The sequence below is a fragment of the Nanorana parkeri genome, unplaced genomic scaffold (assembly GCF_000935625.1).
Source record: "Nanorana parkeri isolate BGI_ZX_2015 unplaced genomic scaffold, ASM93562v1 scaffold242, whole genome shotgun sequence".
Classification (NCBI taxonomy): Eukaryota; Metazoa; Chordata; class Amphibia; order Anura; family Dicroglossidae; genus Nanorana; species Nanorana parkeri.
The window spans coordinates 808,195-880,283 of NW_017306510.1; the positions used below are offsets into that span (position 1 = coordinate 808,195).

General features: G+C 39.8%; 2 protein-coding genes across 2 annotated transcripts in view; both read left to right on the forward strand.

Moving 5' to 3' along the window:
* Positions 1-6,346: 6,346 nt before the first annotated feature.
* LOC108787092 lies at positions 6,347-53,002 on the forward strand. The gene is made up of 23 exons (XM_018556547.1): positions 6,347-6,547; positions 7,606-7,688; positions 9,222-9,378; positions 10,655-10,816; positions 11,918-12,043; positions 12,115-12,335; positions 13,263-13,297; positions 14,730-14,808; positions 15,988-16,058; positions 23,551-24,191; positions 28,316-28,398; positions 29,514-29,670; positions 29,795-29,956; positions 32,420-32,545; positions 33,134-33,354; positions 35,350-35,384; positions 36,975-37,012; positions 45,276-46,526; positions 46,886-46,968; positions 49,232-49,388; positions 49,511-49,672; positions 51,126-51,251; positions 52,778-53,002. The coding sequence occupies exons 1-23, from the start codon at positions 6,377-6,379 to the stop codon at positions 53,000-53,002; spliced, it is 4,572 nt and encodes a 1,523-aa protein (XP_018412049.1). The 5' UTR covers positions 6,347-6,376.
* Positions 53,003-66,271: 13,269 nt separating this feature from the next.
* The window catches only part of LOC108787093 (keratin, type I cytoskeletal 19-like), a 7,392-nt gene continuing 1,574 nt past the window's right edge, over positions 66,272-72,089 (forward strand). Inside the window, exons 1-6 of the mRNA XM_018556548.1 lie at positions 66,272-66,847; positions 67,051-67,133; positions 68,451-68,607; positions 69,048-69,209; positions 69,344-69,469; positions 71,436-71,656. Of these exons, the coding sequence (XP_018412050.1) occupies positions 66,272-66,847; positions 67,051-67,133; positions 68,451-68,607; positions 69,048-69,209; positions 69,344-69,469; positions 71,436-71,656 (1,325 nt within the window). The remainder of the gene's footprint in view (positions 66,848-67,050; positions 67,134-68,450; positions 68,608-69,047; positions 69,210-69,343; positions 69,470-71,435; positions 71,657-72,089) is intronic.

Genomic DNA, 72,089 nt, shown 5'->3' on the forward strand with positions numbered 1-72,089 from the left:
TTGGATATCTACCTAACCATTCAGCCATTGAACAAAGCAGGACCATAGGTCAGTGAGATATGCCGGATATTATATAGCAACCTGCTTCCAGCAGCAACTTGCTTTGCAACTCATTTACCAATCTCACAATAGGCTGTATAATCAGATTGTAACTGTATGGACAGCTTTAGCAACTAGTTTTTAGTCTTCTATACACTGTGACATGAGGAATGGGGAAGTCATCGAGGGGCGATATATTTCCCCTCGCTTTCTGTCCTTTGTATAGGACTAGCGGAACCCAGACCGGGTTTTCGGGTTGACTTTGGGTCTGAATAATCCAGCTCGGGTTTTGTGTCTCTCACCTGGATAGTTAATTGCCTAATGGTTGATTATCCAAGTGAGATAAAAGGGGAAGGCTGAAGCATGATGCTCAGGCCTGGGACTCAGACATCCTTCTGAGAGAGCTACACGGCGGATGTGTGTGAGTAAAAGGTTGCGAAAAAGTATGTTTGTTTTGCAAGGTGGCTGAGATAAGCTCACCACCTGGTAGAGAGGAACCTGCCTGTTTAGTCAGAGCCTGGATGGCAAGGATTTCTTTTCTGGTTTATTTTTGTTTTATGGCAACCTTTTAAATAAAACTGACTGCTAGTCAGATTGAAAAAGAACTTTGCTGCCTGGACTACCTTTTTTCCCAGGGAAGGTGATCCCCATTTGAGCTATACCCCCCCACAACACAGACAGTCTGGGGGAAAATGGGTATTACTGATATCTGCGTTTCAAAGATTTTTATTTCAACACAATCTCTAATATTCATGTTTATATTGGCATCATAAAGGATGCAAATACAGTGGACAGAGTGTGTTCAAAAGCATAGATGTTAAAGATGAGAATAGTTAAAGCAATTCAAGGTACAAAGAACATAAGTCGTGTTGCATATTACCTATATGCCCTGATACAGAAACAGTCTACTATCCCTGTGGAAGAAGATATATACAGTGTTGTGCAAACATTTTAGGCACATGTGAAAAAATACTGTAGTATTAACGATGATTTAAAAAAAAAAAAAATTTAATATTTCATTTATCAACCTACAAGGTACATACATAGAAAAAAAGCCACTGAATCAGTCTGGGGTTACAAGAAGAGACAGTAACAACTAAGACCACAAAAGAACTGTGGTTAGTTCCCCCTCATGTTTGGTTCCCCTAGATTTTTGGTTCTCCTACATGTTTGCAAGTGTTAAGTGTTCTTAGGAAAACATCTGCTGTTTACAAGGCCAAGGGGGCACACCAACTACTGATTTAATTTAATAATTTTTCTGTTTAACTTTATAGGTTTTTAATTGAAAAATAAAAACTTGCCATATTTTTTTTAAAGCATTCTCATATTACAGTACCCCTTATTTTTGAAAGCATAATCACTTTACAGCATTTTTTTTAATTTAAGTGGCTAAAACATTTTCACAGTACTATATATCTGGGGTACTTGGATTAGGTTGGCCATATACAGTACCAATAGATTTTTTTTCATTCAGCCTGTGGGATATAATATTCTATGCACACTGTTTAGCATGGATGGAGCTATTGTATTTTGATAGTCAGCCTTACTGGCTGTCAAAATACACAACCGGTGCCTACATCAAATTGGATGCAGATACTGTTTGTCCTACAATTTTCTGCCTGTCTGCTTCCCTTTTTTTAATTTAAGGATATTGAGCAAGAGGGGGTAGACAGGGCAGTCTACTGAGGGAAGTTCATCAAGTGTATGGCCAGCTTTATAGTACCTCCTAACAGTCCTCCCTGCTTAGTCTACTACTAATGTGGTATCATGGTCCTGTTTTTGGAATTTCTTAAAATTATTTAAAGCGTGTACCTTTTTCCTTACACAAGTAAATAGTTAACAAATAATCCTGATGTAAGTATCCTTATATTCAGTACGCCTTGTGTGAGTATTCTATCTCAAGTACAACTTGACACTTTTATTACCATTGCTTCTAACATGTGAATAAAGGTTTTCTGAAAAACCACTTATATTTATAAATAATTTTTTAAATACTTGGTTTTATATCAGTATTCAAATGTTCTACTAATTTTTAAACTCTACTACTAATTTTAGATTGTAAGCACCCACTGGTGGGGTCCTCCTAATTTATCTTTTCTTGAATTGCAATGTAAAAGTAATATCTTTCCTATATTGTAAAGTACTGCACAAACTTTTGTTCAGGTATAAATTCTGAATAATAGTACTAATAATAATAATATGGTGATGCTATTTAACTAAGCGGAAGTACCCCCTTAAGATGCCAGTGCAGCATATGGGTATATATACCACTACCTGAACTCGCTGAATAAGTAAAATACATGGAATATGAGAACTTTTCTTTGCTGTAGTCATAGTTCTTTTATTACAGTCACATTTGGACTTGTAAAATTTCTATTGCCCGCAAAAAAGAGCCCAGTGTGTATAAATCCCTTGTCCCTTGCTATGGTTTGTAGTCAAAAGGTCTACAGATGTCCACTCATGTGCCCAAGAACCTTAAAGATGTGAGATCCTTCCATCTCCAGATTCATGCTGTCTATTGAAGTTCTAATGGTGGACATCTGTCTCCTCTGTTGTACTGATCATCAGTGAAGTTATAACATTTCTTGTGGTACTGACTCCTCTCTATACTTTGATACTACAAATATAGATGGGGATGTAATTTCTGGCAACATTAATGTTACCTAATGCCAGGTAGTGTTATACAGAAAACGTGGTGGACTCTAAAGCTGGCCATACACTGGTAGGTTAGCATGCGAATGCTCGTACAAAAAAATATCATCCGAATATTCAGTACTGCCATTAGGGACTTGATGAATGTTGTTAAAAATGTAGTTTGATTTTAACATTGATTTTGGAATGAATAGGAGTCTCTACAATGAAAACTACATTCACTGTTAGAATTTCATTGGTTTGAGAATTTGTTTTTTATTCTGCTCCTTCAATTTTTTTTTTCATCACTATTGTCTAAATCAGTCCTGGGAATGTTACGGCCTGCGGGCCACATCTGGCCCTTTGGCTGTCCCTGTCCAATTGGCTGGCTAAAAATGGATGTGCCAGCCTCCGAGGCCAGTATATCCACGTGCAGGCTCCCTACTCTGTAGTTGATGACATCAGGTCTCCAACTCCTCTGCAGTCATTGGTTAATAATAAAGTAGTAAACTAAGGCATGTGGGGACAGCAATATGAAGGGGCACCTCTAAAGGGGACATCATCAACACCATAGTTTACTGCATTTTAAAAAAGCGATAAAATAAATATTGACCAGAATTAACTTCAGCCTATTGGTTCGGCCCTCCAACAGTCCCAGTTTTTCATGTGGCCCCTTGAGAAAATGAATTGCCCCCCCTGGTCTAAATCAAACCTTCATTTGACCCCATTAGAAAATCAAACAAACGGTCCAAAAACTATTTTTTTTGAACAAAATTGTATTGTTGTATGACCAGCTTTAGAACTAATATATATTTGGTCCAAGCCAACATACCTATGCACCACATAGCTTTTTAAACCTGAACTATAATAGATTTTGTATTTGTGACTTTTCAGACGCAACACTGATCAAGTCATATTACAGACACATTTACTGCCTTTCCTGAAGAAGCAGTTATTCAAGACTACAAAACGCATCGAGAATTGTATGGGTGACCCTTTCCTATCAATTTGATGTCTGAACAAACGAATATACCAGTCAGATGGCTATTTATATTTACATATAATTGAAGACATATTGATGAAGTGGAAAGGTACCCTATGTGGCACTTTCATGTATATTTCGTTATGTAATTTGCGGTACCATCTGGGTCACATTCCTAGATAATAGAAAAATGTCACCAGCACACCATGAGTTGAAAAAGCAAAATATTTTATTGCCAATAGCTGAATCTCATTGGCAAGCGCTTTCGGGGCCTCGCAGGGTCCCCTTCATTAGGCTTAGAGGCCCCGAAAGCGCTTGCCAATGAGATACAGCTATTGGCAATAAAATATTTTGCTTTTTCAACTTCTGGTGTGCTGGTAACATTTTTCTATTCATGTGTGGCGGTGCCATCCATAGTCATTTCGAGCACCCATCTTCAGCAAGTGGGAATCCCGATAAGGACTGCGGTATGGTTCCTGTTTCTGTACACTCCTAGATAAGTCACCAGGTATAGTGAATTGATGTATCCATGCCTCTTAGTATAACTGCAGTATTTACTTGTGATTTGCTGATTATATTATGTTTTTGGAGTAATAAAATATATATTTTGAGAAAAAGATATGTTGAATAGAACTTTATCTTTTTAGCACCTGAAAAGCCCCATACACAATATTTATGAAAGGTCACATTTAGAACTAATTAACTGTAGATGTCGTGGAGTAATTACCACCATAGCAGCTCATTAGTTGGCTATGGAGATCGGGGCCAGGAGGGCCCATTTAGAGTGAAGCTTCCAGTGCCTTAAACAAATCTGATCTGCTAGCTAGAGAAGGGTAAAACATTTTTGGTTTCATTCACCTGCCCTGGTCAGAAAGGCAAGAATATGTAATTGTACACCAGTATTGCCTGTGATCTTCCTGTAACTGATCTTTTCCCTGTTACTGACTTACATAATGTGTGGAGGTGGCTATTTTAGTAGAGCCAGGATTTTGCTTCTTATGTCAGAGCCTTCAGCAAGGGTAACAGTGAGAATATAATGGAGATATCACCAAATCTCACTGCAAATCTGGTAGAGATTTATTGGGGTTTTTTGCCTCTGGATCAAGTGCGGGTTTAGGTTTCTGAGGATTCAGATTTTTAATAAATTCAAGTTTTTCTATTGGATAAAAGTGATAGACATACGTCTTTTTTTTCTAATATATATACATACACACAACCTACAAACAAGCAAGAGTTCTGGCTCTCACAGACCTGTACCTTCTTCTTTCAGAGGCTCCTCTGTCCTGCACTCATTACCCGTATCAATGGCACCTGTTTGAACTTGTTATCAGTATAAAAGAAACCTGTCCACAACCTCAAACAGTCACACTCCAAACTCCATTATGGTGAAGACCAAAGAGCTGTCGAAGGACACCAGATATATATTGCATTTATATTATAAATATATAGTTCATCCTGTACTAAATTCACTTAGTCAGTAAGGTATTGGTTTACTCACTGTTCATAAAAAGCAGTGTAAAACATTACCTGTATCCTTATTTCTTAGATGTTACCGCAAGTCAAGGCGTAATAGCACTTTCATCTACGAGTTTATACAATTTGCGAGGGTGTGGAAATGTCTCATGTAAAGCATCATAAGAAATATACAATCCCCCCACCTTTCTATAGCACACGTTTACAAACAAACTGTAACAAACAATCTCCAGCTGTTCAGCCCAGGAATTAATTATCAATAAAGCTAAAGAAACACGAGACAGCAGAAGCGCATAAACGTTGCACATATTTCTATAACGCCTCCTATTCTAACTATAAATAGACAAAGCAGAAAGCCTGATACTTTATTCATAGACGGAGATCTAGTAAGTCGTATTTCCATCTATATCACTCTCAATCATCACCATGAGACCTAACATTAAGCACGGTTGCTCTTCTTTTGGAAACCTTAAAGGTGGTCACACAGGTGGTCATTCTACCAAAAAGTTCAGCCATTTGTCAGCAGGTCATCATGGATCTAATCTAGGAACACTCAACCTTTCTCATCGCAGTGGAGCACATATGTCCCATCATCATGGAGGGGCCCATGCCTCTCATGGAGGCTCCCATCTCTCTCACCATGGAGGCTCCCATCTCTCTCACCATGGAGGCTCCCATCTCTCTCATCATGGAGGCTCCCATCTCTCTCATCATGGAAGCTCTCATCATGGAAGTTCCCATCTCTCTCATCTTGGAGGATCCCATTCATCCCATCTTGCAGGAGGATCCCACTTCTCCCACCATGGTGGATCAAATCTGACTAGTCATGGAAATTCTCATTTGTCCCATCATGGAAGCTCCCACCTGACACATTATGGAGGAGGTCCTCATTTAAGTTTCCATGGGGGATCACAACCTTCCCATCATAAATCTCATCTTAGTTCCTCTCACATGTCTCATCATGGAAGCCCTACCAAGATGCATCACGGAAGCTCTCACATGTCCCATCATGGAGGTGGCTTCAAGAATCATGGAGAAAGTCACAATTCCCACCATGGAGGTTCTCATGACGTCCATTGTGGAGGTCATCACAAATCTGGGGGAGCCCACGGTGGATCAAGTTCCAAGTCAGTTTCATTCTCCAAGCATTCTTCTATGAGTCATCAAGGAGGCCATGGTCATGGTTCACACTTTAGTAGCCACAGCAGTTGGAAGAATGATGGTCTGCTGGGCATCAATGAAAAACAAACCATGCAGATGTTGAATGACCGTTTGTCTTCCTATCTCGACAAAGTTAGTGCTCTAGAACAGGAGAATGCCCAGCTGGAAAGAAACATCAGTGAATGGTATGCAAACAATGCTCCCAGTTCCCTGCCTGACTCCAGCCAATACTTCAGGATAATATCAGACCTCCAGAGTCAGGTAAACTCCAAGACTGATTGATTGAGTTTTGTAACCTTTTTTCTTTTATTCACAGACATTTTAAACCGTAATACATTATAGGGAAATAGAACCCCAGATTATTCTAAAAGGATAAATAAAGTAGACTTTAGTTTGCTTATTTATATATGGAAGTGATGTTGTCTTAGGGGAATTTAGGTAAGTTAAGGAAAAATTTCCCTCAGTATCTGCTAAAAATGATTTTAAATGTCTTCTACTTAAAAAAACCAAACCTTTTGAATCCCATTGCCTATACACACACACAAACGTGTTCAGACAGCTCCCCTTTTTGAATTTTTCTTTATGACACTTTATTTACAAGACAGTGGTTTGAATAGGCTTTGATGAATTTAAATTACCAACACACTTGTTACTCTTTGAAGACTCCAAAGTAGTTTTTATTTTCTATCAAGAAACATGATTACGTTGTCTGTCTCTTAGAACGGGACTGCCTAGTTATTTGTTTATTCTGCATTAGAAATGTTGAGAACGGTGAGGAGAACTATACCATATTATGGCCCTAATATGGTTGACACTGTTAGGCAGACTGAAAAAAAATGTAGTAGCAAAAAGTAGGGCAGCGAGTAGAGCTAAGGCTATATAATATTAGGCTGTATCCGTGCTGTAAAGTGCTGCTTGTGGATGCATAGCTGGCCACAGGCATTAAGTAATGGTTACCATGGCTCCACCTAATTTTTCAAAATGAAAACTAAAAACCATTGTATTTTTTAGGATCTGTGATGCAAGGTAGACATGCAGATAGCTTGTGTCTTATGAAAGCCTTACTATGTATTTCAAATACATTGAAAATATACATGAATTTTGATAAATATTTTAGAATTTTGCCCAATTACCACCATTGTAGCCCTTATCTCATATTGGTTGTACCACAGTTGGCTTTATATCATTATTTACAAATTGCAGTGTGTGAGCAATAATATTCAGGAAACTCCTACCACAGATAGGTTTACAATTCCTTCCTCAGAGGAAGGAAATCCATACTTTCTCTAACGTAAGACTCTCCTTAATGTATCTTCCAGATTGCCGCTGCTACTATGGAGAATGCCAGAATAGTCCTGCAGATTGACAATGCCAGACTTACCGCTGATGACTTCCGTGAAAAGTAATACTTTAATTGTAGTATATATCCAACTGTTCATTTAAAACATCTTAATTAGTAGGCCAGTAGCTTATGATGAGAGATGTTCATTGTGTAAAGGAAATGTTGATTATGATTAAGGCTGGGGAAATATAATTTCACAAATTATACAAATGTTTTTATAAACAATGAAAATACTTACAATGTAAAGCGTTCCATGTATAGTGGTTATACACATGTAGAAGAACTGAGATAAAGCATAACCTGTGTTGACCACTTCTCTTCTTTCCGTAGGTCATAGCTGGTTAAATGTACTGTATATCAGAAACATTTATAGGCTACCACAAAAACTAGAAAAAAGTTGACTGGACAAACACTGCAATAGAACTGCTAAAATGCATATCAACTGTATTCATAGTCCACATCTATGAGGACAGTTGATATGCATTTTAGCAGTTCTATTGCAGTGTTTGTCCAGTCAACTTTTTTCTAGTTTTTGTGGTAGCCTATAAATGTTTCTGAACTGAGTAAAATTGCGAATACATTAGAGTTAGAGATCATAATGGCTAAGTCATTAGAAGCTTTGAAAACCTTTCTATTATTATATTATTTGATTGCATGTACAAAATACAAACTAAGAATTACAGGCATGATGGATATTTCAGTAAACAGGGGGCACAGCTGAAAGCAGATCTCCAGAGGGCAATGGGTACATTTTGCTTTACCTAGAGGACCCTGGGCATTGTACAATGGAAACAACTGCCAAAGGGAAATTCACACCCACTGCTGAGATGATAAGGCTGATTTACTAAAGGATTTGAGAATGTTCTCACAATAAATAAACAGGGATTTTCTTTTTACTTAATTGAATCATTGCAGTGAATCTTCACACATTTGTTTGTGTGGACATTCTCAAATCCTTTATTAAATCAACCTCATTGTTGCTTTGTAAAGGAACATTTGCTCTTGCTTGAAGGCTCTCTAACAGGACTATTCACCAAAGGGTGAAGAGTTTGGAGAAGGCAGGAGAAGTGAACAATCTAGTACAACATAGCTGAACTGGAAAGGGAGCTGAATTGGAGAATTTTTCCAAATCCTCTATTTTGGCATAGATTATTCACTTCTCCTGCCTTCTCCAAACTCTTCACCCTTTTGTGAATAACCCTGTAAATCTTTAGGGCTTGTTCACACGAGCGTCTGGATTCATGCCATGGCCATAAACAATGCTGATGCATTGAAAATGCTTATTTTTTTCCAACTATATTGCAATGTCATAAAATTACATGCATTTCATATGTATTCACTGTAGCACATTGCCACAAGGGTATAGTGATTCACAACATCCTAGGATGAAAGAATACTGCATTTGCTACTCTTTTTCAGCTTAAACTGAACAGGATTCAGGGCAATTTACCTTGTCTATGCGTTGGGCAAGGCTTCCCAATACAGCCCAAAGCATATGTGACATATGACATAAATCAGTGCATACACCTCTGTTTTAGACTGTGGAAACTATTCTATCAGTCTTAGTAAATTTTTCTTCTTCCCTTTGTCAAGGTATGAGATGGAACTGAGTATCAGCAATAACACCGAAGCTGACATCAATGCTCTGCGCAGAGTCTTAGAAGGACTCAACCGTGACAACTGTGACCTGGAAATGCAAGTTCAGAACCTCCAGGAAGAACTGCAGGAAATGAAGAGGAATCATGAGGAGGTAGTGTTTATTACTAGCAAAGTAGAAATCTAAATAATTGGGGCTGCTGCATGTAGTAACACAATCCCTGCCTGCTGTTGTCACCATTACTTAGATGGCAAGCATTCTATTAGTTGAAATGGAACTACATTTAAAGTAGAATAAAAAGTGATCAGGTAGAGTTTTATGGCAGAAGATAATCTGTATGTCTCTTTTGCCATAAAAACCCTTTCTTCTATACATATTTATTAATTTATGTCAAGCCAGAGGGTTTTCACTGATATTGGGTGCTCTGTTAGAAGGATTTAGCCTGACTTACATTTGCCATATACATAAAGATTTGTTCAGCCTAGTGGGATGGACAAATCTCTCCAGCCAGCTATTGTACTGTGACAGCCGGCACCCACAGCTGTCAGAACACCTGACCAGTGGGTGCAGCTGATTGGTTGAAGTCACCAACTTCTTTTCAACTGGATTCTTCAATTTTATAATCAAAGTTTATCAAGGCAGGTGGTGTTGGCAGGGCAACCCTCAGCTCAAAGTTGGAACTGTGTATGCTAAGCTATTGTCATGTTGACAATGGCTTCACAAGGCAGAAAGTAAGGAAAACACTGGAACAGGGACACAGACAGAAATACAAATCTGACAGGGATTCTAGCCTTTCAATATTCTACTAAAGATGGGAAATGAGGGAAAATCTCTCTAACGGAGCCCTGGATAGCAGTAAACAGCTGATTTTGGTTCCTAATCCTTCTCCTCTCTATTTAAAACTAAGATTTTTTTTTTTTCCTGATCAGTTTAATTATACACTGACCGTCATGCAGGTACGGTCCATTGTACAGATGCCTAGGAGTAAGAGCCAACTGCTGGGATGATGTAACCTCTGTGTACATGTGGAGGAATTATGTCATCTGTAGCAAATCAATGGCTGAGGAATGGTAGAAAAGATGGCAGAACCAAAAGGGAAGCAATGATCTTGCATCACTAAAGCAAAGAACACTGAAAGTCTTCCATAAAGTACAAGTATGCTGTATAAACCTGGACACTATGGCAAGGGCTGTGGGCACACCTAGTGGATCCAGTTCCACTTTAAATAAAGTGGCTTCCATACATAGCCACTACAATTTATGGTTTTATTGGAATACAAGATTTCCATCGCAAAGGGATGCTACAGATAATCACGAAGAATTGTAGCTTTGCCTCTGTGTTACCACACTGAGAGACCATGGAGAAATACATCTTCAGATTACATCTACCATATTTATCCATTGTAACACATCCATTCTTTTTCCTTTAGGAAGCAAATTGTCTCCGTGCTCAGCTGGGAGCCAGAGTTAATGTAGAACTCAATGCTGCCCCATCCATTGACCTTAATAGAGCTTTGACTGAAATTCGTGACGAATATGAAAACCTGATGGAAAGAAACCTAAGCGATGTAGAGGATATGTTCAGGCAAAGGGTAATGTATTGTGTATATATATATATATATATATATATATATATATATATAGTTTAAATTTGTGGCTATACAATGGCTGTTGATTATTCCAGTAGCTTAGCTCCCCGATCTTCAAAATCATATTGCTAAAAATGTTATAAGCCATGCAAACACAAAATATTATAATTCCAGGTATATGGCAAAATAATCACCATCCTCTTCAAAATCAATTTTTAAGATGTTTCTATACATTGAACTATGTGATTTAATCCGTATAGGTATAACTCTCGGTATGTACAGTATTGTATATCACAACAATATATAAGACAGTTCATATGTCTTCCAAGCTCTCCTGACAATAGCAGAAAAAAATTAAAGAAATCCAATATATTTTTGATAATATTATATAATGCAAATTGAATTCACACTTTTTATTATTATATAAGATTTATATAGCGCCAACAGTTTGCGCAGCACTTTACAATAAAAGGAAGACATTACAATCAAAATACAATTCAAGACAGGATGGTAAGGAGGGCCCTGCCCATGAGGGCTTACACTTTAAATGGGAGGGGCAAGTGATACATGAGGGGGTAGCTGTGTGGGAATAAATTGTATGAGATGGATTATGGAACTTATGGAACATTTCAAATAAATTGATTCCATGGTTAAAGTAGAAGATCTACTCTTCTTATTTGTGTTCTGATTTTTGAGCCTCCAGTCCAGTGTTTCTTAAACTATGGGTGGGGATCCAAAGTTGGTCGTGGATATGTTTATGATGGGTCCCCGCATAACTGTGTAATAAGCATAGTTATCAAGTGCAAAATCTGTGGTGAGTGATCTAAGATCTAAGCAACCTATAAATAATGTAGTTAATCACAGTGACAAGTTTGCTTCTGATGGATGAAAACATAGTAAACATTCTCAATCGTGACACCACCACCCTTCTCAAAACCTGTTAAACTAAAAGATTAAATATGCTTGACAGCCCACACACATATGGGGGACATGTACAAGGCAGGGGGTGGAGGGAATTACACAGGTAAGGTTGTAAGGTAAAGATAGCCCGTTGCACTAGTTGTCTAGACAATCTGTTAATTCTGCTTATTTTTTTGCTTTTAGAGTGAAGAATTAAACCGTCAAGTAACGTCTGGTTCTGAGCAACTTCAGTCTGTGCAAACAGAGGTGATTGAGCTTAATCGCACCATACAGACCCTTGAAATCGAACTACAGAGCCAGATGAGCATGGTAAGATCATAAAGTCAATATTTATCAAATGTTCCTTAAGTCTGATTTTAATGTTATGAATTATGTAATAGACTACAGCCCTGGAAAGCACCTTGGCAGAGACACAAGCTACCTACAATTCTCAAATCGCTCAGTTACAAGCTATGATCAATAATGTTGAGTGCCAGCTGACCCAAATCAGATCTGATCTGGAACGTCAGAACTATGAATATAAGATCCTCATGGACCAAAAGACTCACCTGGAGATGGAAATTGCTACTTATAAACGCCTTCTGGACGGACATAACATCCAGTAAGTTCATGCCAATTTTGTTTAGTTGGATCTCACATTATTGCTTATACAGATTGGAGTACCCACCACCATGTTGATCCTCTGCATGTGGAAGCTTCGAATGATAACACAATCACGGGGAACAACCAGTGAATAGGGAAATAGAATCTTTGGAAAACATTGGGAAAATATAACGAAGACCCTAGGTCTTCTCAAAAGTTCAAAAAGGGATGCAATAGCTTGGACCGTTCCAGTTTTAGGTAACACTACAGACCTGTACCTACCTGCCACAAATACTGCAGATTTGTTTCTTCTTGTGTGTCATATACAATATATGTTATTTGAACACATACATAATGGACTTATACTTACTAAAAAAAAGCCAACCTATGCTAAATTTGCTTCATAAATATATTCCTGTTTACACAATTGAAACTCAAATGAGCTTTTCGGACATTCATAGTTACATAGTTAGTCAGGTTGAAAAAAGACCATCATGTTCAACCAATAATCAATCCAGTTATGCATTTCCATTTATACTCTTTATAAATGGAAATACATAATGTAAAATTTAAAGGTTGCCTAATCAAAAGTAATAGAATGTGGGAAATGAGATATGATCATATATTTTATTTTGTACTGTGGCAGTATACAATAAAGCATGACGCTCATCTTTATGTGTGAAGAGTAGAGCAGATGGCTTGGAAAAAATAAGCTCATCCAAAGTTTATAAAATGCCTAGGTATATAATCATTGGTTATTTCAAACCCAAATTTTCATACATACAGTATCTTCAAAATATGACAATTTTACCAATACTATTACATCCATTTATCCATCAATGCTTCACACTGAATTAGCAACACTTTGGTTAAATATTGAAATAATACCATTGTAACTTACATGTTTTTTTAAAACAGTTAACTGATTTTCTTTTTTGTTTTGTAGCGTCTCAGACTATGGCATGTCAAGCGGAAAACATGGTAAGCTGATATATCTATGGTACAAAATTGGTGGTGATTTTTGCTTAAAAAAACCCTGCTACCACCTAGTACTAAAGGCATGCAGAGAATCTCTCATAGGATCAGATTGTTAACTTTTAGCTTTAAGTGCAGATCTTATGAGAGTAGTCTTAAAAAGGAAAACATTTTACATCTTCTCTATACATACAGTTATAACAGCAGGTAGTACCACCAGCGCAACCAGTGACAGAACAGACATTGTAGCGCATATGCTCATGTGCCTGGGATTAACACATGCTCCTAAAACTGCCCAAAGTTGGTTTAAAGCAAAAATAATTTCACTGCATCAAAGCTATCTACCACCACAAATTAAATTTTTAGAAGCCAATTTTTTTTTTTTTTTAGAATGACTAAGATGATACCATTGATTTAGGTGTGTTGGTTGAATGGATTAAAATAAAACATTACCTGAGCCGTACATGATCATGCCTTGGATTGTGGTGATCAGGCGATCGATCCCCCCCATCTATATGTATCTATATATTTTTTCTTTACTTTCTCTCTATGTCCTTTTCCCAGTCCCAAATACCTAATCCTGACTCTGATATCCTATACTCCCTTACCTGACCCATACTCACCCTTACCTTTTCTCTATTTTCCTCACTTACATTTCCATGATCCCACCTTGTCTTCTTGCATCCCCTGCAAAATAAATCCTTACGACACCGCTGATCATAATGTCAGAGAATGCATGGTTTCGGAAAACTATTAGAGAGGACAACCCATACTATACCCAAAACACAGACTAATCCTTATTAGATTTATTGAGATTATTATTTCTCATTGTCTTTGACAAATGAAACTCACTTGATAGCTGACCTCTAATTGCGGTTTTATCACCTTTCTGTGTTTTAAAGTTGAAAACAGATTCTTATCTTTAAACAGAGAAAACGGAGAAATACTTTTCTGTAACATTTTGGGGCTCTTATACAATTATTAAATACAAACTCCCATTATTTTATATTGTCATGTACCCTTTCCTTGTACGCCTGACACATTGTACCTGTTTGCCATTTATTTAAAAAGACCCAATAGAGTCTCTAACCACTTTTAGGAGGAACCAAACACAGATAAAGCACTCAGGTTGCAGCTGTCACTTCTTATAAAGATATGGCCAATTACAAACTGCCATGTCAAATTTTATCAAGTGCAGATATGGTGAGAAAGGAGTGACCCTATGAATTGGAGACCCAGCCAAAGCTAAGTTATAATATATTTTGAGATTTCCTCTCATGTTCTGTCCCATTGACATTGGTTATCAGGACAAATGGAAAGAAAACATCTCCCCATTGGTGACACATACAGCACTAAAAACCTGACAGCAGTTCCAGCCCTTCGCTATTCTAGCCCAAACTAAAAAAAGTATTGCCTTGCATTCTACATTAAATTACAGGGTGGAGGGTGACAGAGGAAGATGATCATACTTCAGCTTCCACTTATCAAATGCTACTCATAGACAAAACTAGTGCAAAGTAATAGAAGCAGTTCTATGCTCAAGCAAACAAAATAGCTAAAGAAAATTTTATAATTCATGATGATATTAACATTTTTTAATGTGTGGCTCTAAATCATCTCTATATTTTCATCATTTTCAGGTTCTCACCACACAGTGGCTAATCACACCACTGAGCATCACCATGAATCCAAATGTTAACATGTACATGAAGACCTTAGAAGATGCAAAAACTGAAAAAAGGAAAATGCTCATTTCCTATATGTAATATCTGTCTTGTTTCCTTTACATTATTATTCAATGGAGGCATGTAGAAAGTGATTCATACAATGGTTATAGGGGACCTAAACATTTAGCAATAACTCATCTCTTCCTAGGAATATATTCTGCTGATTCTAGACATAGTTTTAATATCACAATGTGAGTCTTTCCATGGACAAACAGTATTCACTTGTAAACACTTCTAGTTAAATAACAGGTGTACTGCTATTTAAACTTGTATGAGCTTCCACCTTCCTTAAAAGGCCCACACAAACAGTGTAGACCTGCTCTCCATTGTCCCTCCAGGCAATGTTTACATCCTTCATCTAAGCACCTCTATTGGAGATGAATGGGAAAGCTGTCTAGCTATGCAAGAGTCGAGCTGCACTGCATCTGAGGTCTGTGTGGGGCTTATACTACAATTGGGGGAAGCCATTCACAGTTTTATGCAAAAAGATATGTGCTCACTCTAAATATAAAAACAATTATTGGGATTCCGCCAAAAAGCTTTCAATTGATATGTAGATTTGAAGACCCTGTCCTGGATCCCATGGGGAGACCTGTCACATTGGTGGAGCTCTGACCCTTTTTGGCATGATTCCAGTTAATAACTGAATTTGTAGACCCTGTTCTGGATCAAGCGTGGGATCCTGTCACATTGGTGAAGTTCTGAACATTTTTGGCATGATTCCAGTTGATAACTGATTTTGTAGACCCTGTTGTGAATCACATGTGGGTTCCTGTCACATTGGCGGAGCTCTGCCCACAATCCATGTGATATTTGCCATAACAATTATTATTTTTTAGCCATGTGACCATTGTAATACAGTTTCAGCTGTATGTTAGCATGCACAAATTGTCAAGATGGTAATTATTAAAGCAGCAGAAAATTGCAGCAGTAGTAACTAGGACTCATTATCTTTGCTGCTACTTGTAGCAGCAAGGAAATGCCACCCCAAGCTCCTATCATTGCTGACTCCTCCAGTCCTTACATGGACAGTGCTGGAGGTAATTCAGGATTGATAGGAGCGGACATGGAGTGGAATGGAGACAGGAGGTCATTGTGCACCAGGAAGTGTGGTGTGAACCTCATGTCTGCCTTCCCTGGAAAGGTGCCCCCTATGATGAATTTTTCATCCGGCCTTAAGGTTGAAATACCCCTGACATTAAGAAGCTATAATGTAACCTAATATCCCGAAAACCATTACAATGTATGTGATTACTGATGCCTGTTGACTGTTGAGTCAAGTATGTGCGTCACAAATGATGTTGGCTCTTGGACTGTGTTGTCGAACTTTATTGTATTTATTCTCTTTTTTTTCACAATATATATCTCTAAATAAACTCTGACTTTTGGAAATGCAGATACATCTGATGTGAATATTCTTACTATAAGCTTATTAGCTTAGAAACTTATTTAAAGCTGAACTAAAGTCAAATGATTAAATACATAAATACAATATATACTGTATGTAAAGAAGCTGTTTGACCAGCCTGGATATTTTTTTTTCTGTCCCTCCATCTCTGGAATTTAGGAAGCTCTGCCACACAACATGGCCCTGTCTGACAGAGCAGAAGACCTACTTTTATTTTCTGCTGTTCAGTAACACGTACAGGTCTTGGGCCTCTCCCAGCCTGTGATTGGACCTCCTCTTCTTACCTACTGCCTGCCAATAGCTACAGGTCTCCACCCACCTTTTCTTATATCCCCATGCAGCAACACCAGTGAGTGGCAGGGAGAGGTTGCCAGGCTACCTTAAGGCTGGACCCCAACTCAAAAGGCTTCTATGCGCCTACAGTAGAACTATGACCTCCCATTGAAAAAATATGTGCTACAGCCGGTATATCTAGTGCATCTGCACTTACAGTTTTATCTTGGTCCTCCTGCAAAATCCTACAAATACCTGATGAAACTGCCAGTGAAGTCTCCATAATGCATCTTCCTGTGATGGGGTGGCAACAATGCTGCACTGTTCCTAAATTTAGAAAAGAGTTGTCACTCATGTAGGATGTGCCTGTTGTACTTCAGGGGGAAGGGAAGATGTTACAGAGGGCATGGCTGTCAGCATTGTCACTATTCATTAACAAGCCGGTAGCTTGTTAGAGGCTTGTGAGCCACATAGTTATTGGATTTGGGATGTTTCTAGGCTGACATATAGGAGCTTTTAGCTGAATACAGAGCAGCATTTATTAATGGCGTTTAAATCTGTGTGAAGTTCTTATTTAAAGCCTGAAGGCTAATTTGGAATTTGGCAAAGTGTAACAAACAAAGTCAATACCCAAACATTGAAAGTCTGACAGAAGTTTTAGTCATTCTCTACACTAGCCAAAAGGAAAGACAGTTTTAGCTTTGGACAACTAGACAACTATCATTTTCTTCAGAAGGCCTGCAATGGCAGCCCCCATAATTACTTTTTGAAAGTGCAACTCAAAAGAATAATCACATTTTTACCTATCTTTTCTAGGCCCAACTTTTTTTCCCCAGGATTAGAGATGTTCAGATACCAAGATACTTTTCCAGCTCCAAGACTAGACTAGTCAAAATTCATACGGAACTCGTGGGATTTGTACATCTCTGTTTTAATGTGTGATTTTTAAAATTTTTATTAATATATATATTAGGGATGCACCAATACCATTTTTGCAAGTACAACTACTGATACATTTTTGTTTATTGACATTTTCAAAAACAATACAGACTAATTATTTCGGGACAGTGGTGGAGCGCCAGAGCCATGTCCCAGCTGCAACCACTGCAACCCTGGTTGTTCTCATGAAAATGCCAAGTATCGGCACTGGTATCTGAACATCCCTACAAAGGATTATTGTGGTGATTTAAGTCGGATTTTAGTATAAGTTTCTGTAACTGCATATAAATCAAATATGCAATAAATCAAATCTATCTGTAATGGAATCCCTAGCATTATCCTTGGGTTTACAACTGTAGGATTTTTTTCTATGAGATACTTACTCGGGTACTATGAAGGGAATTTATCAAAACCGAAGCAGACAGAATCTGGAGCAGCTGTGTATGGCAACCAATCAGCTTCTCTCTTTCATTTTCAAAGCTTAACTGAACAAACTGAAGAGAGAAGCTTATTGGTTGCCCTGGGCAATTGCTCTAGGTTCTGTCTGCTCCAGTTTTGATAAATTCTCCTCTATATGTCTAATAGGATGCCAGAGGTTCTGTTTTTCGTATGTCAAAACTAGGACCAAGCATGTAAAAGAACCTTATGCTTAGCACTCATTTAAAAACATTTCAGCAAATACATTCAATCTCAGTATCTAGAGAATAAAGTATACACATAATTGATTTCATGCAAATTGTCATTATTTGAATTACACAATGTTTATGGTAGTTATATGGGCTGCAGCCCAATGGGGTTCCATTATAAAAGTTTTGCCCAGCATACAGCTAGGTGGATGAAATTCACACAGAACTAGTGCCCCTAGATGGCACCGACGAGCCATCTGCTCCCATTATAGCCCTCTAGCACAAGTGTTTTGTTTTGCTTAATATTCTTTTTAAATAAGGTTCTCATTCTTTTTACACCAGTTATAACAGTAAATATTCTCTGTTATGGAAGTAAAATTGGATAAATCAATAATGGAAGAGCATCTTAGTGTCCTTGTCAACTATGGATGCACCGATACTAGTAACATTATCGGTGCCGATGCTAAGTATTTGAGCGAGTACTCGTACTCATACTTGCCCAAATGCCTCGATGCCTAGCCCATTACCTGAGCTTCCGGTATCAGAAAGCCGGGCAGCTGGGAAGCCGGCTCCATGCTCCCTCGTCACTTGGTGATGAGGGAGCATGGAAACGGCTTCCTGGCCAATCAGGAAGCCAGCGTCGTGTAATGACTCGTAACCTAGCTTCCTGATTGGTCAGGAAGCTGGCCAATCGGAAGACGGACGGCAAGTCATGACATGCCCCCCAGCTTTCTGATTGGCCAGAAAGCCGGCTTCATGAGGGAGCATCAAGCCGGCTTCCCGGCCAATCAGGAACCTGGGCGGCGTGTATTGGTTGGTTGTAATTTGGTTGCATTCGAATTTTCAAATGAAAAAATAACGGATCCAAATGTATCCAAATTTTTCAATAACGAAAATGTTAAATGCATCCGAGTTTTTTTCTAAATGTCCTTTTGAATTGATTTGTTTTTAAACATTAAAATAAATAGAGCATGCACTCCCCTTCCCAATTCATATCAGACCCTTTAGAACTAGTAGGAATTGTAGGGGGGCCCCAACGCCCCCCACCCCAAAATGCGTGGGGTGCCCCTAAAATCCTTTAGCAGAACCTTGACCTGAGCAGCAGCCTGGCAGCTCAGGAAACAGATGAGCGTGCACCCCCTTGCACCATACCAGGCCACATGCCCTCAAGCATTGGGAGGGTGCTTTTCCCCTAGAAAAGCACCTTGTCCCTGTAGAATGTGCTTTGCTTTAGGTGCCTTGATTTAGTTACAGACAACTGAATCCTAAATAGTGTTGGGTTTATTTACAAATAGACACACACAGTTGTGGGCAGTAAATACGAGCAGGGGGTTTGGACTGTCTCGGGGGATGATGACTCTCGGGCATATCTTTAAATATCAGTGTCCCTGATGGGTTTGATGACCCTCCCTGGGTTTGATGACCCTCATTTGCAAGAAACACCTTTATATGAAATCTTTTACCCCTACTCATTCACCAAGTAGACACTCAAATTTTAAACAAACACACAACACCTTACACAAAGTCTTTTATTAAAAAAAAAAAAACTTCCATCGATGTAATCCACAGGTCAAGCATGTCGTCCAGCGATGTAGAGTGTATAGTGGCGAGTTGCTTCACCTTTACCAGCTGCCTTTCCCATAGGGCAATATATGCCTACCGTTACTTGGATTCCCCCAGGACTTAGACTATACACTCTGGTCATAAATGTTGCAGATGGCCCCCAGAAGCAAAGGAGTAGTACTGACTACAAAAACACTTGGTGGCTTCCACTGATGTCACAGGTACCAGCAGCTCTTTTACTCCATGGAGACCCATGAAGCATCTTCTGGCTGTAGGTTGGGAACCGAGATGATAGGCATCCCTTGACATTCCTTGCCTACAGCAGTTTGGGTGGGGGGCTTGGCAGAAGTAATTTGGCTACAGGCACGTTGCGTCATACATTTAGCTCTGAAGTAGGAAGAAAGGATGATAACTGACAACGCTAGGACAGATCCACTTCCATGCCTAGCATGGTCAGTTAGAAACAGGAATGTTTTATCTGTGATGGACAGAATCACCAGGTGTTTGCTGAGTATTAAAGCTCTTAGTGACATTGCAGTTTGCACCAGGCTTAATAATGGACAATGCAAGGTAGTCCCCAACTTTGGTTTTAAAATGTTGCATACACTTACAAATGTAATTGCCCGTGTAGATGGAACGAATGGCTCCCTAGCAATAGCTGCACATGAGTAGAGGGGCACATGTGGATGTAAATAATGATAGATATAACATTTATTTTTGAGATAAGATTGCTTTCTATTGGTTGGCCACCTTCGGAAGTTTCTTACTACATTGACGTACACATTTCAAATTACAATATTTTTTTTCAAATTCAGCTCAGCTGTAAGATGATTGATTGTAAATTTTGAAATGTATTGTGGAATTAGATTTAGTTTTGTCCTGAAAAACTAGACAATAATTTAATATACGGTGCACCACCGCTTCCGATTATAAAAATTGTCTAGACAACAGTGTATTTTATAAGAATATTTTACCACCAAGCTTATGTAATTTACTGTCTGACAGAGCTACACTTCTGGTTGAAATGTTTAGGTTATTTGTTTCCTAGGCTACTGAAGGTATAAATACGCGTAGTGAAGAAAAATGATTGATGTGCGTTTATTTTATTTTTATTTCCTGTCATATGAAATTATGATTTTTTAATGAGCATCAGACCTTATGTTTACATATAGAAATATCACTTTTAAATCTCCATTACTGTGTTCCTCCCTGTTATATGAAAATATAAACTATAGTTCAACTCACCTAGGAGGAATAAGACATTGAAATACCATAAACTATTTAAAAATTGAAGACTTTGAAGTACCTTATACATACCTAAAATATTTCTTACCTTTTAGATTTTTCTATGGTGAAGGCTTTTGTGCAGATTCCAGGCTATTCTGAGCAGTTTGAAAATGAAAGTAGAGGGAAAGATAGAAGCATTGTATATTAATGAGAAGAAGCTCAATCTTTCCCTCTACTTTCATTTTCAAACTGCTCAGAATAGCCTGGAATCTGCACAAAAGCCTTCACCATAGAAAAATCTAAAAGGTAAGAAATATTTTAGGTATGTTTTAGGTACTTCAAAGTCTGCCTGTGCTTAAATGACTTAGAAGCATTGTATATTAATGAGAAGAAGCTCAAAGTCATTTAAGCACAGGCAGACTTTGAAGTACCTTATACATACCTAAAATATTTCTTACCTTTTAGATTTTTCTATGGTGAAGGCTTTTGTGCAGATTCCAGGCTATTCTGAGCAGTTTGAAAATGAAAGTAGAGGGACAGATTGAGCTTCTTCTCATTAATATACAATGCTTCTAAGTCGTTTAAGCACTGTCTGTCCTAAACAAAAGTGTTAATCTATTTTATAACTGATATTGAATATTGATAACTGATATTGATATTGTCAGCACAATACAGACCGGGTTAACTAGCAAAAACATGACTTCTTACAGCCCCATCCCTAACATTACATGGGGTAAGGGGGGAACTGGGTAACATTTTTAAGTAAGTAAAATACACTTAAAAACAATCACAAAACATCACTAGCCACACCCTGGTTGGATCACAATCTGTTCATGAACTGTTCCCCATAAATTATTAAGTGAGCAGACTAGATCAGAGAACATGATAACACATTTTGCAATACAAGTGCTCACTTGCCTGCTCTAGTGTGCCATAGCAGTTGAACCTTCTGCAGAAAAACAAGACAATGTTTTTATTTTTTTGCCATCTACTCTGAACATGGTAATTGTCACCAGTTCAACTTCTAAAAAGCTGAACTGACAAAAATGTGGTTTACCATTGCCCTTTATTCTGACTCCGATTGTTATATTAGTGATTTATCCCTTGCTGAGACCTCTATGTCTGACCTGAATAAGCAGATTTAAGCACCGGGGACAATCCATACCGTGGATCCTTATCAGATAGCTGAACTCACCAAATACCTTTTTAACCACAAAGCTCTTTATTAAATGCAGCAGGTTACAGCAGACAACAGGATGTAGCAGATGATAGAATTATGTTATTTGCAGGTCAAAGATGGTATTGTTTCCCCCATGTGAGCATATTACATGTGGCCATGATATAGGCAGCCATGTCACCAGAACGACTACTTCTTGGACCAGAAGGAGGAAATACATCATAAATGGGAGGGAATAAAGAAAAACATGGTGCAATAACCAAAATGACCAGCTACTGGCAATATGCTAGTAATGCTTAAGGAAATCAACTATATACATTCTCACTTCACATTAACCTCTTGCCGTCCGCCCGTAGTAAAAAAACGGACGGAATATTAACCATGACTATGCATTGTGTCATGCTTTTATTCCATTGTGTAGCAGTACACCCTAATTAACTTTTTATAACACTTTCATCTGCATCCCTTTACAGAGGAAAGTGGGATGTGTTGGACCTCATCAAGTAACAGGTTTCTATATGATCTTCTATTGCAAAATGAAATAACAAGCTAAAAGTCCCTTGAGCTGCCACAAAAGAAGAGACAACCTTCTTAAAGTTCAATCATTCATGTTTAGTGTAAAAATGTGCATACCTTTTATACTTGCTTTCTTACAGGACCAAAGAAAACATGTACAGAAGACACTGGGACTAATAATTCTATAATGTTATTGTCCTACACACTAAACAGAGCCAGTTTTATTGTGTATATCAAGGCAAATTGTCTTTTTGTTGTTTTGGCTATAGTGGGAAGAGTCTTGCATCCCTGCCAAATTGTAACTGCTATCCAGAGTTCTGCTAGAAAGGTTTTCCTTCTTTCTGTACTTCTGAAAACAGTTTTACCACACAGGAATTGTGGAGAGTCGTCAGCAGAGATAAAGAAAGAAAATAATTGTCTGGGGTACTAGACTTCTCTCAGTCTGCTAAACCAACAGTTTTTTTTTTTATCCTGAGTTGCTATTGCAAAGTCCCTCTCACTTCCTGGCTGTTTATCTCTCCAATGGAGATTCAGATAGAAATAAAACCACATCAGGGGTTCTAATTCTTCCCTATTCTACCCAAAACAAATATTTTATTACAGTAAAATATTTACTATTTGTTTAGATTTTCTCTACTTTTTTTGTCTACACTAGTTGATCTTGATTCCTAGGAAGATTTAAAAAAAATGGAATTGGATGCTAATAAAATTCCTATAAAGATTACTCAACTTTCTCCGACGCTTGCTGAGCAAGTTATAAAAAAGATCCCACGAGCACAAAAGCTTTTGTGTTTTATTCATAGGCTATGACTTGTCTGGATTCACTCATTCAATCGCCATGAACCACAGAGAGAAATACAGATATTCTTTAGCGAGATCCTACAAGAATATATCTCGTATGGGTTCTCCTGTTCTTCAGATGTCAAGCCGCCCACACCATGGATGTCTTACCAGATTCAGTCATGGAGGATGCTCTAAAAGTACTGGACAATCACAATTTTTTTATTATGGAGAGCTCCATGAGTCCCATCACAGAAGATCTTATATGTACGATAAAGTAGATTCCAAAGCATTTGGTCATGGAAGCTCCAAGGCTTTTCTGCATAGTGGTCACCATGCAACTTCATATGGATGTAAAGCTCTCCAAGATACTAAGAATTTACCTGTGAGCCATGGCTATAATGTACATTGCCATAATACTTATTTGAGAAACTCCAGGGAGTACGATAAGTGTAAAAATCATAGCATTTTTGACTTCAATCAAAAAAAGACCATGATACACTTAAATGAAAGGCTGTCTTCCTATTTGGAGAAAGTTCATTCTCTGGAGCAGGATAAAGAAAGATTTGAGAAGAAGATTGCAAAATGGTATGAAAACAATGCTCCTGGCATGCCTGCAGACCTTAGCAAGTACTTCAAGACAATTCAGGAGCTCCAGAATCAGGTACAGTGTAAGCATATAGTACTTTTATATATTATTCAGAACAAATATTATACAATATTTTGTACATTAAATAGTTATTGTGCAGATCAACAGTTTGGCAAATGGTTTATGTAAAACAATTATTGTTACAGTTTTACCTCTAGGGGCCTCATTGCCATTAATTGTCGTCAAAGCAATGTGATGGCGATTCTGACTGGAATGTACCATCTTAAAAAAAAGGGTGTTAACATCATCAAACTGTAATTTCTGTTTGTTTAACAAGTCTAACTCATGGAAGATCCCTCCTATGCTCCTCAAAAGTGTCTCATATGTACAGTTTATATTTGGGTCCTCCTTTGGCTTCTACTCCCCAGGAAGGACCTCTCTGTGAATTTGTGCTAACCAAAAGGTCACAAAGGATCTTTACTGGAAGCCAAAAACTAACAAAAGGGCCCGAATGTTAAATGCTCAGGCAGAGAACTTAGGAAGAATGCGAGGACAATCCCTCATTAGACAGACTTCTTGAAAATGTAATCTTTAAATATAACATTTCATGTGAAGACCATCCAAAGATGGTACAACCCTGCAAATGCCACTATCACTTATATTAAACTGATGATCTTGCTTAAGAATAAGCCTCGTACAGGCAAAAATACATGAAAAAACTGCATCTGTTCTTTATATAGTGGCATCATCTCCCATGGCACTAAACAACATAAGTGATACAAACAAACAAACAAAAGTAATAAGGATTATACACAATACATAAATGTGTTTAAACCTTGTCAAGTGATAGGAATGGGTTCCCTGTCTGCACAACATTGCAATTTAAAGGGGTAGTTGGTACTAAAAAGGGTATACAAACCAGAAACAGAAAACCGAAAGGGCGCAACACTAGGTAGGCTGACTGTCCGGGTCGGAAGATCCAGGGAAGGTGACAGGGAACCACGATCCACAACCTTCTCGAGCTTGAAAAAGAGGTATCACTCCTCGAAACGCGTTGCTCACTGCCCTTCCATCCCGCTACTACCCTCTTCCCATCCCAGACCCGACTGACAGCCGACAACGGCTCCCGCACACTGCCCCAGTCTGCGCTGACAGTGACCGAGCATCACGATCCACAGCCGCGGCCACAGCTGTTCAGCCTGCTTCTGTCAACGCCGATTCTCTCCCACACTACTTAGCCCCTGGACTCACACAGCGGGCCACGGACTGAGTCCCCATTCTTTTGGTTTCTCTCCCCCCACTTTCCCCCTCGTCCACAGCCTCCTCTCCCCGTGTGGATGCACATCTTCCGGCACACCAGTTCCAGATAGACACCACAGATGACCTGATCCTCCACACCGGCCGTCCATCCTCTGGTCCCATGATTTAAAATGTAAGTGCTCATCCTTTTGTTTCCTCAGCTAGTCATTGTTTTTTTGCCCTTTGCATCCATTGTCACATGATTTTCACTGTCACCTTCCCTGGGTCTTCCGACCCGGACAGTCAGCCTACCTAGTGTTGCGCCCTTTCGGTTTTCTGTTTCTGGTTTGCATATCCACAGGCACTCCTCCTGGGTTTCAGGGCTGCACACTATTTAGGGTCACACATTTTTCCCCCTCAATATCATTACAAGAGCGCTGTTTGTACGATTTGTGTTTTTGACTAAAAAGGGTATACTGATTTAGCAGGTTGTATATACTGTATAATGTGACAGGGTGTGTCTTGACCGACATAGGTGGAGTTGCTATTGAAATTGTGACAAAATTGAGTTCTCTAGGTCAAATTATATGGTTCCATTAACAGCTAAATTTTAAGGGAGAACGTGAAAGTTTCAGGGATTGGAGAGTACCAAACATAATTTGGGAGATCCAGAAGGGGAAATGCTTATAAGGAGTCTTAAAGAAGAAAGTGTGAGAAACTAACAAGAATGGAGTGTTGAAGGTCAAGATAGATATCTGCACTTGGAGGGGCAAAATGGGGGAAAACTCTATAGGTTATGAGTTTAAATTGTATTATCTAGGTAATTGGCAAGTAGCAGAAATGCTGACAGAGACAGAGGCACTTTAAAAGAAGGGAGGTAGATGAGTTGAGCATCAGAGTTGGGTGCATTTTTGTGGTATCATTCTATTAACTGGTATGTCACAGGGTAGAACATTAAAATATTCAAGCCAGTAAAAGTTTAGTTGTTTTTTAATGAAAGAAAAATGAAATGGTTGGTAAAAAAACCCATATCTTTATTTGTGATGTAGATAGGCAGAAGCCTATATTGATTCCCATTTGTTGTAACTGCCAGCATGTGTGTGCTTGTCATGTGTGTCAACATCTGTAATGTGACAATGTGTGTGCCAGAGCACAATGAAAACCAGACAAGCAAAAGGTGCTAGTTAAAATATTTATTAAGAACAGTGTCCACAGGAGTGAGTAGAGTCTTAAACCGGAACAAGCCATAGTCAGGAGCCGGAGTGGGAAGTCATCCAAGCCAGGTCAGGAACACAGAATCAGGAGCCAGAGTGGGTAGTCATCCGAGCCAGGTCAGGAACAAGCCAGTCAGGAGCCAGAGTGGGTAGTCGTCCGAGCCAGGTCAGGAACACAGAGATCAGCGTTGTCAGGAACAAGCCAGTCAGGAGCCAGGTCAGGAACACAGAGATCAGCATTGTCTTGAACAAGCCAAGAAATCTGTGTCATCAGGAACAAGCCATAAGCAGGAGCCAGGAAATCAGTGTCATCAGGCAGGAGCCTGAGGAGACCATCAGCCAGGATCAGGTCATATGCACTAGCAGGAAGACCACAAGGTCAGACTGGACTGAGTGGTATATATATATATATATATAGCCCGGGAGTAGTGAGCAACGTTACAAAGTCTGCTTGAGCAAGGAAGGAACAGGTGAGTGAAATGGCAGCCAAGCCAGCATTCTGCAAACCAGTAAAGTCAGGGTGGAACTCTGACAGTGTGTTAACATCTGTAATGAGCTCTGTGCTATTTGAAATTAATAGCTCCCACGTTGCTTTTTTTTCTTGTTGGGGATTCCACCATCTGAATCATGGAATTGTCCTGCAATAACGTCAAGAAGTGAAAAGTCTTTCTTAATTGGGCAGTTCCATTTGCCTAATCAATATTAAGATCGTTGAAATCCCCCATAAAAATAACCTCGCCCTTTTTTCAAGCCATTTCTGTCTATGAAAAGAGCCAATTTTTTTCATCATCCTTTATTTTAGGGACTCTATAACATATTACCACAGTCAATTTACTATTTGATGCACTCACATTAAGCTCCAGACACTATGGGGGAATTTATCAAAACTAGAGCAGACAAAATCTGGAGCAGATTTGCACTGCAACCAATCAGCATCTCTGTCTCATTTTCAAATCTTACCTGAGCGAACTGAAGAGAGATGCTGATTGGATGCCATGGGCAGCTGCTCCAGATTTTGTATGCTCCAGTTTTGAAAAATTCCCTCCAATGACTCCATCACTACTCACACTAGTTACGTCATCTCTCATATTCACGGTCAGATTGCTCTTGACATATATGCAAACCCTATGCACTCTTCTTCTAATCCTATCCCTCCAAAACAGAGTGCACCTCTTTATATTTTTATTTTGTAAAGTGCTGCAGAAACTGTTGGCACTATATAAATCCTGTATTATAATAATAATAACAACAACAACAACAACAACAACAACAACAACCTATGTGAGCTATCCAACCCGGATTCTGATACTCCTACCAAGTCCAAATACTCCTCAAATAACAGCTCCAGCTCTTCCATTCTCCTTTACAGACTTTGTCCATTTGTGAACATACATTTTCATTTTGTATTAGTGTTTAATAATGTTTTTTTGCTGCTCACTTTTGAATTACAGTCTGATTCAGTAACACTATATTGGACAGATAATGTAAATTATTTTCTGTCTACTTTGCGTCCTGCTTACCCCTCTATTGCACCTATCTCTACCCAGAAACCTTATACAGAACAGATATGGTTACTTTGAAAGCACCTGCAATTTGATCGATTGAACTTGATGGAATTGTGTCTTTTTTCAACTTGGCTAACTATGTAACTATGGTAATCTCGAGTTATTATTTTGCTTTAACATTTGACTGTTGATTGGAAAATGTGCATTAACGGCATGATTCTTAAATTCTTATGTCTTACAGATCTCTACAGTTTTTACAAACAATGTGGGTATTATCAGGAATATTGACAATGCTAGGATGGCTGTTGATGAATACAATAACAAGTAAGTTGATGCTATAAAGGTAGTAAATGAAAAGCAAACCAAAAGAGAATATTAAAATGAATTTGGAATTTCAATATACAGACTCTATAATTAGGGTCAAGATTAAAGGGAAAGAATAACGATAAGCAGATCGGTCTGCTGAAACCAGGATTCCCCCCAAATCCAGCCAATTTTCAGCGAGCTGTGATGTTCATCGTGTATGACTGATGTGTAGAGAAAATTAATTATTGGCACACGGGTTTTTACCAGTTCACCTCTGCTTTAGAAAAACATTTAAATTGAGGGTTTTGTGTAATAAACGTTGGTAGGGCCCCACTGCGTCCATGCAACTGCTTTAAAAAAAAATAATTGTCCAGTACAGCTGTATACTTTACAGATGTGCCTTCCACTTTCTTTGCTTTGAGATTTTAGCTGTCAAAGTCATGTGACAAAGCCTTCCTCCTATCACAGAGTATTCTCTGCAGTATTATGCAGAGAACACTCAAAAGGCCATGCAGATTCTACACCATGGGCTGCAGTTTTTGAATGACGTGCAGAAGTAGCGTGGAATAAACACTATGGTGTATTGCAAGTAGTGGTGTACTGTCCTTGTATATTACAATACCCTCTATTGGCCATTTTCATGCTAAACAGAGAACATTGAGTGTGGGTATGAGACTCAGATAATGATGGCTTGCAGTGGCTTGGCAGAAGTGAACTTACCATCTTGTCTTGAATTGTATTGTGATTGTAATGTCTTCCTTATATTGTAAAGCGAGACATAAATTGTTGTCGCTATATAAATCCTGTATTATAATAATAATAAGTGGTAGGAGGTCCAATGGACCACTTTACTAGTTCGCTTCGATGCTGACAGATATTAGGTTGCTGTGACTGGATCACTAGAACAGCAAATCTGGATACATTTACTCATCAGTAATAAAGATACCGATATAGTTTGGCCTTTTACACCCCCAGGCATAGTATCCGATTTCTTATTAACTAAGAGATTTATTGACCCAGTGGTAATTCAACTGACTGAATTCAACTAAAAACTATAATGAAAGTTTTGGGTATGTTTAAAGCATCCTTCTTTCTAATGTTGGCTTATAAAGACCTGTTTTTATTTATTAAAGGTATGAGGTGGAGCTAATTTTGAAAACCAGTATTGATGCTGATGTGAATTGGCTGCATGCTGTTTTGGACGGGTTTAATGACCAGTCAGTTAAACTGGATTCTGAGGCTGACAAACTTCAGCAAGAGATGTTGAAGATAAGGAGGGACAGTGAGCAGGTGATGTATGAAATACACTTGTAGACTACTTGACACAACCATGTAAACCAAGTATACAACTGTCATGTGCATGGTGATGCATTGTCTTTTGATTAATAACTTGCCACCTTCTCTAATGATGTAGGACATAAACTTTTTGACATCTCAACTTGGGACCAGAGTCAGTGTGGAGGTAGAAGTTTCTGCATCTGCTGATCTCAATAATGCATTATCTGGTATTCGAGAAGAATATGAGGAACTAATGGAAAAGAACCTGAGGAAAATTGAAAACCTTTTTCTGCAAAGGGTAAATGCTTATTCTTAAGTCTTAAAATGCTATAACAAAAAAAAATGTTTTCAGTAAAAATATATTTTGACCAATAAACCTTCTGATGGAAAACAAAATTATTTAGATCTCATTTGCATTAATGGTGATGCTGAAGTTGAATTCTTTAGTGTGTCTGAACCATGGGTTTCTAAGCAAATGTTGCTTTTTATATCTACCAATTGTCATGAATAATATGCCTCAATAAGAAGCTTCTCTGTCACAATGAGCACAAACTTCCTGCACTTTTTCCATTTCACCAGCATTGCCAACAGGTTACATACTTACAATAAACTTCACTGAGGAGGAAAAGATAAATAAAATGTTTAAGTAAGAAACTCATGAATGTAACATTTGCAAAATAATTCTATATAATGTTTTAGTGGAGGGGATTAAAAAAAAAAAGAAATACATAAATAAATAAAAAAAAAATATATATATATATGTATATATACACACTCCAAGTATAGGAACTAGGGATGCACCAATACCAATTACCAAGTATTTGGGCAAGTAAAAAAACGGAACTTCCGGTTAGAGCGAGATCTCCTCCCTCTGACCGGCAGCGTTGCAAGGGAAGTGAAGCCGGTGTTCTTTCGATAATCTGGGCCTACAGATGGCGATGCCGGTATTCGGTATCGGCAAGTACTGGAAAAAAAAATGATATTTGAACTCAATACCAAAAATGCGGTATCAGTGCATCCCTAGTAGGAACGTTTTTGGTTGCTAATGTTCACCCCCACTTTTGAGGATCTTTTTTAGATAACAATATTCTAACATGGCGAATTCCTGCCTAATTTTTTTTTTTCAATCAAGCATTATAAGGGGCAGAACTGTCATCACTTTGTAACAGAGTGCATGTGTCATAACTAGGGATGCATCGATACAGTTTTTTGGTATCGAGTACCGATATTTTTTGGTTTGTAATCGCTGATACCGAATACCGATACCGGCATCTGTGGACCCAGATTATCAGGAAGCTGGGTGGAGGGTCATGACCCACCACCCGGCTTGCTGATTGCCTGGGAAGCCAGTGTTCTATCAAAAGAACACTGGCTTCACTTCCCTCACGACACTGCTCGGCAGCCTGGCTTCCTCTTACATCACGACCCACCGCCTTGCTTCCTTATTGGTCAGGAAGAATCAGGAAGCCACGAGGCGGGTAATGACGTGCCACCTGGTTTCCATATTGGTCAGAAAGCCAGACTGCCTAGCAACAAGTGACCAATAAGGAAGCAAGGCGGTGGGTCGTGATGTAAGAGGAAGCCAGGCTGCCGAGCAGTGTCGTGAGGGAAGTGAAGCCAGTGTTCTTTTGATAGAACACTGGCTTCCCAGGCAATCCCAAGGCAATTCCTAACCAATCACGAAGCCGGGAAGCAGGTTATGACCCGCCACTCTGCTTCCTGATTGGCCAGGAAGCTGGCTCCATGCTCCCTCGCGACACTGCTGGTCAGAGGGAGATCTCCCTCTAACCAGAAGTTTTGGTATCAGGGTACGTATCTGAGCATACGAGTATGAGTACTCGCCCAAATACTCGGGATCTGCACTGATACCGATACTAGTATCAGTATCGGTGCATCCCTAGTCATAACCACATGAAGCTGCAACACGCTTTATGATGACTCATATGCCAAAGACTATTTGGTACCCTATAGATATATTAAAGACAAAGCTCAAGAAGGCAGAGTGAGAAGTAGCCCAATCTACAGCCTCTCACAGGACATAGTTTAGTGTAAATAGGGTCAACACTCAGAGTGGCAGTTAAGTGATTTGCAGGAAATGGATATGGCTTCATGCCATAGAGAAGCCTGGGGAAATCTAAGGCTCCTTATCCACTCAGAAGTGCTTTCACAGTAAGTGTATAAGATGTGATTCAATTTTTATACCTAGTGATCCTGGTAGCTTCTATTTTTTACAGTTCGATTACACATGACTTTCCCTTTTTGGCTTTGAAAGTCTATAAGCAACCTCACTTCTCTGAACAACTGTTTTGTGCACCTGCATTGCAAGTGCACCCGTACATGAAAAGTTGCTGAGAGAAGCCAGGTGGATCGTAGGCTTCGAAACCCAGAAAGGTAAAGCTAGCCCTACGTTCAAGCTATTGGTGGCCCTGTTGGCACCACCAGGCTTACCACACTTTGTTTACTAAATCAAACGAGCCAGATGGAAAATTGGCAGTGGAAAATTGTCTGCCAAACAGTGACTGCATCTAATAAGATTAGCTTGGATGGGGGAAACCAGTGATTTATCTAGCCATGTATGGCTAGCTTAAATATTGGGAAATTCCACACACCTACTAGGACTTTGTGAAACAGAAAAGGGAATGTAATGGGAGGAATTAATTATATTTTAATTTTGGACTTCTGTTTATTGCTGAATTGCCTTTTCTGTTATATAGTTTACTAGCTTTGCCTGTAGCTTAGATGTGGCTTTTGTCCCTTGCAGAGTGAGAAGTTAAATCAAAAAGTGACCTCTGGCTCCGAGCAGTTGCAGTCAGCTCATACTGAACTAATTGATGTAAAACATTCTCTGCAAACCTTGGAAATCGAACTGCAACGTGAACAATACATGGTAGGGCACATTTTCTATTTATATGCCAGTACACATGGTTCAATGCATCTGATGAAGTAATATAGGAAGTTTGTCATTCATGGGGCTATGCTGATATGCAATATTAAAATAATACCAGAAAGCTACCTGCTACAGGGAGTGCCCCATGGGGATATTCTGTACATCCAACTACTTCATACTATACATCACCTGTCCACACTGGGCATCCCTTTTATTATTACTATTGTATTACCATAATGTGACAATATGGATATCATGTACATTATACTATTGAATGTATAATCTCATAACATTATACATCCATGTGCCTACCTCATTTACTGTTTAACATTTTTATACCTGTATCAGAAGGTATATTCTGGGCATCATCTCTTGTATCCCTTTAAAATTCTCAATAATATGTAATTGTGTTAAAACAATATTTTAAAAAAAAATCTATTTATGCAAAAATTGTATTCTTCTTTAAAAGAAATGTGGTTCCAATTACATACTAATTGCCACATTAGCTGTGCCAAGTTGTGAAATATGGCTAATATACTGTAGTTACTTCTTGTATTAATTATAAATCTCATGGTTGTTGTATTTTAGATATCAACTCTGGAGGAAACTTTAGCAGAGAAACAGGCTTATTATGTCTCAGAGCTTGCTCAGCTACAGGGAGTGATCAATAGTGTGGAAAGCCAATTGGATCAGATTCGAACTGAGCTGGAAAGCCAGATTGAGGAGTACCAACTTCTCATGGACAAGAAAACCCATTTGGAACAGGAGATTAGTACATACCAATATCTAATGGATGGACATGGCATCAAGTAAGTAGTTTGCAGAAAACTTATTCTAAGCCAAGCAATTTAAACAGAACATAGAATAAAAATATGCACAAGGCTATCTCCAGACAAAATGATCAGTATGTCCAAAGATATAAGCAGCATAGCTTTCCTGTAAATGTAGATCTCAGGCCTGCTAAGTTGCACTTCTTGAGAATCTGTTAGGGCTGGAATAATGGGCCAGGTGTGGAACCCCTTGGCAGGGACGAATTATGTCCCAAAAGTGCAGTACAAAAGTATAATCCAATCGGGTAGTCAGGTCCAGTTCCGGGTTGTGGCGGGCAGCAGGAATCGTAGTCGAAGGGTCAAGCAAAAGGGTCGGTAGTCGGGAAGTCAGATCAAACAACAGGTTCACAGGAGGGAGCTGGGTGTTCACCATGAGGTAGAATAACTCAGCAATGAGTCAAGGCTCTGACTAGCTTTAAATACACAGGGAACCCAGGACCTCCCCCTGGTTGCCAGGGCAACCAGGAAGCTTGAAGTCCTCCCCCAGCATGAGTAGCACCTGTGGCTTGAAATGGCGCAGGCACACTACGCGAATTGCGCACTGGCCACACCAGCGCCAGATGCCCTGCCAGGGGGAGGAGGAGGAGCTACCTGCGCCCGATGCCTGCGAACCTGATGAGGAACGGCCCCCCTGGGTCCCTGGCAGAATCCCCATTGGTCATAAAAAGCACTTATAGCATTAATGAACCAATAAGTACGTTTTGGAGCCAAGTGGAGGAGGGTCCAACCTTGAATTTGCCATGTCTCGAGAAAGCAAAGTAATTACCCTGCAAATTCTAACCTAGCTGATGGACACTGCAAGAGTCAAGTGCTCATTTTCGTCTAGCGATGAAAATGAAAAAGATATACTCACCTGAGCCTCGCAGCTGGCTGGCTCCTAGACTAGTTTCTGCAGCCTGTCTCATCCTCCGCTACAGCGATGGAATTTCCTCAGAGTCCGCACGTCCTATACACTGTATAGGACATGATGACTCTCAGCACTTTAGACAGCCGCTACTAAGGGGGAGAGAGACAAAACTTAAACACCTTTGCTGGCCCCATTTCTAGGTGTGGATGACTAGTAAACCAGCCAGCACTGCCAATGTACCCCAGCCAACCAGTCCTGGCTGGGACCCTCTTGCTGATGTCATCATTGTAGACTGCTCTTCAGGATCGTTAATTTTCGTTAAATTCGGACATTGGGATGCATCCAAAATTCCGACTTCAAACAGCATGCGAATGTGAAAGAATCTAAATGTTCCTTTAACAAAAATTTGGATCCATCCGAATTTCATTCAAAACGAAACTAAACTGGACATGTCACTGTTCTCTGTCCATTCAAATGTTTTTTTGGCTGTTGCATTACAGGCACGGTTATGTAACTCTCTGTTGCGGAACTATTCTAAACGGAAATTTGGAAGGATACAAAATACGAATAACAAACTGAATCGAATTTCGGATCTGAAAAACAAAGAAATAAAAATCTTAATCAAACCGAAACTAAAATTTTTGTTTTGTGGGGTTACATGTCTACTAAGGACTCTTTCCCCTTCCACATACAGTATGTGCTTCACCCCTTCACTTGGCCATTCATGTGAAGAAAGATAGTCACATGTTCCTTCATACCCAGACATAATGGACATTTCACAACGTCCTGTGTTTTATATGTGGCATCCAGTATTCAGTAATGACTCAAAGTGCTTGATTTTACTGACAGAGTAGTAAATTTTTAGTTTTCAAAGTGAATTTTCACTTTGCAAAAAATACTCAATCATGTGCGAGGAAAATTTAAAAAAAATGAATTTTTGCTTGGATTGAAAAGTAACATTGCCAAGAGACCAAGTTCTACTCCTTTAGACAACTAAACCCTAGCGAGTCGATTATTGAATACCAGTGTGCACAAGGTTCTTGACCTATCAACTGGATACATAATACACTATAGTATACTGTGTGGTATGTAATAATGGTAATAATTTTAACATTTTGAATTTGCAGTTTAATTGGACAACCTCCCTTCAGAGAACACATTGGTGAGTATGTAAGAGTGACATAGCAAAAACAGTCAGTCAGTAGTATGTTTCTCCATTTGTATTCATGCTCCTTTCACCTACAATGTTAGGAGAGCTTCTACAGACACCCAGCATGAAGGTATAACTTGTAAAAGCCCTAATAAATACATTTTGGTAGAAATATTTAAATTAAATATGATTAGCTGTTTGCCCGGAGGTCGGCGTTAAAGCTAAGTTGAGTAGTAGGTCAGACTTTAGCACGGTTGCATTTAGTATTGGCTACCATTAGTAGTTTGTTGATTAAATATACCTATTGCTTTGATACATACATGATTGGTATACACAAGCATGCATTCATTTTAGGCATGAGTTTGTGTGGACCTGGTAGGTTAGTGTCAGGGAGGAGGAGCGTATTGCAGCCAGTGATGCTCACAGTTGGGATTTAAAGGGTTTCTAAACCCTCCATTTTTTTCATATATCTACTGCTAACAAGTAGTAGATACTGTATATATAAAAAAAAAAAGCGCTTTAAAAGTGGTTTAAACTTACCTCTGTCTTCGCCGCGCGCTCCTGTCCGAAAATTTAGAGAATGCTTGGGCGGCCGCAAAGCATCTTGGGGGGGGGGCGCATGCGCAGTTCGGATTTTCGGCCGGGGGACGAGGAGAGATGCAAGGTAAGTCTAGGGACGCATGCACCCGCATGCAGACACCGTGGGACAGGAAGTGCCAGCAAGGACAGAGGAGTCAGCGCTGGATCGGAGACCCGCAGCAGCGCTGGAGAGAAGGCTGAAAAGGACAGGAAAGAAGAGGAAGATTGCATTAAGAGACATCATTTAAGGTAAGTGCTTTAATTAACATTTGGGGGAGGGAAAACGTTTTTGACTTTAATGTCACTTTAAGCATCTGCTTTTTAAACAGCATAATTAAAAAAATTATGTAATAGTTGGGGGTGCACCGATACCCATACTAGTATTGGTGCCGAGTATTTGGGCAAGTACTTATACTTGCCCAAATGCTCCAATACCTACCCCGATACCTGAGCTTCCAGTATCAGGAAGCCGGGCAGCATCATTGGTGATGAGGGAACATGGGGCTGGCTTCCCGGCCAATCAGGAAGTCGGGCAGCGTGTAATGACTTGCTGCCCGGCTTCCTGGTTGGTTGGGTAGCTGGCCAAAAAGCAAGCTCCATGCTTTCACGTCACCTAGTGACGAGAAGCATGGAGAGGGCTTCCCTCGTGACGAGGGAGCATGGAGCCGGCTTCCTAGCCAATCAGGAAGCTGGGTGCCGCGTCATTACATGGCGCCCGGCTTCCTGATTGGCCAGAAAGCTGGCTCCATGCTTTTTCATCACTTAGTGACGAGAAGCATGGAGACGACTTCCCTGCTAATCAGGAAGCCGGGTAGCGAGTCTTTAGACGCTGCCCGACTTCCTGGCTAATTAGGAAGCCAGGTGGTGAGTCATTACATGCCACCTGGCTTCCTTAACGGGACTTCCGGTATTGGTATTCGGTATCGGCAGAGTACCGGAAAAAAAATATCAGGACTCGTACTCAATACCGAAAAAACGGTACCGGTGCATCCCTAGTAATAGTTTATACTTTCTGTTTTGCAGAACAAAGTTCCAATGATGAACAGAAGGACAACGAAACTGTAATGAAAAATCCAGAAGACTAACATGACAAATCTTATCAGTGGATTCATCATTCATTTAACAACATCAATTCATATTCAGACATATACAAAATAAAAACAGGCACGACAAATTTCCTCTTCAGTATCCTATCCTATCTTTATTTTTCTGAAAGATGGTACATAGTATGTGGAGTTTGTTGTAGGGGACTTGAATGATCTATTTAGTGGTTAAGGAACCATGTTCCTACTTGCTCAGTTCAGGACAGGTAATGGAGCCAAAAATGTATTTGGTCCAGGTCAGAGCTGTGACTTTTAGAAAAAGAAAAGTGAAGGCTTTGTACATTGCAACCCAACAGCTTGCTTTAATTTTTCAACTACACTAAAAAATTACAGCTGCAATGAGAATACCTGCTTCACTTCTACCTATCTATATTTTAATGGGACAGTCTTGACCTCTGGCTCCTAGAAAGGTTTAATAGGAATGGCTTTAATCAAATAGGGAAGGTTTGGGGAAAGTGTGGGTGGATCAGAGCGAGTTTTGAAATGCTATCTAGTCTGTGTGGATGAACAAGCACAATGGAATTCCTCAGCAATAAGCAAATAGACCAGGTCCATTTTAAGCTGCAAGAGCTCCCTGGGGCTATGATAAAGTAGTTGGCCAATCATTATTCTAAATTAAGTTTATATCCCATAACATAAATGTGGCAGGTTTCTCAAGAGAAAAATGTATCTAACAAATGTAGAGCTCAGCTCTGTTAAACATGCTGGCTAGGTTCTTATATGGGATCTAAAGAGCCTCTGTAACTTTGCCCATTCAGGGCTAAGTGACAGGATCTCTTGAAAGAAGAAACCTCCATCCAGTGATACTTACCTTCAAAGTTCTAATCCTGTTACATGTTGAATACTGTTAAGTTAATGTGTGCCTCCCCTCCCTCACTTGACCATGTTTGAGCCTGTCAATTGGCCACTAGGCCCCATATCTGCATGCCATATGCTTCTCCATATTCAGTAGTAACAGATTCTTAATGAGGGATCTGAGTAAGCAACAGTAAACAACATAATTGAGCATCAGTGGGCGGGGCGTTCTTCTTTGAAGAGAACCTAACACTTTTCCCTGACTGGGGAAATTGACAGATTCTCTTTAAAGGCAGATGTGACTTTTATACAATTGATTAAAACAAATCTTATATGAGTCATGCATAGATCTTGTATTTGTAATGTCTATAGCTAATTGACATTGTAAAAAAAAATATTTTTGGTGATTGGCTGCTTGGGCAATCAATGCTGTTGGAAGAAAGGCAGAGAGACCTTAGCAATGTGGGGAAGTAAGTCTAAGCTGCTGTGCTGCTGGAATCATAGTAAACTTTTGCTTTGTCCTGCATGGGAATAGTACAGGTTCACTTTAATGTTAAGGCCCTAACCCAGGCCTTATTTCATATGAAAACACGTTGACTAAGTCAATATGAATAACCTGTAGTGATTTAGGCTATCCCTTACCCATTTCGTTAAGGTGCTCCCAACTCTGTTGTAACTGGTACTAGCTCCCTTACTATTCCCCTTACTTAAAATGGCCTTGAGATGGTTGCTATTCATGTTCATGACTTCTAGATAGGACTATAAATGTGCACTGCACGTTGCCTGGTCATACCACTGCCCACTTCCTTCTGCTCATTGGCTCAGCTGTCCTAAAGTTACAATTAGGCATAAGAGTCAACTTACTGCAAATCCATAGGATACATTTGGAAATCAATCAAAGGCAAACTTGTAACAAACTTGTAATTAGCAAATTTGATCATTAACTGAGTTAGCTTGCATCCAACACCAGGACGGAAACTACCCAATGCTAAGGATCGTCTCTCACCTCAACACGACAGTGCTCTGGCAATTGGCTACTCGGGCATTGGGGGAGGCAGGGGGCACCTTTATACCCAAAAGTACAGAGCTTTTCTTATGTTCTAACAGGCACTTCCAGGTGTGCCCAACAGGGCCTGGGGGAAGAACAGTGGTCAGTCAGGTAGAGGAATCTCAAAGGAAGTCTATGGCACATCTGGAAGTTTTGTTGATGCCACACAAAAAAGCAGAGACGCTTAGTCTGCAAGGGGAGCGTGAATTCACAGCACTAAGGAGGCTTTATTAAGTGTTCATTGACTGTATGTAAGTGATGTGCCTGTAATGTTTAATGGCTGGTGTTCTTTTTTTTAAGGATGTCAAAACGGCTGAGCTCATTCTGTCTAGGTGAGAACCTGTGATTGTCATAAACAGCCCATAAAAGGCAGGTTTTTAAACATGGCAAAAGGAATCTTCAGCCTGTTTTTATAATCACATCAGCTAATTGCATGCAACTACTAGAATCATGTCCTAGCAATTTCAGAGACAAGAAAAAGAATGTTTGAAAGGTGTTTTCTGATCTGTATGATGTATTGAAGTCAGACAATAGTGCTCCTTTTGCAATTGTTAATTGTACATTTAGGGTTGTATTTATAAACAATTTGCAGATCCATAAGCCCTGAGAAATTGCATGTACATTCCTTCTGTGCAAATGAAGGCAAAAATAAATGCTATTAGTATATCTTATTTCCAAGTGGAATGTGATTTAATGTAAATACCACATTATGACCACTAGATGGAGCAGAGGAGAATAAATAGAACTAGTTTGCTTCTTTTAATCCCCATCTGCATCTAGTGGCCATAATGTGGTATTTACATTAAATTGCATTCGACCTGAAAGAAAATATACTGATAACATTAATTTTTGCCTCCATTTGCATAGAAGGAATGTACATGCAATGTCATAGGGCAACTTGCTTATAAATAGACCCCACATTATTTCTCTCTTGCACACTTTCTGAATGCAATTATCTTCCTCACGCTCTGATGCCGAAATGCATAAGCTATAATAAAGAACTAATTTTCTCTCCTCTAAACTGGTGTGTTTTATTATGGAATAATACAACATATAATGGTGTTAGAGTCCCTGTCAGTCTCTAAAAAAAAAAGATTGTCTGCAATAGAAGAGCTGTTATACTCAATGCCAATGTCTCCTATCTTCCCTCTGTTCTAGCGCTGCAGCTGCATTTCTGGAAATGCTGGATGTCTGACAGGTTACCTTTAAGAAAAGGGAAGCTATAGTTCTGTAGTGTTTTCCTTTAGCACACATTGTGCTATTGTTCTACAATAATACAAGGCAGACCTCAGACCAGAACCAATACACGGCAGACCTCAGAATAGGACCAATGTACAGCAGACCATAGACCAGAACCAATACACAGCAGACTTTATACCGGAACTAATACACGTAGACCACAGAATAAAACCAATGAATTGAAGACCTCAGGCCAGAACCAATTCATGGCAGACCTCAGACTGGGCAGTTAGAATGACACAGACACAACAAAATACAGGGCAGACCGTTGGGAGCATTTTGCATGTGCAGAATTCAATCCCATGCCCCCTTCACGCCCCCTGCTCCAGTGTGTGCAGTAAGGCTCTCAATTAGTCAATCTGCCCATGACCAGTACCAATGCATGACAAACCTCAGACCAGTACCAATGCATGACAAACCTCAGACCAGCACCAATACACGACAGACCTCAGAATATAACCAATGCACTGCAGACTTCAGACCAGGACCAATGTACAGCAGAACTCAGGCCAGAACCAATTCACGGCAGACCTTAGACTGGGCAGTTAGAATGACACAGACACAACAAAATCTCCAGGATCGGCCATCACACACAGACATATTCCACAGGGATCAGAGTGTGTGTGTGTGTGTCACCCTGCAGACCTCAGAATAAAACCAATGCACTGCAGACCTCAGACCAGAATCAATACAGGGTGGTCATTCCATGTCAGCATATGGGTGAGCGCTCACCTACAGCAGCTCCAGTGGGGTGCAGCAGGCCTCCCCGCAGGAGGCCAGCTACCTGAAGTACCAGCGTGACACCTGCCGTTCTGCCATCTCTTCTCACCTGGACCGGGAGTGCTGGATAATCCACGCCAGGGGCAGGGCCGAACAAGAGAGCAGGAGCCAATCAGCAAGCAGCTCAAGCAGGGCTGGCAAAGGCAGCAGTCAGAGGGTGCTGAGAAGGGGTGGCAGGGGCAGAATAATTTACCTTCACCTGTGCAAAAATGCATGCATCAGTCCTGTGGAGAATATGTGTCATACATGGCTCGGTGAATTGTTTTCAGGGCTGCTTCCACATGCCTTACATCTTTGGGCACAGTTATCAGTCTTAATGTGTTGCTGAGAGCTGTCACTGTGTGTCCCCTCAGGTATTCACACATCTCCGGGGCTGCTGTCATCCCAGCACCAATCTGACACAACAGCGTTCCAGCAGACAGGACAGATAGAACTCAGCCGGGAAGAAAGCGCTGCTCAGTCACTGGAGAATTGTAATTGCTGGGAAATGTTTTTTTTTTTTTTTAAGCTCCGTGGTAGTTGGTCCGATTAGGGCTAAACTGACTTTAACCATAGGGAGACACAAACAGGGACCTAATCATCTAGGCGCGCTGAACAGTCTTAGGGCCAAAGAGGAAGCAGAACACAATCGGTGAGCAGCTCTGAGAGCCAAGACCCCCCTTGGCCCCCCCAACACCCCCTGCCAAACCATGAGACTCTGCTGTGTTGAAGCAGCAACGGGAGGGTTTGGTGGGCCCGGGGGCAAGGGACAAATACTGCTGCAGGCTGGTAGTGGGCACAAGGAAACAGTAATCGTTGATGAGCCCCCTGCTGGCCGCTTATAAGACCCTTATCCATGCATGCAACCTGGGTGGCTAGGTAAAGGAGGGCATTGAGGTTGCAGCCCCCCCATTATTGGGGGGGACCTTGCAAAAAAGGGTGCCACAAGCCTCCCCCCTCTTCCAAAGTACTCTTGTCCTGATGTTGAGGGACTAGGGCCTCTTCCCACCTCCCGTGAACCAGAAATCAGGTGGGGGTAATATAGAGGGAACTTATGGTTGAATCTGGAAGCCCCCTTAAAGTAAGGGGGGGACCAGCAATCTTGCCCCTTACAGGGAAATGAGTACAGGGATACATTACAGTAATTCCACATAAGTAACAGTGTCCAGCAACATAAGTACAGCATCAATCACAATGACCTGCCATCACTGTTGTATACACAGGGCCGGAGCTAGGATTCTTGCCTACACAGGCAAGGTGCATTTTTGCGCTATGTTTTTTTTTTTCACTTACCTTCGGCACGGGAGAGCAGCGGCGAGTCAGCGCTGGTCCAGTGGGAGGAGCTCCAGGTGGGGTCCTAATTTAGCTGGCCGGCGACTGCCTGAGGTGCCACGCATGTCGGGATCCTCTGGAAGTCGCTGGCCAGCTAAATTAGGACCCCACCTGGAGCTCCTCCCACTGGACCAGCGCTGACTCGCCACTGCTCTCCCGCACCAAAGGTAAGTGAAAAAGGTAAGTTTTTCACTTACTCAAAGGTAAGTGGAAAAAAAAAACATAGCGCAAACATCGGGGCATTTTGACAAGTACAAGTCTTGTCAAAATGCCCTGTTTTTTCCGCCCTCACCCTGCAGTGCCCTCAGGCGGCCGCCTGACTTGCCTTGCGGTAGCGCCGGGCCTGTGTATACATGATGCACTCCTGTCGCTAAATGACAGACTTGGTCAACATCTCTCTTGATCCCCAGCTGTCAATTTACATTACCGCAGTTGGGAATCTGTCATTTAACAACATGGTTGCAGTTTGTACTCTTTAGAAGGAGACTTCACACTATAATAATTCAACAAGAGTACCCATTATTAACATGCACGTTAGAATTCCTTTTAAGGAGAAGTTCAGAGAAAATAAAGTATGCTGCAGCTGTCTCACACCAGCCCTATACCGAGAACTGAGCGATCAGGTAACCACTGATTGCTCAATTCATGCTCACTGCTCCCCACTGGGGACCCCCTCTCTATTCCTCCATCGTTCAAGAACATGCATGATTGGCCCATCTGTCACTTAGGCAGTGGTGGTGCATACTAGACATGTGCGATTCGTTTCGTTACAAATCGAAATTCGTACGAATTTTCCTGAAATTCGTATGAATTTTCCTGAAATTCGTATGAAATTTCCTGAAATTCGTAGATTCGTAAGCATACGAAATCCGAATTGCAGTTTCCGAATTATATACGAAATACGAAATTCCGTTAACGAATTTCCGATCCAAATTTCTTTGAAACAGGAACTAATATTACCCCTGTAAATGAGGTTGAACAACACGACAAGATTTTTTTTTAAATCCGAAAAATACGGATCCGCTGCTGCTGAGGGTGGCATTAGAATACACAGGCAATATGAAATTCCGTTGACATATTTTCGTTCCGTTACGAACGTTCGTTATATTGAAGTTAAAAAGCAAAGTACATTTATATTGGAGTTGATGGTAGTTTTTTTTAATACGAAATACGAAATTCGGATACGGAATCCGTTAACGGAATTCGTATTTCGTTTTGGTTGACCAATCAGAGGTTCTCTTCTGCTGCTGAGAGTTGCATTACAATATACAGGCAGGAAATACGAAATTCCGTTGACGTATTTTCGTTCCGTTACGAACATTCGTTATATTGAAGGTAAAAAGCAAAGTACATTTATATTGGAGTTACTTGATGGTAGTTTTTTTTATACGAAATACGAAAAGCGGATACGGAATCCGTTAACGGAATTCATATTTCGGATACAAAAACAACTACCACATCGACTCCAATATTAACAATTTACGAAAATTTACGAAAATGTGCCGAAACTAACGAAAATCCGTATTTCGTACGAATCCGAATTGAGTTTCGGATACGAATTACGAAATAATGGATATTACGAAACGGAACGAAACGAAACGGAACACATTTTTTGACAGCGCACAAGTCTAGTGCATACCGACAATATTGTTGGGATCTTTCCTGGCTGTGGCACGGCTCTGTGTTGTCAGCAGAGAACGGGCATTAGCCTATCATCTCCTGACCTTGGGACATTTTTGGTTAAGCTTCTCTTTTAAGGTCTGTGTTAACAAAAAATCTATTTTTCAATATGTTTAGCACCATCAATACCTCAATGTATACAGTTTCCTTTTTTTGAAAATTGGTTATTTATTGAGTTTGAATAATTGTTGAGTACTAAAAAAAATAAAAAAATAGATGTCAAACCCAATACTACAATAATCACCTTCTCCCAGTCACTTTTCACCCAAGACTGACCATTTTGCTTGTGTCGATCTTCCCAGTTAAATGATACCCAGCATATTTCAACCACCTTCCTCTGAGTCCTCCCTCTGGGCGTGGCATCGTGGCGCCCGACACTCACATTACAATGATGCACAGAACAGTGCTGCCATCATTAGATCAGCAAACCTCCCTGCATCAATGACCACTACCAATTGTTGAACAAGTAAATAGGATTCCCACATGTCAGATAATGGAGGTCATCATATGTCCCACCATGGGAGCCACCCATTTTTTTCATCATGGGGGTCATAATGCATCTCATCATGGAGGCTTCCACCATGAAAGCAATCACATGCCCCATCATGGAGGTCATCATGTGTCCCATCATGGAAGCCACCACAAAAAAGAATTGTCTTTCTCAAAATGTGTTAGCCATAGCCATGAGGGCCATCACAATTTCTATGGGGGCCATGGTAGCTGGAAGAGTGATAGCCTTTTTTGCATTAATGGGAAAGAGACCATGCAGCTTTTGAATGACCGCTTGTCATCCTACCTTAACAAGGTTTGTTCTCCTGAGATGGAAAATGCCCAGCTGCAGAGAAAGATTTGTGAATGGTATGCAAACAACCAATCAGTAACACCTGCTGAGGGATTTCCTTTTTCCTGTAGGAAGGTTATATAACTTTGATGTTAATAGCTTTTAACACATGTACATCCTTATGCTATTCAGACCTAGTAATAAATATGCTGTCTAGGGGTGTTCCTATTAAATCTGCATAAAAAAGGTCTTCAATTGCCTACACAAGTAGCTAGTTTGACATTCCCGAAATGTAGTAAATATTTGCCTTTGTAGTATGGCACAACAATAAAGTTTTATTGCTTTCTTCCTTTGTAGTTGAGTTTTATAAACAAATTATGAGGGAAGACTGTCATCATTCAGTAAAAATATATTATATTATATGGATAGTATAATGTTAGATGGAAATTATGTTGGATGCTTGTAAAATGTCCATGACTATTACTTATTTACATATACCACCCAGTTCTCTTCTTATAAAAGCAGAGGTGAGCATTTAGCTTAGTTGTTGGAAGTTATAATTGTGGTTCTGTTGGAGATCTAGCTAGGCAGACAACATGAGCCACAACGCCAGGCACTGCTACTCATCTGCTGGATCTCATATGGGAAGCCACCGTGCTGGTGGACCTCATTCAGGTCATGCGACTTCACATCATGGAGGGTCACACACGTCACATCATGGAGGATCTAGCATGTCCCACCATGGAGGGTCTCATATGTCACATCATGGAGGTCACCACACATCCGATCATGGAGGTCACCACATATCCAACCATGGAGGTCACCGCATGTCAAGTCATGGAGGTCACCGCATGTCAAGTCATGGAGGTCACCATATGTCTCATCATGGGGGCTCCCAAATGTTACTTCATGGAGGTCACCACATATACGATCATGGAGGCTCCCACATCTCACATAATGGAGGACAGAACACATCACATCATGGAGGTCACCACATGTCTCACCATGGAGGTTCCCACATGTCAAGTCTTGGAGATCACCACACATCCCATCATGGAGGTCACCGCATGTCAAGTCTTGGAGGCTCCCACATGTTACTTCATGGAGATAACCACATATCCCATCTTGGAGGCTCCCACATGTCACATAATGGAGGTCAGAACACATCACATCATGGAGGTCACCACATGTCTCAACATGGAGGTTCCAACATGTCAAGTCTTGGAGATCACCATATGTCCCATCATGGAGGCTCCCACACATCACTTCATGGAGGCTCCCACATGTCACGTCATGAAAGCCATCACACATCCCATCCTGAAGGTTCCCAATTGTCCCATCATGGGGGCTCCCACATGTCAAGTTATGGAGGTCACAATATGTCCCACCATGGAAACCACCACATTTCTCATCATGAGGGTGATAATACATCTCACAATGAAGGCCACCACAGATCCCACCATGGAGGTTCTCATGGCTCCCACCATGGAAGCAATCACATGTCCCAACATGGAGGTCACTGTGTGTCCCATCATGGAAGCCACCACAAAAAAGAAGTGTCCTTCTCAAAACATGTTGGCCATAGCCATGAGGGTCATCATAGCTCCTCTGGAGGCCATGGTGGCTGGAAGAGGGATAGCCTATTAGGTGTTAATGAGAAAGAGATCATGCAGCTTTTAAATGAACGCTTGTCATCCTACCTCACCAAGGTTCGTTCACTTGAGATGGAAAATGCCCAGCTGGATAGAAAGATTTTTGAATGGTATGCAAGCTACCAGCCAAAAACACCTCCTGATGGCACTCATTACTACAGACTCATTGATGAGCTCCAGAACAAGGTAACGTGTATTGTAGTTTACTCTAGTCACAAATATTGCACAAAGAAAGTCATAAAAGCAATAATGACAGGAATCCTAGGGTATCACAGCACATAATCCTAGGGTATCACAGCACATATCTGCCAACGTGTATTTATGAAAATAAATACACGTTGGCAGCTAGAACACCAACATATGATTATAAACAGGGTTTATATTATGTCTTTAAAACTATGAACACATCCTGATAAGAATATTAACATTATTAAAATAAGCTGATTACATTTACTTGTTTGTCTAAGAAACTTAGGATATTTCTTTTAGGTTGTAACTATGGCAAAATAATATAACTGTATGATTTTTCAAACTCTGTTGGGTAGATTGCTGAAGCTGCTATAGAAAATGCCTGGATGCTTCTTGAGACTGACAATGCCAGGCTGGCTGCTGATGATTACAAGACCAAGTACGTGTTGAAAATTGATTAATGTGTGCAAGCCCAATTTAATCTTTTGTATTTATTACTGTATTGCAGTCAGCCGGCCTAATACAAATGCTGCTCTTTTATGTACCTTGCTAATTGCTATGTGCTAATTGCTACACTGCTGGGTTAAAGCGGTACTAAACCACAAACACGAAATTGAAATTTTAGGTCCCCCCAGGAGTTATTTGGATGTACAGTGATAGGCTGTACCTTGCAAAAGATCCCCTCCAGCGCTGCTATATCAGTGTTCTCCGGCTTCCACTTTCTCCTGGTCTTCCTCCAAGTTCATAGGTCAGGCTTGGAAGATGTAACTCCCAGCCATGTGCATGGGACTTACTTTATCTTGGCATAGAACCTTGCTGAGACTGTGCATGCCTGGCTTAGAGCAGCGTTTCTCAACCTTTTTTCAATCACGGCGCTATTAAAATGTAAGGGGGGACCCCATGCAAATAAAACACATTAAAAAGTGGGGTTCCATCCTTTGCATCAACGTTTTCCCTTCAAATCAAGACCCCCTTTTCACATCAAGCCACCCATTAACATCAGAATTCTCCTTTTCAAATCAGCATCTCACTTTACATCAGTAGCCCCCCTTCACTTTAGAAGCCCCCTTGTTTTACATCAGAGTCCTCCTCCTTTCACAACAGAAGCTTCTCTTCACATTCGAAGCTCTCCTTCCCATTAGAAGCCCCCAAACCTCCAGAGTTCCCCATTCACATCAGAGTCCTACCATCTCAAAACTCCGAGGCACCCCTGAGTATACCAGAAGGAACCCCAGTGTGCCACAGCACCCTGGTTGAAAAATGCTGGCTTAGAGTACACAAAATCTGACAGGCAGCAAGAAGCGATTATGACAGAAGAGACATACAGAGTCTCTTCTGTCATACAAACCCTGCCTGTCAGTGTATTTAAAAAAAAATGGGACGTAACTTCCACTCTAATGCTAATGGCAGCCAGGCTATATCAAATACTGTATGTCATTTTTTTATTTTGTCCATGGTTATGCCTTCCAGCAAACATTTCAGCTGTGTTCAATGTACTCACGTGGTGCTCCCTGTATAATTTTTAGGGCAATTTAAAATTTTAATTTAAATATACCCTTTAGTCTAACCAGACTTTATTTTATAAAAGCCTAAAATCTATCAACAAACAAATAAGTAAATGCATTGATCGTGCTTGAAACATGGAGGAGACTAGTACAATAAACCTTTCAGCAACCAATGTCCTTTCAGAGCCCACAAGCGGTCTGTTTTTTGCAGGACTATGATTAATTTCTGTAGGGCGCCAAAGAAAAGAATCGGACGGTGGTGTTATGTAACCTGCATTGCAAAGAATCGAGTGTTCAATAGCACATGCAATACCTTCCTCCCAAGTTTTGTTGCTAGATTTGCCATGGTACTGTCCCTACAGCTATTCTCCCTAAGACACAAACCAATGATATTGATCACTCTCTATTCATGACAAATCTGGTAGGTTTATATAAACAACACATTAGTTTGCTTTCTGACACTTTTTATACATGTGGTCAAATATGGTCTGTTTTCTACCAAGTTCATGTATTGGCAAGGAGGCAACCACAAAATAACGCCATTTGTTCTTCTATTCTACCTTGCATGTACACCAATCTATAATGGTCATCAAAAACTGGTATTAGTTTTGTGTAGATGCCAGTAGGTTGAATTGCCATGTGCTTCTTTTATTGCTCAAGAACTCCAAAGATGAATTATCTGTATTTAAGTTCAAATTTCTGCCTTTCTGTGAAGGAACAGGGTGTGTTTTACATTTATTCTGCATTAGACATGTGCACTGCCAAAAAATTTGTTTTGTTTCGTTTCGTTTTAAATTCGGATTTGTGTTATTTTGTTTTTCAGGATTCGGGTTTGAAAGTCAATTCGGATTCGGAATTCGAATTTCGGAAATGGAAATTCGGATTAGTTTGCATTCGTTATGTCTGTAATTCGGAATTCGGATACATCCGAATGTCCGAATTTCCGAAAATTCGTCCGAATTTTGATTCGGAACGAAACGAATCGCACATGTCTATTCTGCATTATAGCAACTGCAGCATTAAAAGTCAAACCTGCTTCTTGTACAGTCAAATAGGGAGGGAGATATCAACAATGGAATCTCAGAGAGGTATAGGAAGCCAATGAGTGCCTTAGCTCACCTGTGTCTACCCATTGCTATTTTCAGTAGAGTGAACACAGTAGACTGTTTGGTTGGTCACCTTATATATATTTCAAAGGTTAGAAATGGAACAGACTTTGGCAAGTAATGTGGAGATGGATATCCAGAAGTTGGAAAGAGTGTTGGAGGGACTCTGGGGAGAGGCTGCAGAGCGTGGGATGCAGGTCCGAAGCCTCCAAGAAGAAAGGGACTGTCTGAGAAACAACAGCGAAGAGGTAATATACCTTAAAATGTACAACTATAATGCATTTAAAACTCAAACATGATTGGGTCTCTTCCAGGTGTTGTTAGTTCACTTTCTGATGAATCATTGAATGTCATGCTTAACCTATCACAGGTAATAGAATCCCTCCTCTCCCAGCTGGGTGCCAGAATCAACGTTGAACTGAATGCCGCCCCATCTATTGATCTAAATGAAGCCTTGTCTGAGATTCGAGAGGAATATGAAAGCCTTATGGAGAGAAACCTCGGAGAAGCTGCAAATATGTTCCTTGGACAGGTAAGCTAAATGTTTTTATTGTAAGAACATTAATACATGGAGTATTTAAACTAAAGACATTAGCTAATCGTAAAACATCCAGTCTATAGGAGTGTATTATAAGCAGGCAAAGTGTTCATGCATTGTGATGTCACTTCATTCTTCAGGTCTACGTGTCCTAGCAGTCCTTGCAGTTAGCTAATTATGTGGGCATTCTTTTGCTGGGAGAATGTGGGAGGAGTGCCCATGAAACATATAACTGTTTTATTTATTACTATGAATTGAATGTCCATCAATAGAAAGAGGTTTTGACAGACAGGACAACCAAAGCTGTCCCACCAGCAGCATAGGATGCTTGACCTTGTTGAGTTCCTCTAAACATGCATCCAAAGGGCAGCATTGTAGGCCTGAGTGAAAATGGTTTAAAGGAAGCAAGGCACATTCTACTCCACCAGCTTACATAAAACCATTATGGTTTTTCCTCCCCCCGTTCCTGCTCTGCCAGGCTGCTGCTCAGATCAACTGTCTGATAAATGATTTTAAGGGGGACCCAAAGCAGTTTTTTTTGTTTTTTTGGCATTCGGTTCCCCCCAAATTCCTACAAACCTAAAGGGTCTAACATGAATTGGGGAGGGGACCCCATGCTTTTTTAAAAAATGTGTAACTTTTAACAACAAAGTTAATTTCGAATTACATTCAGAAAAAATGTTGGATGCATACAAATGTCATTATTGGAAACTTCAGATAAGTTTGGAGACATTTACTGCTGGTTAAGAATATGTAAACATTTGAATGCCCTTAGCCAAATCACATTTCAATATATTTGCATGTTTTAATGTGCCATCTAACCATTCTGTTATGTTTTACATATTACATATCAGTGCACATCATTCACAATGCTTTAACAAAGGATAAGAATCTTTACATTCAGCCATGTAGCTGAAATTTTCAAATTTCTTTGAGCTCTTGGACTTCGGATCTTTTACCTTATATATTATTGTTGTAAAGTGAGCCTAAAAGTCTTTAATTAGTGTTTTCCCTGGCTCTACCCTTTGTATCTTGAGTTTTTACATGTGCCATGACAGAATACAGCTATTTCTAGTTACTAAGATTGTGAGAAACACTGTACTAATATACTGCTTGGTATGCCTTTTAGAAAAAAAAAAAACACCTATAAAAACTTTAGAGAACATTCACTGGGCAAAGTAAATGTTCAGCGAGCCTAATAAACAAATAACACCTGATCAAGTTCAAGGATAATTAAAAAGAAAACACATTTTTTTTTTCTTGCAAATAATTGGATGATTGAAGTGAACATGGCTTCAACATATTGACAAAGCTAAAAATAAAACATTCACTTTGCCTATTGAACATTCTCTAGTTCATTGGTAAATCAAACCCACTATGTTTAATTCATTCATCTATAATCATGAATTAATTAATTGAATACTGTGTGTGTTTTCTATTCCCTTAGAGCGAGGAGTTAACTCGTGAAATGGAGTTTGGTTCAGAAGAGCTGCAGTCCATTGAAACGGAATTAATTGAGCTGAAGCGTTGCATGCAGGCCCTGGAAATTGAGTTACAAAGTGAACTAAGCTTGGTATGTTCTCGATCTGTAGGAAGGCTTTAATATATACATTTACCGGCCACTTTATTAGGTACACCTTGCTAGTACAGGGTTGCACCCCCTTTTGCCTTCAGAACTGCCTTAATTCTTCATGGCATAGATTCAACAATGTGTTGGAAACATTCCTCAGAGATTTTGGTCCATATTGACATGATAGCATAACGGGCCCAAAGGGTGCCAAGAAAATATCCCCCAAACCATTACACCACAACCACCAGCCTGAACCATCGATACATTTTGTTACGCCAAATTCTGACCCTGCCATCTGAATGTTACACCTGAAATCGAGACTCATCAGACCAGGCAACGTTTTTCCAATCTTCTATTGTCCAATTTTGGTGAGTATGTGCAAATTGTAGCCTCTGTTTCCTGTTCTTAGCTGACAGGAGTTGGACCCGGTGTGGTCTTCTGCTGATGTGGCCCATCTGATTCAAGGTTCGACGTGTTGTGCATTCAGAGATGGTATTCTGCATACCTTGGTTGTAACGAGTGGTTATTTGAGTTACTGTTGCCTTTCTATCATCTCAAACCAGTCTGCCCATTCTCCTCTGACCTCTGACATCAACCAGGCATCGTTGTCCACACAACTGCCGCTCACTGGATATTTTCTCTTTTTCGGACTATTCTCTGTAAACCCTAGAGATGGTTGTGTGTGCAAATCCCAGTAGAGCAGCAGTTTTTGAAAAACTCAGACTAGCCCATCTGGCACCAACAACCATGCCATGTTCAATGTCACTTAAATCCCCTATCTTCCCCATTCTGATGCTCGGTTTGAACTTCAGCAATTCATCTTCACCACGTCTTGATGCCTAAATGCATTGAGTTGCTGCCATGTGATTGACTGATTAGCAATGTGTGTTACCAAGCAATTGAACAGGTGTACCTAATAAAGTGGCTGGTGAGTGTACATTTCTACACAGCAACCTGCATCATGCTGGGTAAAAACCAAAGTGGAGGCACTGGATTGAAGTGGAAGTTATCCATCGGAGTTCAAAAAAGAAAGCTGAGTAACTAGGCCGGTCAGTTAAGAGAGAGAGAGAGAGAGAGAGAGGGAATGCCGTGTCCTGAGCTGAGTTAAGATAAGTACACATTTTCTGATGTACAGTATAAGATTGTAAAGCAAAATATTAACTGAAAGACCCTGAGATTTGCAGACATTCTTCATAACTGGGACATTGCCATAAGACTAGTTTATGACTGATAATGTATCATTATTTAAGAAGGGTAAAAATCTACAACTAAGAACATGTAGACCAGTAAGACTTAATGCTTTCGTTTGTTAGAGATATTGTAAAAAGTATACATGAAGGAATTAGCAGAAGTTAATGAGATTTCTGAAACCAGTAGGTAATTCCACCAACTAGTTTCCAGTTTAAATCAGTAATGTATTGACAATCCATGAAAAACATGACCCAGTTAGAATGTTCTGTCCATAAGGTTTGTACATTAAAAAGTGTTAAAGTTGACTTTAATCAGAATTTATATGAATATTATTTCAGAAATCAGCTCTGGAGGGCACTTTGGCTGAGATGGAAGCTACTTTTGGGTCCAAACTTGCTAAACTGCAGTGTCTGATCAATGGATTGGAGTCTGATCTGGCACAGATTCGATCTGACCTAGAACGTCAGAATCACGAATATAGGACTCTCATGGACCAGAAGAACCATTTGGAGATGGAAATTGCCACCTACAAACGGTTGCTGGATGGACATGACATTGAGTAAGTATGGCAAAGTACAATATCTTATAGCACTTTAGTTAAATACAGATATAACAGCACTTACACAATCAGGGCCATCTTTACGAAAGCAATGGTAAAGAAAACCAGAGCAGCAAAGCTATTTGTTCATTGTTCTTCAGTAATTCGTTAAAAACATGTTCCTATTTAGAGAGATATCAGCCCTATACATCAATAGGTCTGGTATCTCACTACCTAGAGAGCCTCGGGTTTGTGGGCCCTTTACTATGTAAATACCACTGTATGAGTTTCAAAAACAGCAGGGAATGCCTTTTCAAAATACCATTTTTGTGCTAAGGACTGTTAGGAAAATGGTGCTCTTCTTGACATCTAGTACTCGTGAGAAGGAATTTGTAGAACTGTGAGGGATAATTTATGCAGACCTTACATGCTTAAACTGACTCGTTAGGGACAGGTAAGTTGTCCATTCGTCAACTTGTAAAGTCTCCCACTGGACCACTTCCTGGTTGACTTTGCCACAAATTAGAAGTAAATGAAACCAACACCACTTAAAAAAAATCCAACTATGAAGGCATATGGATTTGTATCAGTATAGTAGCCTGACCAAATGTTTGTAGGCCTTTGCTGTGGTAATACAAGATACAGTATGCCTAGAGTTCAGACTTTTAGAGAGATACTTGACATAGCCTTATAATTCTAACTTTACTTTATAAAATGTAGAAAGTGCATCAATACTTTGCAAATTCTAGCATGAGACGCTCCACATGCAATATGGATATCTATCAGTTTGAACTTAGTACAGTACATTACGTAAAGCAAACCTAGATTGTGTTATATTTACCTAATTCAGGAGATAGAGAGATAGAGAGATAGACAGACAGACAGACAGACAGACAGACAGTGTATTCTTAATTACAGACTGGATTCAGCTATTTTAATTCTCTTACAGTGTTTCTGGACATCACATGTCTCATGCACAACATGGTAAGTTTAAAAAGAATGCAATAATTCTTGTACAATTAAATTAGATTTAGTAAAATTACAATTAACTAACCTAATTAGCCAACTGTTTCCTCTGGTATTGGCCTGGGTGTCTTCCTGTGAATTCCAGCAAACTGTTTAGCATTACTTATTCCTGCTTTGCTAAAATATCGACATTTTCATTATCTACAATGGTTCTGCACATGGTTCCAATAGTGTAAGTAATTACAGTACTTTAGTCACATTCTCTATGCACCATGTGGCCTAATGTGCTATATAAACCGGGATTTATTTATGTTTAGTTTCATTGTAATACCTAGAAAGTTGCCAGAATTGGCCTGGCAATGCCGGACTTTTAATGTGGTTGTTGGGTCCTTACTGGCATCACCCAAACTTTATACGACACCTGCAATGTTTCTAAACGTGTGCGCGTTATGACATTCGCATGAGTCATGCGTGTTACGCTTCCACCAACAACATGGTTGACAATGTGTGCTTTAACTGCCATGCACATCACAGGCCCGTGCTCCAATCAGCAGACAGGGAGTGAGCCAGCATTATATCAGTTATGCCACCATTATACTTTACTGAACATTATACTGTACTGTAATGATGTGGGTTTTTTTTTACTGTAGACTCCAAACTTATCCCTTAAACCCCTATGTTTTTTTAAACGAGAGTCACAGGTCAAAGGCAAATTTCCCAACACTTATGTTCTAATGGAAGTTTGGATCTAACTAGCAACACAGAAAATTCACACAGACACGTCGATATATGAGACATTTTGCCACTAAGCATTGTGCATAATTTCTCTTTTTTATCATATTACTTTAGCATTTCTGTGTGCCTTGAACTTTTTAGGATCTCATCACAGCATGATGCATCACTCAGGACAGCATCATGGGGGCCATCACACTTCAGGCCACCACCATGGAGGATACCATTCATCTGGACATCCTCACCACTTTGCTGGTCACCTTAGTGGAGGGCACCACTTCTCTAACCACAGTGGAGGACATCATTCCTCACACCACAGTGGAGGGCATCACTCTTCTGGTCACCAAAGTGGAGGATATCACTCCTCTGGTCACCAGAGTGGTGGATATCACTCCGTTGGTCACAAGAGTGGAGGACATCACTCATCTAGTCACCTTAATGAAGGACATAACTCCTCTGGTCACCACAGTGAAGAACATCACTCCTCTGCTCACCAGATAACTCCTCTTCTCACCTCTGAGCATCAATCTTCTGGGCACAGTGGTGAGGGGCACGACTCCTCTGTTCATGAAAGTAAGGAGAAGCACTCTTCCGACCACCACAATTAGGGCCACCAAGCTTAAAGTGTTAAACATTAGTTTCTTTGATTGCATTAATGTTATCCCTTAAGATGCTTTTCAGATATTAAATATATAACCACCTTTCCCCTTTTCTATCCATTTATGTACTAGAAGCGGGAACTTGTATGTGATTAACAATCAAATGGTCTAGGGGCAACACATATATTTAGTGTCAAAGTGAAACACGCACAGAAATGTAGGTGTATCTTGACCTGGAGATTAAAAACGTTGTCTCTATAGGTATCTGATCCCCAGAGGTATATGGGTTATATACATTTGTGTGGAGTTTAGTAGCTGAACCAATAGAAGCTGACGTAATAATAGCCAATTTTATTTCTTGCCCCTATGCTTTCTGGATGTTGATTGCAGAGCAATCAATGTCTTATATTTTGCTGAAAGAAAGGGGCCATAGCTAGAGGTTTCATAGACAGGCTGAGAATGTTAGAATTCTGACATTGAGTTGGGAAATCTGGAAACATTATCAGTGCACCTGTAGAAGCAGATGTCCTAGGACTCCTGTTTGCATACTGAGAATGGGAATGTTGTGGCTGCTACTTTATCCAGTGAGGGGAATGGTACAACTGGGTCCCTTTTCCTTATGTCACTGCAGTGTCCTCATAAACTGCTATGGCTGATGTTATGTTACTGTCTAAAGCACCACTATACATTTTAACTGTTCTAGCAATGCCGGTCTCTTGTGAAATATTTGAATAGATGTAAGCGTACAGTATATCAACGATACTGGATGCAATGTTGTAATTACATTACCCACCTCTTGGTTTAATAGTGAACCTAGAACTTAAATATTGTTTCAAAGACACTGACTTGCTTCTGATGCAAGTGCTTAGTGAGAGTCTAAAGGTTTACTGTATTTACGACATGTCCATATGGTGCTGAATGGTTGTGTGGACCAAGTGGTCTAATAAACCATTCATGTAGCGTCCAAAAAATTAAATGAAACTCAAAGCAGTAGGGCATGGTGGACTGTGCAAAGTACCATTGTGCAAAGTACCATTGTGCAATAACCCATATAATGTTTTCCATAGTATTAAAAAGGTTTTTGGTATAGCATTCGATAGGAGCTTTTATGTGCAACTTCTAGAGGACAGGTAGGGATAATTGTTTTAAAGTCCTCCACACAATTAGTACTTTGAAGAGGTATTTGGGGGTAGAGGTGAAACATCTGGCTCTCACAGAACGTTTCACACCCCATTTTGGGGTATTTAGATTTTGTCAAAGTGTGCTGGGAGGCTTTACTGTTAAGGAGAATTAGGGGGAAAGAAAATCCCAAGGAATGCATGAAAACACATTGGCGGGCCTGGTCTCATTGTTATGCCTATGCATTCAACCCTTACTCTGTCTTCACAATGCTGTTATAAGAGTCTTTAGGACTTAGTACAACAGATTGCTAGTACTTTCCTGCACACAATGCTGATCATTATATAATATTTGTGTTTACCCCTTTCATTATGACCATTGTGATTCCTATGTGGACACCGAGATACTGTCAGGCATAGAGATCTATGGCACTTTTGTGACATAATGTTGGCTACTGGATGGTTTTCTCAATATGCACTTATATTTTAAAAAATGTATTATTATTTCCTAAATACCTTTACCTTGTGCCAGCACTCTTCTATTTTGGATAAATGGGCATGTAAACCAAACAAAATAAACACTAATAAAGCTTTCTTAACTTTCAAAGTATGTTATTGTATTTTTCAAGACATCAGAAAAAAATTAAAAACAGTACAGATATTCAAAAAGTGCAAAGTCAAAGTGCCTGGCGGTCTCCCAAAGTAATACAATCATGAAACAAAGTGGGGTTAAAAACTTACAAAAAAAAGGGATATGATGTAGCAAAACATGGTATAAAGTCCACATGTACAGTAATATCCCATTGTTGTTACAATGAGGGAATCAACATAAGGAACAACATGTGTTGGTAAACAATCAAAATTATATCCCCAAAACCTAAAGTAGCGGGAGAGTTTCTGCAGCACATTGTGTATAAGAGCTCAAAATCATCAGCTAAAAAAGGAAAGGTAAGTGGAAAAGAAAAAAGAAAGGGAAGGAAGGGAAGTAAAGATAGGAACAAAAGAACGATTAAAGAATTAGAGAAGAACCGCTCCAGAGAGTACATCTCCACCCCACGTCACAAAGTACAAGAAGGTGTTACGAGGCCCCCATCACTCCAGTATATATCATCCAAGGGGTCCAGATTGTTTCAAATTGCCTTTCGGCATCCTGAAGGATACTATGGAGCCATATATATAATAATCCATTACAATTTCTGATTAACATGTTTAAATAAAATTTTTGGTGACCTCCAGACTTTAGCTATGGTTATTTTAGAAGCCAAGAAGAAAAAGGAGATTAATTTGTCTAGGGCTCAGAATTGGGCGATTCAGCAAAAAATATTGAGAGTCCCATGGAATCTGAACTCCAGTGACTCTATGGGGGTGATTTACTAACCTAAACACACGCACGGACCAGGTGCGTGTGATTTTCACACAGCAAAACGTATTTATCAACCAAAAAGTCTCTAAAAGCATATTTCCACTAATGCCATATATGGAAAAATCATGCACATGATGCATATATAATGCTGCTTCACAGTTTAGACAAAAATGGTTAGCTCATGCATTTACATTCCTGCATTCATCAACGCAAGCAACACAACATAGAGCTAATTTACACAACATCACCTTGCAATTCATGCTTGGCTTTGCACAACACATCTGCTGGGTGTGTACACACTACAAAGGTGTTTAGATTCCACCCATAGATCATGCTGGGAGGGAACACACTACAGAGGTGTATACATGTTTGTGGTGTGTTTATAAGGTTAGTAAATCAACCCCTATATATCAGAGCATGAAGCCTGTTCCAAAAAGGTTGCAACTTAGGGCATAGCCACCATATATGATGCATCGTACCAGGGTGAGCACATCCACTGAAACATTCAGAAGAGACTTCCAGAAATATTCCCGCAAGCCTGTAGGGAAACCGAATGCCAGCGAGACAGTACCTTATAATTTGCTTCTATCAGCAAAATATTAAGTAAAACAGAAGATACACAGCAGCTACATTGTTGCCAGACATCTAAAGGAATTTCAATGTTCAGATCTCGCTCCCAAGCTAACATATAAGGTAATTCCATGGCTGAGTCCACAAGGAGGGAATATATTAGCGAGATACGCCCCCTCTGGCCTCCATTTCCAAGACACCAATTCTCATAGATAGTTTTCAAGGGAGTATCAGGGTCAGGTGTTCTCAAAGAGCTTAAAAAGTGCTTCAGTTGTCTAAAGTGGAACAGTTCAGAAGGTGGCATGTGCAAAGTACCCTGACAGAAAGTAAAAGTAAAAGGTTTACGTTCTTTAAAATATTGTGCTATACGATATATGCCTTTGTCCTACCACCTGCAGAGAGAGATTTCATCGAAATCCAATCAGGAATGTACCTCTGGCCATACACAGAGGAGAGCTGTACTACCCACACTGCCCTGTAATATTGAAAAAGATTAGGGACGCCCAGACCCCCAGACTGTTTGTATCGAAATAGTACAGTTTTTGGGAGCTGAGGACGCTTCCCATTCCAAATAAATTTAATCAATGAGGATTGAAATTTCAGAAGATCTGGTTTGTATATAGCTATGGGCAAGGCTCGAAAGTAATATAAAATGTTTGCAAGTATTGTCATTTTTATTGCATGTATGCGCCCTATCCGTGACAAATTGCAAGAAGCCCATCTGGACATATCTTCTTGAAGCTGGCAGAATAGGGGAGTTTAATTTTTCATATATAGTTGTGAGAAGGAGGGTGTAAGCTTAATCCCCAAATAATGTAAGGCATCAGTGGACCAGGTGAAGTCAAAGTGATCAGGCAATCTAGACCACAATTCTTGAGGGAGATTAACATTAAGAGCCAAAGATTTAGATGCACTGACCCATAACCCAGACACTTTAGCAAACTGATCTAATAATTTCAGTACATTAGGGAGCATGGTCAAAAGAGAAGTAACAAATAAGAGCAGGTCATCAGCAAACAGAGCACATTTATGCTTACCACAACAGACTCCTTTAATGATTACATTTTCACTTATAACGATAGCCATAGACTCGATCGCAACAGTAAAAAGCAGCGGAGAAAGCGGGCAACGTTGATGGGTATCCTGGAAAATAGAAATGGGGTCTGAAAGGTATCCCTGCATCTTAATCTGTGCAGAAGGATTGGTGTATAGCACCCGCAGCATGCTCAGAAAGAGAGGGCCAAAACCCCATCTTTCTAGTAGAGGGAACAGGTAATGCCAAGACACCGAATCAAAGGCTTTCAGCAGGTCAATGGACAATAAGATCGCAGACTGTGAGGGGCCATCATCCCATTGCGATTGTAATGGAGTCACAATGTCAATTGCCCTCCTTATTTGATCATGGCCTTGCCAACCCACAATGAAGCCCACCTGCTCCTTATGAATATACGAATTTAGAAAGGTGTTCAGTCTATTAGCAAGAATTTTAGCTAGAAGTTTCAAACCATTATTTATTAAGGAAATTGGCCCATAATTGGAGACTTCCCCTGGAACTTATTGGGTTTGGGAATAACTGTGAGATACAGATACGCTCTATTAACCTCCCTGGCGGTATTCCCGAGTCTGGCTCGGGGTTAATTTTCAATACCAGGAGCGGTAACCCCGAGCCAGACTCGGGAATGCACAAAGTGTAATTTATTGAATCTAAAGAGCCCCCTCCTAAGGTCATTACAAAACTTCTCCAAATGCGGCACCAAAACATCTGACATTTTTTTATAGCAAGAGGCCGGTAATCCATCCAGAGCAGGAGCAGACGATATCTGTGCTTGATTAATCACCTTTTTGATTTCAGAAGCTGAAATAGGGTCTTTCATGATCGTTTTATGATCTGGAGACAATGATGGAAGAGGAACCTCATCTAGAAATGTTCTCAACAAATCAGAAAATACAGGATTATTCTCTCGGTAAAAATTAGTGAATGATTGAAACTCCCCGAGCACAGTTTTCGGGTTTAAGGAGTATGCGCCAGAGGGACATCAAATCTTAGGAAATGAGTGTACTCTAGGCTTGGGGGATAATTTATTAGCCAAGAGAGTGTCACTTCTATCTCTATGAATGTAGAATGTATTATCCGACCAGTGGATACTTTTTTCAGCCTTAGTAGTCAACAGTAAGTTCAGTTCTAAACAAGTTTTATCTAAGGAAGTTAAGAGGTCTAAGAATGAGGTTTGTTTATGAGCCCGAGGTAAATGTTGAAGTTCTCAATCCAGTTTGGTTATGAGCCTAGTTGCTCTCTTTCTATTTTTGGTGGCTAGTTCAATAAAACGTCCACAAATTGTCGCTTTATGAGCAGCCCACACCGTGGTAGGAGACATATCAGTTGTCGCATTGATAGTGAAATAAGAGTCCAAATGTGATTGTATATTACATTGCACTGCAGTGTCACTCAAAAAAGATTCATTCAGTACCCAGCGTAGAGACCTAGCAGTATCTGCAGGCATAGTAAGTCCTATCAACATGAGTGAATGATCAGACCAAACTGTCTCTCTGATGTTGGAGAAAGAAACCAGAGGTACAAGTGAAGCTGAAACAAAAATGGTCTATCCTAGCATAAGTTAGATGAGCCTGTGAGTAGTGGTTGTAATCTTTTACCGTGGGATTTAACTCCTGCCTTATGTCTATTAAGGAGTGAGAGTACAACAATTTCGCCAATCGGGTGCCAGCTTTCGGGGGGTGTCTAATTTTATAAGGGCCAGAACTGGTCCTGTCTAAACTACTGTCTGGAGCTAGATTAGAATCACTTGCGCAAATTACTATTCTTTCAAAATGAGGCAGCAGAGATTGTAACGTGGAAATGAAGAAGGGGATCTGGGCTGAGTTGGGGGTGTAATAGGAAAGGAGTGTAACTAATTTATCATCTAGATAACTTTTCAAAAGTAAATATCGTCCCTCAGGATCTCTTATCTCCAACAAAAAAAGCGAAAATAAGTATTTTTAGCAAAACAAATAGCCAGCCCCCTAGTCTTGTCAGGAGCATTGCCCAGAAAAAAACTGCTGGTAGTATTTATTAGGAATGTCTGTTGATAAGAAACAGGCAAGTGAGTTTCCTGTAGAAAGAGGATTCCCACCCATTGAGAATGGCAATATTGAAAGTTCTTTTTTCAAACTGGTTGGGTTCTGAGGCTTCTAACAAATGTATCTATGGTGTGTATGCAGGGATGACAGAAAACCTTTGGCTTGGGAGACAAGTAAAGCTGGCCGTACACCTATATATTTTCTATAATTTTTTTTGTCTATCCCCTTCGCCCCTTGTGCTGGAATTTTTTTTCCACCAATTTTAGGTGGTGGCCTCTAGTTTTTGTAATGGAGTTAATTTTATAATGCCCATGTCTATTACCCTCCCAATTTTGGTGTCATCCGCAAACATGGATATATCGCTGTTAACACCCTCCCCGATGTCATTAATAAATAAGTTGAACAATATGGGACCCAGCACAGAACCCTGAGGCACACCGCTCATTACACTAGCCCAGTCTGAAAAGGTGCCATTTACAGACACCCTCTGGACCCGTTCCCATAGCCAGTTCTCTATCCACGTACACACCACCTCATCTATGCCCATAGCTCTCAGCTTGTGTAGCAAGCGTTTGTGTGCTACCGTATCAAAAGCCTTTGCGAAATCCAGATATACCACGTCTACCGGCCTCCCTCCATCCATATCTCTACTCACCCTCTTATAAAAAGTTAGCAAGTTAGTTAGGCAGACACGGTCTTTCCTGAACCCATGCTGATTGTCATTAACTATCCCGTTTTCCTGAATAAATTCTACCAGATAATCTTGTATTATTCCCTCTAGCATTTTACAAACTACCGATGTTAGACTGACCGGCCTATAGTTCCCAGGTTGGCACCTTGCCCCCTTTTTGAATATTGGGACTACCGTAGCCCTCCGCCAATCACTGGGGATCCTACCAGTCATTAAGGAGTCCTTAAAAATGAGGATTAATGGTCTAGTTATAACCTGGCTTAATTCCTTAAGTACCTTGGGGTGCAGGTTATCCGGACCCACTGCTTTGTTTGCATTGAGCATTTTAAGTCTTTGTTGTATCCCGGTTTCTGTCAACCACTGGGGTATATTTTGAGTTAAACTGGGAGTTTTATCATGTGTGTCAAACCCGTTTCCCTCCCGAGTGTATACTGAGGAGAAAAAAGCGTTCAGCGCCTCGGCCCTCTCCTTGTCGTTTGTGACTAGCTTCCCGCTTCCATCCTTTATTGGGCCTATCTGCTCCTTTCTCACCTTTTTACTGTTAATATATTGGTAGAATTTTTTGGGGTTCTTTTTACTATCTATGGCGATACGCTTTTCGCACTCACTTTTAGCTGCCCGGATTACTAGTTTGCATTTTTTGTTACATTCTTTGACGGCCAATGCCGTCCCCTCTGTCTTATATTTTATAAATGCCGCTCTCTTGTTCTTGACGTGTTGTTTTAAAGTTTTATATATGTATAACTCTTAATATGAATAACTAATATCAGTGAACCAATGACTATAAAAAGTAAACGCAGTGGGGCGGTGTTTGCTGGGCCTTTAGTGCAAAGACTGCATTCTAGCAGCCATCATAGGATCTGCTGTCATTACTAGTGACCTCCACACTAGGGCGTAACTAGAAATCACATGGTCCCATTGCAAAATTCTAATACAATGTTAAATTTTAACAACATGTTCAACATGTACATATCCCAGTGATTATAGCAATATTCTCAAACCAAAGAGCAAGACAAAAAGGCAGTAGTCAGTAGAAGGTAAAAAGGCTCCAGTGTCAGTGATCAGTAGGAAAAAAAGACTGTAAGTCAGTGGGTAGAAAGAAAAACTACTCCTACAATGATGGTCAGTAGAAGGGGAAAAATGCCCTGACATCGGTGTTTGAAGGCAGGAAAAAATGCGCTGGTGTCAGTTGTCAGTAGTAGTAAAAATGCCCCGGTGTCAGTGGTAAGTTGGAAGATCAAATGCCCTGGTGTCAGTGGTAAGTTGGAAGATCAAATGCCCTGTATTTTCAAATGTATTTTGTTTTTTAGTATTTACCAATTTAGCTGACACGTAAAGCATATTGAAAGATTCAATAAAGCATATGCAACACTTGACTGATGGATTTGTCAATTACGTCCCTCTGTTAAAACCCCAATGCACACATGGACTTCACAATATGCATTTTAATGGCCACAGGAGCCCTTTATTTAACCATTAAAAAATGAACACATACCAAACATATTGACCACAATAACATGGAAATAAATAATCCAAATGACTGTTGGATCTGAGAAGAGGTTTTGGCTGCCCATCAGCCAAAATAAGGCCTCTACTAAATTCGCTCCCATGTCACCAGCTGTACCCCCACCAGCTCGAGGACAGTAACTGCTTCTTAAGTCCCAAGGGGCCAGGTCCCTTGACAAATACCGACACCAAAGGGGGGAAAGCACCATACCAGCTGATGGTCCTCCATTTTGTAACTGGCTCACATTTCCAGACCCCCTAACCCGCCATTTCAACCACCATCAACTGCAAAAGCTAGGGGAGGACGGGCAGGGCAAGCTACTTCGTCCATCAAATTTCTGGAAATAATGCCTATCAGCCCTTGCAGTCCTATTCCATGTGGCTCCTCCGCAACACCTGACCCCAGCCTCCAATCAGGTAAGATCAACCGATTCACACTTTATTTAATCCCTTCTCTAGGGGACTATTCCTCCCCCCAATCATACAGCCCTTCCTCTCATTATCTCCAGATCTGTATTTGCCGGTGGTATGGCCCCTTTAAAAGAAACTATGCCTAATCCAATGTAGTTTTGCAATGGTTTCGGTTGCAGTTCTGACATGTGCAACAGATTCAGGTAGTTCCTAATACTGCCACTTTCGATTGTAGCAAATTGAAAAATAATTATTGCCATTTCACAGATTAGGAAATTGATGGTGATTAAGACTAACTTCCATCTGGTGTACAAGAAATACCAGTGCTCAGAGTGTCATGAATGTGACAGCTTCCTGCACATGGTCCATGCTGAAGGATGATCTGAGGCCAAGGATACTGGCTGACATCACTACCATTACCATATTTTGGTAATGGTGTCAGCCAGCATACCTGTGCCCTTTGTTTACATTCAGCTGCCAGGCTGGCAGCTGAATATGACCACTGATGAGCCACTGGTTGCTAAGAGGCTTTGTTAGCATCAAATGACGTGGCCAACAGTGTCTTTAACAACCATTGAGGCTGACAGTGAGCAGAGCCTGATGGGAATTTTGAAGGATTAGTTCCCCATCTAGTCTGCTCTGCTAGTGATTGACAGCGGGCAGATGGTGGATTCAAAAGCCAATAGCAAGCTGTCTATAATGGATATGCAACCTGCTCAAAGCCTGCTGTCAATCACCAGGGAAGCAGACCTTGGGGAACAAGTCCCTCAGCTTCATGTTCCACCCTGACACATGACACTTGTTATGCAGATGCACAATGGACTTCTAAAGAGCGTCGTAGATACTCTTTATGAATTCCAAGGATTGTTGTTTTCATCTCTTTCATTATTTGCTCATGTTTGCTGCATTATTTGATGTTTATATGTGAGTGTTTAATATGATTCTTGACCTATTAGGTGCAAAATTGGTACTATTTAGATGGAGGCCCAATGTCATTTTTTAAATGTTTTTACAAATTGTTTAAAAAAAGTGATCAGTGTTCATCACCACAAACCCAAGTTAGATATTGTGACCATCTGATCCTGTGTTAAATATTTTGAATAGGGATGTTCAGAGACCAAGTACCGTACTCGGTACAAGTACATGTACAGATACTTTTCCAGCTCCAAGACTAGACTAGAAAAAATTCAAAAGTTAGGAAGCAGTTGTCCTTTTTAAGGATCATATGGAGCTCCTGGGATTTCTGCATCCCTGTTTTAATGTATGATTTTTTTTTATAAATATATATTAGGGATGCACCGATACCATTTTTTTCAAGTACAAGTACTGATACTTGTCCAAGTACTCACAAATAGTACTGATAAATTTTTGTTTATTGTCATGTGACAATTTTTCTAAAACAATACAAACTAATTATTTCAGGACAGTGGTAGACCGCCAGAGCTAGGTCCCAGCTGAAACCGCTGCAACCCTGGTAGTTCTCGTGAAAATGCCTAATATCGGCACTGGTATCTGAACATCCCTAATTTTGAATGGTGGTTGTCCTAGGAGAGATGGGAGTTTTACTTTTACTAAAACCGTGAAACTTCTTTAAAGTAGAACTCTGGCCACTACTGAAATTCAATTTTTACATCAAATTAAAGTATATGTACCGCAATTTTTTTTTAAAGTTTTGAATGGAGTAGAAAAGGATTTGAACACCTGTATTATTCTACGGTCCAGGGCTCTCTTCCCTTACTATCATGGTGACAATGGTTTCAGTAGACACAAAGTAAGGAAAATGCTTTAAAATAGATCCCAACTGACCTCTCAGGCAGTTAAATGTCAGTAGCCTGGCCACAGTTCTACCGCAACAAGATTTTTATTAAATACATCAGCCATAACGCATAGATGACCAGTTCAAGTGACTAGAAAACTCTAGAAATTGTCATACAGCGTGTATTATTCAGCATTGTTGTCAAAAGCCTTAAACCTGTTTACAAGGAGTTCTATATATATAATAAAAAACCTTCTACGCCTTCCAATAAGTTTATATATCAGACTACATGACAAATCACCTGAAGTTCAAACAAGATTCTATGTTAAATGTACAGCAAGGGACAAAGGAATCAGATGCTTGTAAAACACCTATAAACATTGCTCATTAACAACACCCTTATACTTAATATAAAAAGTATTCTATAAATTGGGCACATTTGTATCACAATCAAACAGTCGTAACACTTCCTTTTGATCCATCCTTGCTAAAGCTTTAAGGCACAATATGAAGAACAATTCCTCAGCTGCTTCTCCTATGTTCAAATATGGAAGCTTCTACTTCCCTGAGCAAGGTGGATTCAATAGTACCCATTCTGGGCCCTCTACCCTCAAAACCTTCCATGAAAGCAATGGTATGACTTTAGGAAGAGCCTACAAAAACCTCTATGAACATTCCAAGAAATCAGATCATAAAAGAGTTAATAGTCCAACACGTGGAGGGTCCTACAATTCCTATCATGGAGAAACCTTTGACCACTGCAGTTCTTCTAGTGCCAATGGAAATTTATGGTATAAAGAAATTGCCCATTCACCTGGACACTCCTATAACATGCAAAGCGGAGGAGCTCACTCGAAAAATTATGGACGTTCAAAAAGCAATAGCCTGTTCAAAATCAATGAAAGGGAAACCATGCAATTTCTAAATGAGCGACTTGCATCTTATCTGGAGAAGGTTCGCACTTTGGAGCAGGGGAATGGCCAGATGGAAAGGAGAATATCTGAGTGGTATGAGAACAATGCCCCAAGTGCTTTGCCTGATTCTAGCCAATTTCTCAAGACAATTGAAGAGGTCCAGAAAAAGGTAACTAAATCAAAAGTTTTATGAGCAATTGTAGTTTACCATTTTCCAAACATATTTAATTTTGCAATTCTACATGTTTATGCAACTTTACATGTTTTCTGACAAGCACAAATATGTGACCATTATGAGCTCTTTTGTAAGCAACGCTGATTGGAAACTGTTAACAAACCCAACATGATCATTTCTGCTTTTTGTTCATACAGATTTTTGCTGCCACAGTTGAAAATGCTAACATTGCGCTACAGATTGACAATTCCAAATGGGCAACAGATGATTTTAGCAACAAGTAAGCATTTGACATCAGATAGGGCAAATAAAAGGACCTGTAAAAAAATGGGAAAGCATAAGTCACATAACCTATGGGTGTGAGAATATTTTGTGAGTTGTGAGCTTTTTTGTCTGGTTAGATTTGCCATTGTCAACGTTTTTACCATGGACATGACCCCTTCAAATTATTTCTAGTTCTTAGGAAACCCCTGTTAAAAATATTACATAGTATTTCTTATGTATGTATAGTGTATGAGATCAGTAGGTTGTCGATTTATTAATAAACTAACTCAAAATGTGGCATAGGTAGCATAATTGTTATCTCAAATTTTTTTACATTCCCTTGACAAAATCATTTTCAGTAATTATCATGGAATGAAACAAATAACAATAGCTAGAAAAGTAAAGCATACAGTAAAAAAAAAATGTGTGTACTCTTTTCATGAACAGTAAAGTAATGCCCCCTAGCATTTCTCCCCCTAATAATTTTGTCATAGCAAAGGCCCCTCTTATATTGGTGGTCAGAAGAGGATGGCCTGTAGGAGAAGGGCTCCCCTTTCACTGATGCTCGGTGGAAATAATGCCCTATTACATTAATGGGCAGTGCGTGAATAATGTCCCTCCAATCTGTTGTCATTAGGGATAATACCCCTTAGCATTACCTGAAAAAAATATAATTGGTGCCAATATGTACTGAGCATAGAGATGAGAAGAGAGGGTCCACTCTGCCAAGTAAAATTGGTGCAGGAACACTGCAGAGTGCAGACCCTTCTCAGAAATGAGGTCAGTCTTCCACTCCAATGTTCCACAGAACCCTGGTTTAGAAGGGCTGTCTCTTTTGAGAAAAAAAAAACTGTAGCCTAAAAAGCTTTCCAGGCATATACATAATGGTGGGTTGCATTTTTCCAGACATTTCTATTTCAAAGACTTCATTAATCCAAGGTGCTTTTTTTAATCTAGAAAATCCAGAATTTTAAACCCAGCATGGGCCAGTTCCAGTAAAGTCTGGATAATTTTCCATACCTAAGTATTATTATGTGCTGCAGGCGTAGGTATATTATACAGTAGTGAAACAAGATTGGCTGTAGCAATATATAAATACAGACAACATGTGATGGTCTAAAAGTGTGTGAAGCAGTTGTGTGCACATGTATTTCCTTTGGAAGGCTTTCAATGATCAAACTCATCTCAGTGTACATTGTGGAGCACTATATGGGTTTCTGTCCACTTCTGGGGCCTTTACATTTGGGCTGGGTTGCATCCTACTAGGTTTAACTGTCTGCGTCTAGTTGGTGAGATTTCCATTCATTTTCTGCTGTTCATTTTTACTCTAAAGATATGAAATTGAAGTCAGACTAAGGAACAATGTGGGAGCTGATGTAAAAGGACTTCAAGGAATCTTGGAAGTACTACATAAAGAGAAACTGGACCTGGAGTTTCAGGTCCAAGAACTCCAAGAAGAAGTCCAAGAAATGAAGAAGAACCATGAGGAGGTAATGTGCACAAATACTGTAAATATATGTATAACCCAGATTCTAACAGCTGTCCTTTTGCTAGCTTTTTCTCAACTGATGAAAACCAAGCAACTTCAGGTGCTCCAAAGGTTCAAATCAATGGATCAGGATCCCTTCTATTCCAGACAGCTACTGTATTTTAATATATAGATTAATATAAAGCTGAAACACATTTAAAATATATGCCCCCTGCCTCAAAGATCAGGTATAAAATGCTAGAATAAACAAATAACAACATAGAAAAACCCAGTAAAAAATATATGATAAAAAAAAAAACACATTAACAGATACTCATATAATGTATATCTTGACATGATTATGCCAGGTTTGTAAAAAGAAGATGCATATTCCTTCTAATGATTTGTATACGGAACAGTTTTTTTGCGTTCTATTAACATTTTTCATGTGATGATTGATAGGAAGTGAACTCTCTCCGTGGTCAACTGGGTGCCAGAGTCAGTGTGGAATTGGATGCCGCCCCATCTATAGATCTGAACAGTGTTTTGTCCGATATCCGAGAAGAGTACGAAAACCTAATGGAGAGAAACCTGAGAGATGTTGAAGCCATGTTTCTAGCAAGGGTAACCACACATTTTTATTTTTTAGCATGATATTTTCATTCAGTAATTGTGAATTTATGTAATAAAAATGTAAATAAAAAAGCAATTCCAAAACTAAATGCTATGATGGTCTAATATGTTTTATAATTTTATAGACTGAAGAACTAGGTTGTCAGGTCGAGCCAGGATCCGAAAACCAACAGTCAGTGCAGATTGAAATTATTGACTTGAAACGCAGTGTACAGAACCTGGAAATCGATCTACAAAGCCAGTTGAACATGGTATGCATTGCCACTTGGTTCTTTAATGTGTATTGGAGTGGTGTAGAGTTGGCTGAAGTTATGTATATTGATCTGCTAGTTCTCCTGAATCTGTACAGACTCTCCTCTTCACCTAATGACTGATGTTATATGTGATCCCCCTCATTTTTTTTTTCATCCATTCCTTTTATTCCTATATGTATATATATTTTTTATCTGTATTTGTATTTTCACCTTTGCTCTCTCATCTTTCCTGACTGCTTTTTTCAGCCTATGTTTTCTATTACCTATCTTGCCTAATTTTTATATTTTTCCTTTTCCCGTTTCCCTGTGTTTTATTTTTGCTGTGTTTGTAAAAGTCTTCTTATGGGTAAGGATAAGGAATTCTTAATTATAGCTGGCGTTATTGTAAGAACGACTAATAACATACAGCATATACAGTATGAGGTCTCTTAGAAGCCCAAGAAGGCCAATTACACAGAACACCATGCCCCACTCCAACAACTGTGTGCTGTAGATACAATACAGTCCTTTTCTACAAAGAAATTGTGTAGCATTTGTGGTTCACTAGTGTTACATTTTCCATTGTATTTATCTGCTTCTAAATCTTCCAATTGGGTCACCTGGTCTAGTGACCACCTTTAAAGAGGGGATTTTCTGTGACTTCAGAGAGATTTCCTCTAACTTGTGTTTTTGAGTGTCTTGTGGACAGTAGACAAAAGAACATTGCTTCATTGTGACATAAACAAACATGGTGGCTTTAACCTATCCAAATCTTAAAAAAGTTGTGGCTTTAGATATTGCTTTAAAGGAAACTATTTTCTTGTTTTAAATATTTATTCATGGTTGCCAGAAGGTGGTATTGTGTCTTCTTTCATAGCTCAACATTATGCAATAAAAAAACCTATTCTATTCTTGCCTAAAGTAAGGTAATGTTTATACTACAATAGCCCTGGAGGGATCTCTAAAGCAAAAGTTGCATGTGACCTCACTGATAGGAAGTTTTTTGACTGTTTTCTGCAGTGTAAATGGCTAGGGTAGCAAATAGATAGAGTGAAATAAATCCAGAGCAGGTTCTTCTGGCACTGTAAGCTCATCATTATATTATTTAAGTACAACGCTGCTTGCTATGGGTGCAGAGGCTTCAGAAGGGGTTCGTTTTAGGGCTTAGTGTAGTAATTAGGTTAAGTTAATGTCTCATCTTTACAGCCAGGCCAAGGGGTAGGATGAAGAGGTGACCACCTTGGGTGCTTCACCAAGAAGGCAGCACAAACAAGACAGGACCTGCAACCTATGCTGCTCAAGTAGTTACCATCTCATGGGTGGGGGGTGCACTTTTGCCTTTTTGCCTTTTTGCCTTGGGAGCTAAAAGACCTTGTACTGGCACTGCTTACTTTAGTAGTTAAGTATTTGGAGGTAGTGGTTATGCATTAAGGGCAATTTAAGATGATAATTGTTGAAGCTGAACTCCAGGCACAAGAACATTAATATAAATGTATTCTTCAATAGCCACCAATGATATAAATCAACTCTGTGTGCACTGATTGCCTTTACAAACCCAATTATTACCTTGTAAATGTAGTGGTGACATCATTACTGTGCTGTACAAGGAGAGAGCAGCAGTGATGCCAGGATCCTGGCTTTGATACAAATGTATTGAAACTACAGTATGTACCTATAGAGGTTAGACAATTGTAACCCACCCTGGCTAGAGATGCCAACAGGCTGCACTAAACAACTCAGGCTAATTGATTTTATAGAAAACAATGAAGAAAAGGATCAGCTGGAAGGAGCCTACAGACAATACTGGTGACTAGACCTTTGGTCTCTGCTTGCCTTTTTTTTAACAGCGCTTCCAGAGTTCAGGCCCACTTTGGTTTGTGCATAAACTCTAATTGACTTTCTTCTTAACTTGACATTATTAATTAAGCACAGCATTTATTGTGACTGTGCCCTGAAAATGTTATAATGTGATCCCTCTTCACAGAATTTAGCTCTTCAAGACAATCTGACAGAGACAGAAGCAAACTACAGCTCAGAGCTTGCCCAGCTCCAAAGAATGATTAACAATGCAGAATCAGAACTAGCACAAGTCAGATGTGACCTAGAAAGACAAAACATAGAGTATAAAATTCTTATGGATCAGAAAAATCTTCTTGAGACGGAAATTGCCACATATAAACACTTGCTTGAAGGACAGGACAGTTGGTAAGTACTACATAGCAGCGTGTGACTCTGAAATTAATTAATGGATCAATCCAACCTAATGTGGTATTTTAGTTAAGTTGATTCTGGTGGGCTGAGTCAGACCTAGCTTGACTTACGTTCCCTATCAATAAGGTCTCCCTGCCATAATTCCATACTCTGTTTCTGTTCACCTGGGACATCTGCGAGTCCTTGTCTGTTACATTTTCCATAATATAAAATAAATGTCTCATGAAAAGTCTAAGCCTCTCATAATGGCCACAACGTATGTGCAAATACTGGAGCTCAAGCACACTGACATTTCACCAGTAGAGGAAGTGGTTTAACTATCCAACCAAAACTGTTGACCTACAGTATACAACCCAGAAAATGTTGTCACTGCAAAAATAATGCGTTTTCTTAGGCAAACAAGGATCCACTGCACATTATTGCTGAC

What these genes read in the sequence shown, in the direction of transcription:
- LOC108787092 (XM_018556547.1), top strand. Translation starts at nt 6,377, where the DNA reads ATGCAGATGTTGAATGACCGTTTGTCTTCCTATCTCGACAAAGTTAGT. An exon ending in TATCAGACCTCCAGAGTCAG is followed by an intron (nt 6,548 to 7,605) that starts GTAAACTCCAAG and finishes TGTATCTTCCAG; the next exon opens with ATTGCCGCTGCTACTATGGA. An exon ending in AGGATATGTTCAGGCAAAGG is followed by an intron (nt 10,817 to 11,917) that starts GTAATGTATTGT and finishes TTTTGCTTTTAG; the next exon opens with AGTGAAGAATTAAACCGTCA.